Source organism: Notamacropus eugenii, chromosome X (genome assembly GCF_028372415.1).
Source record: "Notamacropus eugenii isolate mMacEug1 chromosome X, mMacEug1.pri_v2, whole genome shotgun sequence".
Classification (NCBI taxonomy): domain Eukaryota; kingdom Metazoa; phylum Chordata; class Mammalia; order Diprotodontia; family Macropodidae; genus Notamacropus; species Notamacropus eugenii.
Genome location: NC_092879.1, coordinates 40,568,797 through 40,640,885, shown reverse-complemented (window position 1 = coordinate 40,640,885; position 72,089 = coordinate 40,568,797). Strand labels below are relative to the sequence as shown.

Genomic DNA, 72,089 nt, shown 5'->3' with positions numbered 1-72,089 from the left:
AATAATAATAATAATAATAATAATAATAATAATAATAATAATAATAATAATGATTCAGTGTTTCATTGATGAAGAGGAGCAATGACATCAGTCTGGTGATAACTAGCTTTGTAAAGGAATTAAATTTAAGTGAGGAAGAGCAGTGCAAAACCACCATCCTCTCTCTTTCAGAGTCATCAGAGTACAGCGGCAAGAATTAAGTTAGGACAACTGACAGGGCCCAGTAGAATATCATAATAAAACTATCTTAGAAACAGGAATTGAACAGTCCATAAATGAGCTTCCTAAGAAAAATGCATCAGGACCCACTGGATTTACAAGTGAATCCTGGCAAATATTTAAAGATCAACTACTTCTAATACTAAATAAATGATTTGGAGTAATAAACAAAGAAAGAGTCCCATCAACCTGCCTTTTTGAAACAAATGGGATGTTGACACCTAAACCAGGAAGAGCAAAAACAGACAAATAAAACTATAGAAGAATTTCACTACTGAAAGTGGATGCAAATATCCTAAATAAGATAGTATCTAGGAGACTAAAAGAATATAAACCAATATGTAAAATAATATTTTGTTAATATTGTTAATGATGTAATCTAGTCTGCTAAATTTTTGCTTATATTAAGTCGTTCCTGTGCCCACTTGGTCATAGCATATAATCCTTGTGTCCTTTCTCTATTTTGTGTGTGCTCATCCGTCGTTGCAGAAAAAGACCATGATATCAGAGAAATAATATGACTACCATTTGACTTTGTTTTGAGTGAGGGAGAGCTGTGCAGGTCACCAGCCTCACTTCTCCTCCAGAGCCATCTGAATTCAGTGACCAGATATTCATCAGGAGGACTGGAGATGACTCAGGATCAGGCAATTGGGTTTAAGTGACTTGCGGAAGTTCTCACAACTAGTGAGTGTCAAGTGTCTGAGGTGAGATTTGAACTCAGGTCCTCCTGACTCCTGCACTGGTGCTGTATCCACTGCACTACCTAGCTGCCCTTCTCTGTTTTGTAAACTTGTAGACATATACAATTTCCCTTCATTGCTGCTTTGGGTGCATCCCATAAATTTTGTGATGTCATCCCATTGTTATCATTCTCTTTGATGAAATGAAATTACTGGATTGTTGTTTCTACGACATTGTTTGGCCTAATTATTCTTCAGGATTAGATCATTTAGTTTCCAATTTATTTTTAATATATCCTTTCATGACCCTTTATTAAATGTAATTTTTATTGCATTATGTTCTGAAAAGGATGCATACGAGGTTTTTATGCACTAGTCCATGGTCAGTTTGTATGTAGGTGCCTAATGCTGTTGAGAAAAAGATATATTTTCTACTATCCTTATTCAGTTTTTCTGCAGGGGCTTATAGTATCTCTCTTTTTTAGAAACTTACTTATCCACTTAATGTTTTTCTCCTTTATTTGTGGTTAGGTTTAGCTAGTGCCCATTTAACTTCTTGAGAAACGTGGATGGTACACCATTTAATGCATAAGTACTTAGTATTGACATTACTTCATCATCCATGGTACCTTTAAGCAAGACAGAATATCTTTCCTTGTGTCTTTTAATTAGATTTACTTCTTCTTTTGCTTTGTTTGAGATCATGATTACTGCCCTGCTTTTTTAATTCAGTTAGAGCATAATAAATTCTGCTCTAACCTTTTACTTTTACTCTGTGTGTGCTTCTCTGTTTCAGATGTGCTTCTTATAAACAACATGTTGTGTGATTCTGGTTTTTAATCCACTTTGCTATCTGCTTCCATTTTATGGAGAGCTCATCCCATCCTCAATCAGTTATGATTACGGTGTATTTCCCTCCATCCTATTTTTCCTATTTGTTCTCTCTCTCTCTCTCTCTCTCTCTCTCTCTCTCTCTCTCTCTCTCTCTCTCTCTCTCTCTCTCTCTCTCTCTCTCTCTCTCCCTCTCTCCTTTCACCCCTGACGCTCCTCCTGCTGTTTCCTTTTGGACCACCACTTCAGTCAATCTACCCGCACTTCTGTCAGTGTAGTAACTTTTCTTTCCCCCTTCCCCTCCTACTTTATTCTAGGACAAAATAGGTATGTATACGGTAAAAGTGTTTATGTTATTCCCTCTTCATCTAAACCTGATGAAAGTAAGGTTCAAATAATGCTCAGTGTACTACCTTTTTATCTCTACTGTGATAGGTATTTCACACCTCCGTGTGATATAGTTTACCCCATGTGGCCTCCCCATTTTCTCTTCAACCAATACAATCCTTTTTTTTTGAACCTTAGTATATTATATCATTTCATCAAATCTGTCTGTGTATGCTATTTTTAATTGCCCTAATAGAGATACAAATCTTAGGAGTTACGAGTATCCTCTTCCCATCTAGGGAATGTAAACTGTTTAGCCTTATTGAATTACATATTGTTTTTTCTTTCTTCTTTACCTTTTCTAACTGCTCTTGAGTTTTTTGTTTGAAAGTCAAATTTTCTGCTCATTTCTGGTCTTCTCCCCAGATTGCAGTTGTCTGAAGGATCTTCATCTCACTTCTTCCTGAGTAGGGACAAGTAATCTTTTCAAGCACCTATTTCACACAGGCAATAATCAGTACATCGTCCTCATCTCCCCGCATCAAATATCTCCCTTTACTCGTAGGATCGTTCAGTGATAGAACCTCTTCCCAACAAGTAAAACAAAATCTCCCTCTTTTTCATTCCTTTTCAGTCTTTACCTTCTGCTCCTCACCCTCTCCCTTGCAGGCTGTTCTCTTCCTGAAAGACCACAAAGGTCAACTTCCCCTTCTTGTAAACCTTCAGTTTCACTTTTGTATACCACACATTCTACTCTTTCCTTCTATGTACCCTTTTTCCTTCCGTGCATACTCATATTTTGTAATGTAAACCCACCAAAGCATTGATTCACCTGTAGGTAAAGTGTTGTGAGGTTCTGTACATAACATATCAAGCCCACCTCTTGAAATTAGATCCACCTGTTTTGTGCCTTCACCCTTCTCTCCTTGTATACATTGATAAAGAATTCTCTTAGTTGTCCCTTTTATCTCACTGCCTTGCTGATACATTTTGTTTTTATTCACTCCTCCTACATTTCAGTTATCTGGGATATTCAAGCAGCAAGTAATGTCTTCAGGTCTCATTTTCTTTCTGTGACTGTTTCATGTACCTCTTTATTGTTGAATGTCAGTCTTCCTTCATTTATGGTTAAACTCAGACTTTTAAGGTAGTTGACTCTTGACTGTATTCCTACTTTTGTTGATTTCCTTAAATACTTAATTCCATGATAGGCATGCGTCATTTGGAGTTCCTTTCATTTAGATTTTCAGGTCTTTTTCTTGGTCACTTGGAGATTTTGTTATTTATGATTTGAATATTTAAATTTACCTGCTTTGTGTTTAGATTTTTGTAACCTTAGGTTTTGTTCTAGAGTTCATCTATAAATTATCATATTGGATATTTCACTTTCTATATCCAGAAGTTCTTGGCAGTTTCACTGTATTATTTTTTCCCTCATAGTTTGGTTTAGGCTTTTCATTTTCTTTTGGGAGTTACATAATCCTTACGTTTTCTCTACACATAGTAGCTTTAAGATCAGCATGTTTTCTCTTTAAAAAGAGGGCATATTTTCTTTGATATTATTTCTTTTTTAGCTTTCTTCTTTGGTATTGTCCTTGATGTCTGTCTATTTGCTTTCCCATTCAATTGTCTTTTGTTTCTGTGATGAGTATTTCCATCAAAGATTCAAGTTTTTCTATTTTACCAATTACTTTTGTCCCACAGTACATAAATTCAGATGTCAAAATTTTAATTTTTTAAAATCTCTCAGGATCAGTATCTTGTGGTTCCGTCTTTTAAACAAATTCTAGAGTCTCTGTCTCATCAAGTGTTGTCATTTTCCTTTGTTTTGCAGTATTTATTCATGGAAGCATGAGTTTATTTGCTAGATCTAGAAGCATATTATAGCCTTTGGTTGTTTAAGTTTTCCTTGTTGATTTATCTGCTTAGGTTTAAGGTCTTTCAGTTTTCTTCCTCCTGACGTCTTCTGTAGTTTCAATTTTTTATTCCCCTCATTTTTCTTTATTACTCAATTTCTGTCTTTGTTCACTCTGATAATGAAGTCTCTGGTGGTTAGATCTCAAGACATCTTAGGTTCCTCCCTCACTAGGAATTTCCTTGAAACTCACTGGAAACAAAGCAATGACAAAACAGAAATTAATGACTCGAATAAACTATAATAAATATTAAAAGAGAGTTAAAAGAATCCAGAAGAATGGAAGAAAATGTAAGGCATTTCATATCAAAAGTAACTAACCTCAAAAAGACATCAAGCAGAGGGAATTTACAAATCATAGGGCTACTTGAATGCCATGAACAAATAAAGAGCATACACATCGTATTCCAAGAAATCTTAGAAGAAAGTTGCCTTCATCTTTGAGAACAAGAGGAAAAAGTATAAATATAAAAATTGTCTGGTGACTTCTAGAAAGAAATAAAGAATTTGAATGGCTTTAATTTGGCTATAAAATTGAAGAGGCTTGCGGAAGTAATTAGAAATCAGAATCCAACAGTATACTTTTTACAATGTATACACTTGGAACACAAATATGTACAACGCTAATATAAGATTTGGAGCAGAAATTATTTAGCTAATGCTTATATAAAAACAACGGTAAAGTTAGCAGTAAAGATGTCACACAAAGAAAAAACAAAAGCCGACCAAAATAAATACACTTACTAATTACATTTTAATGAAAAGTATCACAGACTTGTGGTTCACATTAATTCACATAGACAGTGAATTAATTTTAAATATTAAGCATGTATGCCCAAAATGGCATAGCATTTATTTTTTTAAAAGAAATAACGAGAGAACAGAAAAAAGAACTCAATTTACACCACTCCAAAATCTAGCAATTACTCATAAAAATGATCAAAAATTAAAACATCTTCGCAGTTAGTATAAATAAAAAATTTTTTTAAAGGAAAGTAACTTTAAAGCTAAGAAGTTAAAACACCTTAATCTTAAAAAAGAATTTGTCTAAGAACAAATAAAATAAAAATTTCCTTAAACAAAATGACAAAAATGAGAGAACAAGTTTTTTTGACTTGCAAATCTAGCAGCAGTTAGAGAAAAATGGATATTTCTATTCATTTATATCAGTTAAAGAAAAAAAGAGCAGATCAATGAAGGAAGCATATACCTACAAAAAACTCCAAAAACATCAATTATTATATATTATATACTATATGCAGTATATATTATTTGTTTGTTACATAGATATATAATGTATATGTTATGTTTCATATGGTATATACTTAAGTCATTATATGTTATGTAATGTACAATATATCATATGTATCATGTAATACATATCATATCGTATCATAATATATCATATGATATTATATCATGTTGTGTTATATTATATGATGTTCTCATATCATGTTATATTACATCATGTTATGTATCATGTTACATTATATCATGTTATAGTATGTCATGTTCTAACATATCATGTTATATTATATCATATTATATTATTACATGTTATACTCTATCATGGTATATTATATTATGTTTACTATACTATACTGTACCAAAGTGTACCATATGATACCATACCATACCACACCACACCACACTACACCATACTACACCACATCACACCACACCACACCACACCACAGCATACCACACCATGTTATGTTATATTATGTTATGTTATGTTATATTGTATTGTATTATATTGTGTTATATAGTATCGTATCATATCATATCATATCAAATTACATCACATCATACTATATATTATATTATATTCCATTATATTATACTGTATTGTATCATATTGTATTACGTTGCACTACACTGCATTACGCTGTGTTATGCTATATTATATTTTATAGTATTGATATATCTCATTAGCCACCAAATCAGAAATCTTTAAAATGTGAGGTTAACAAAAGTGAGAGAAAAATATAACATGATTTAATAAATTTTAAAATGACTTTTTTTAAAGACCAACAAAAGAGATAAATCATTAAGTAATGTGATTTTAAAAAGAAGACACCTACATCACTAGAACCAAATTTATTAAAATTGTGAATTCATTATTAAGAAATAACAAAGGAAAATATTAATTAAGAATCATTTCACTAAATTATATGCTAATTAAACTGGCAAACTGAAAAAAATTACTTTTGAAATAGAAAACCTTCCAAATGTATAGAAGAAATGGAGGTGATAAACATATTTTGAATATGAAATTTAACAGGCCATAAATGAACACTCAAAGAAAAAATCCCTAGGACCAGATGGATTTGCCTGTTGATTGTATCAAAAATTTATATAACAATTTATTACAATATGATATAAATTGGTATGATACAGAGGAAAATAAAGCCTATACTCAATTTCTTCCTCTATGTTCCCAATACATAAACCAGGGAGAGCAAATTATAGAAAGAACTGTATAAATTAATATTCTTAATGAATATTAATCTATAAATTAATATTCTTAATGAATATTCATTCAAAAATTAAGTAATATATTAGCAAGGGACTATAATAAATAGTATAAAGATTAAATAATATTGTAAGGCTTGATTTGGCTATATCATGAATGCAGAGATTGTTCAATATTGGGCAAACTATAACTATTATAATCCACATGTCAAATAATGATAAATGTTTTTAAAAAAACTAGAAAGCATGGTTATGAAAATCTTTCTTTGACGTGATAACTAGTATCTGTCAAAAATCAGGAAGCAGCATGATTTGTAAATGGAGTAAACTAGGGTCCATTCCAAAAAGATCTTGGAAAAAAGGAAAGATGTTCATTATCACTGTTTTTGTACAAAATAGTGCTAGAAATGACAGCTATGGCAAATAAAACAAGAACAGGAAACTGAGGAATGAACATAAATAAAGAGGAAAAACAAAATGACAGCTTTATGCAGTTTATGTCATCATTTACTAGTTAACTCTAGAAATACCTTAAAACCAATAAAAGCAATTAACGACTTTAGAAAGGTTGATTGGCATAAAATAAATTCCTAGCATTTCTTTATATTGCTCAACAATCTAACATAAAGAGATACAAAGATAAATTTCATTTAAAATGACTACAGAAAAAATAACATACTTGGGAGTCACCCTTCTACAACACACAGAAACTATGTAAACAGCCTTATGAAGCACACTTTAAAAAAATAGAGATCTCAATAATTAGAAAAATATTAATTTCTCTTTCTTAAGCTTAGCCAAAATATTAAAAATAATGAAAACACTTTAATAAATATATTTATCCAGTCCTGTATGGAAAATGAAAGGGTTAGTTTCTAATGGATTAAAAAAAATAATATGAAATTAAATGTGGAGGAACAAAAGGTAATGCAAAACCTTTTAAGTATCAGATATAATAGGGAATAAAACTGTAATCATCAAAGCAATTTGGTACTAGGTAAGAAATAAAGATGTTGATCAGTGGAACACATTAATTACACAAGAGACAAAAGGAAATGGGCACAGGGAACTAGTGTTGAAAAACTTAGTGATAATAATTGTCCTAAGAATCTATGTCACTACATAAGTATCATATCATAATATTTATTCGTAAAACAAAAGATGCCTACTCAGTGGACCTGGATTGAATTCTTTACACATAGATGGTAAACAAGACCTAGGAAATAGAGAGATAAACATAGATTACTATTGCTACTTTATCCAAGGTCAGTCTGAGGTGTTAGAGTTAGTTAGTCTTGTATTTCATGGACCAAACCCTCACTTAATGCATTCTCTATTTCCAAAACAGCATTTAATTAATATATAAATCAATGTAAATGACAAGAAAGAGATTTAAATGGTAAGAGCATTGTTGGCAGACCTACACAGATGAAAGCTGTCACCTATGCATTAGAGAAATCACAATATATTCCTCCATAAATCCTACTGATGCTCCAAATGAGAAAAACTGGCTGGTACAAATTCAGAACTCATAGACCAACTTAAGAGCAAATTATTCAGTTTCTGGACCATCTGTATCCTGGAACATTTTATTCAGTGGTAAATGTTTAGCAATGGACTCTCTGGGGAAAAATGTATCTATATTATAATTTTAAATTTATTCCCCATTAAAAGCATTTTCTCCATTACTTCCTCAAATTTAGATATGCAACGAAATATATCAAGGCCTGATTTATGACCCTAGCCAATTTCCAAAGTAGAGATTCTCACACTGAAAATTTAACAAGTTACACTGGTTCCATCACACTCCTGGTTTAATTGTTGTTATTGTTATTTTCCTGAGAGTCTCTCCAAGCAAGATAGAAATACTTCATCAATTACAGGGGAGGGGAGGCTAGCCAGTAAGACCAAAGTCAACTGGGAATTTTTCCGTTCCCTTCCCTTCCCTACTGCATTGTGAAACTCAGACACCATGGAGCCCCTGCCCCCTGCCTAAATGCTCTCTTCTTGACTCTCCTGGCTTCAGAGTGACTATTAATAGTAACTGCTGCTGTTTCCCTTTCGGTCTGAGGTCTTTCTTTTCTTTGACTCATTAGAGGGGCCAGGCCCAGGCTACTTCTTAAACAGGCCTATTCAATGAATGGGCTTCACCTCTCCCTAAGTGAGTACCTTTGTAGGCCTGGCCTAAAGGGACCAAGACATTGCAATGCATCCTGGGTCATGTCCAGTCATCTTGAGAAACATCAGATCACTGAATTCAGATGGCTCTGGAGGAGGAGTGAGGCTGGTGACCTTGTACATCCCTCCCTCACTCAAAACAAAGTCAAGTGCAAGTGATGTCATCATTTTTCTGATGGCATGGTCTTCTTAGGCAACGAAGGATGAACACAACCCCGTGAGTAAACTCAGCTCCTCCTCTTCTGGCTGGAAGGTAAATTTGGATGGCCAAAAGATACCCAGCTGACCTGGGTTTACTGGTTGCTGCATACTTGTAATCAGAAGGAACACTGGTTCCAATACCTTCTCTGACATTTATTAGATATGTGACCACAGTAAGGCCTTTAGACTTTTAGAACCCTTTCCCTCACTTATAAAATAGGAATAATAACATCTCTAGGAAATCTGTGAGAATCAAATGACATAATCCATGTGCAGTGCTGGCTTGGAGTGCCCAATTCCAACTCACACTGGCAAGTCAAGTGCCTAGAAGGCACCTGCTACACCTTTCCTCAGGTTTTAGAGGTAGGACGGGGGGTGGGTGGGGGTGGGGAGCCCTGTAGGCATCATAGCTCATGAAGCCTCAATAATGTTTGTTTCTCAGGGCAGAGCCAAGACGGTGGACTAGAAAGATACACTTATGCAGGGTTCTCCCCACAGCCCATAAAATACCTGTAGAGAGGCACTCTTGACAAATTTTGGAGCAGCAGAAGTGGAGAACAACAGAGTGGAGGAGATATCCAGCCCATGGTGACCTGAAGGGCCCACAGAAACGTCGCCTGTGCTAAACACGGAGCCAAGCAGGGAGCTCAGCCCAGCCTTGGATGCACGGTGGGACGAGACTCTGGGAGAAGGACACCTCGGGGCTGAATCTCCAGTTGCAGTAGTGGTCCTCAGATCGCTCAACACACAGGCGCCAAAGGTCAGTGATGGGGTTTTATCAGCTGGCCAGGAAGGGAGAAGGGCTTTCCCATAGCTCCAGCAGCAGGCAGTGGCCACAGAGCCTGCACAGCAGCCTGTAAGGAAGCTCCATTATTGGACCATAAAAACCCCTGGAGGCATTGAAGAGCTGAGTCTTACCTCAGTCCTGGGTGGAGGCCCTGGCCTAGCTGGTCTTTGTTTCACACTGAATAGTGGCTCTGCCCATCCAGCTTATCTGAAAATCAGCCCCCAGGGCTGCCTTGGTGGAACTGGAGGCCATAAGGCTATGGAGAGGTATTTGCTAAGATTCTGGGCACAAAACTCCCTCTCTGCGTCCAGACCAGTACATGCTTGATTGTGCCACCTTGGAGGAAGTGAGATCAAACAGATTCCCCAAGTACACCCCACTCTTGACAAAGGACCCAAAAGTCAAGTAACTGGTTGGGAAAATGCCCAAAAAAGGGAAAGAAAATAAGACCATAGAAGGTTACTTTCTTGGTGAACAGATATCTCCTCCCATCCTTTCTGATGAGGAAGAACAATGCTTATCATTAGGGAAAGACATAAAAGTCAAGACTTCTGTATCCCAAACATCCAAAATAAATATTCAATGGGCTCAGGTCATGGAAGAGGTCAAAAAAGGTTTTGAAAATCAAGTTCAAGAAGCGAAGGAAAAACTGGGAAGAGAAATGAGAGAGATGCAAGAAAAGCATGAAAAGTAGATCAACACCTTGCTAATGGAGACCCCAAAAAAATGCTGAAGAAAATAACACCTTAGAAATAGACTAACTCAATTGACAAAAGAGGTTCAAAAAGCCAATGAGGAGAAGAATGCTTTCAAAAGCAGAATTAGCCAAATGGAAAAGGAGGTCCAAAATCTCACTGAAGAAAATAGTTCTTTAAAAATTAGAACGGAGCAGATGGAGGCTAATGACTTCATGAGAAACCAAGAAAATCACAAAACAAAACCAAAAGAATGAAAACATGGAAAATAATGTGAAATATCTCATTGGAAAAACAACAGACCTGGAAAATAGATCCAGGAGAGACAATTTAAAAATTATGGGACTACCTGAAAGCCATAACCAAAAATAGAGCCTAGACATCATCTTTCATGAAATTATCAAGGAAAACTGCCCTGATATTTTAGAACCAGAGGGTAAAATACATATTGAAAGAATCCACTGATCACCTCCAGAAAGAGAACCAAAAAGGGAAACTCGAAGGAATACTGTGGCCAAATTTCAGTGTTTCCAGGTCAAGGAGAAAATATTGCAAACAGCTAGAAAGAAACAATTTGAGTATTGTGGAAATAAAATTAGATTAATACAGAATTCAGCAGCTTCTACATTAAGGGATCGAATGGCTTGGAACAGAATATTCCAGAAGTCAAAGGAACTGGGATTTAAACCAAGAATCATCTACCTAGCAAAACTGAGAATAATACTTCAAGGGAAAAAATGGTCATTCAGTGATATAGAGGACTTTCAAGCATTCATTATGAAAAGACCAGAACTGAATAGAAAATTTGACTTTCAAACACAAAAATCAAGAGAAGGATGAAAAGGTAAACAGGAAAGAGAGATTATAAAGGACTTTATAAAGTTGAACTGTTTACATTCCTACATCGAAAGATAGTATTTGTAACTCTTGAGACTTTTCTCAGTATTTGGGTAGGTGAAGGGATTGTACACACACACACACACACACACACACACACACACACACACAGAGAGGGAGAGAGAGAGAGAGAGAGAGAGTACAGGTTGAGTTGAATCAGAAAGGATGATATCCATAAAAAAATAAAATTTAGGGTTGAGAGAGGAAAATATTGGGAGGAGAAAGGGAGAAATGGAATGGGGCAGACTATCATTTATAAAAGAAAAAAGAAAAATCTTTTTCCATGGAGGAGAAAAGAGAGGAGGTGAGAGGGGAAAAGGGAAACTTACTCTCCTCACATATGACTTAAAGATGGAATAACATGCTCAGTAAATTTGGTATGAAAATCTATCTTACACTACAGGAAAGTAGGGGAGAATGGGACAAGAGGGGTGACAAGGATGATAGATGGGAGGGCAAATGGGAGAAGACAGTAACTATTAGTAAACAGTTTTGGAAAGGGACAAGGTCAAATGAGAGAATAGATAAAAGGGGGGACAGGGTAGAATGGAGGGCAATGTAGCTACTCTTACACAACATGATTATTATGGAAGTCTTTTGCAAAATGACACATATATAGCCTGTATTGAATTGCTTGCCTTCTCAGTGGGGATGGGTGGGGAGGGAGAAATGGAGAGAAGTTGGAATTCAAAGTATTAGAAACAAATATTGAGAATTGTTATTGTATATAACCGGGAAATAAGAAATACAGGTAATGGGGTAGAGAAATTTATCTTGCCCTACAAGAGAGAAGATGGGAATACGGTAAGGGATACAAGGGAGGGCACATTGAGGGAAGGGACAATCAGAATGCAAGGTGTTAAGGGGTGGGGGAAGGGAGAGATGGGGAGAAAAACCGGAAATAAAATTTTGTGGAAATGAATGTCGAAATCTAAAATTAAATAAATAAAACTATCAAAAAAATAAAAGAGACAAGAAAAAGCTTTTTCAATGGAGGGGAAAAGGGGGGAGGTGAGAGGGAAAAAAGTGAAACTTATTCTCATCACATGTGGCTCAGGGAAAGAATAACATGCCCACTCAATTTGGCATGAGAACTTATTTTACACTCAGGAAAGCAGAGGAGAAGGGGATAAGCAGCGTGAGGGGATGATGGCAGGGAGGGCAAATAGGAAGAGGGAACAATCAAAAGTAAACACACTTGTGGAGGGACAAAGTCAAAAGACAGAATAGAAGAAATGGGGGGCAGGATAGGGTGAAGGGAAATATAGAATTGAAAATTGCTAAAACAACTGAATAACAATAAAAACAACAATCTCTTTATAAAACACTATTGGGAAACAAAGGAGCAAAAATTTGCATGTAATACTGAATGAGTATAACCTATAGCATCTTCTAAAGAATAAATCACTGATTTCTCTCCCTGTTTTGGCTCAATTTTAATTATTTCAGTGTCAAGTTCTTTAGTTATAAGTTTTAGTTTGGTTTGATTTTTTTAAAATTGGATTAATGACAAATAGAATGGGTTTCATTAGGAAATATTTTTAAATGATTAATTTTTTATTTTAGAGAGGAAATTGCTAAATGATAATTACAATCAATGATTTGAATAGTGTCAAATGAGGAATTAAAGAATATGTTCCCACAACTTCCTCTTAGTCCAAACATTCTTTGCGGCATGTTAGATCAGCACAATATTAACAAGATGCGACAAAGTTCAACTTCTACTGATGTTGTTATTCAGACATATGTCATGTGTGATTCTTCTTGATCCTATTTGGGCTCCTCTTAGGAAAGATACCAGAAAGGTTTACCATTGCCTTCTCCACTTCATTTTACAGATAAGGAAAATGAGGCAAGCACAATTAAGTAACGTGAGAAGGAAGGATAAAAACAACTCTGAAAAACTTCTGAAAATTTAACAATCAGTACTTAGAAGCCTTTAGAAGCTGCCAACTGGTGAGATTGTCTTAATGACAACATGATATCAATTCCATAAACATGCTTCAGTGTTCACATGCACCATGTTCTTGGTTTTACCGACTTTTGCTCTTGTGAACGTGGAATTAATGCTACCTAGAGCCAGGCCCTGCAGAGTGAAGCCTGCTCCATGTTTACTCCGCTGTTCTTGTAACTTAAACTTTATCCTATCACTTCTGCTAAGATTAAGAGTGTAAAAGATAATTTGAATGGTGACAGTCTGGTCTAAATTTCAGTTGCAACTGAAAGGTTTCATCATTTCAGAAATCCAGGGTTTAATTTTTCTCCACTCTACCTTTCTAAACAGCAAGTGAGTTTTCACAAGTGCAAATATACAGTAAAAACCTGGTTTAAAAAAGGAGAAAATGTAATACTAGGGTTTGGACACGCGATGGCAGACTAAAACTGTATTATCTCAACTGGCCACAAGACGGCAGCCGTGTCCCAAAAAATTGCCTCAATAAGCTGCAACATTTTTTTTGGACACCAGATGGCAACGAAAGACCATTTTATTTAACTCAAAGTCAATTAACTGCTCAACAAACTTTTCTTAAGTGCCTGCTGTGTTCTCTGAACTCCTCCAGGTGCTGAGGGGACACAAAACAAAGCAGGAGGATTTTGGTGGCATGAAAAACTTATACGTGTTTATACAAAACCTGAAGGAAAGGCAGGGAAATGGAGTGAGGGACTAATAGTTAGAGGGGACCATAACAGACCAAATGAGGCATTGATTAAGTGCCTGCTATATGTCAGAAACTGTGCAAAATGTTGTGGATGGAAAAACACAGTTAAAAAATTTCCATGCCTCAACTAGCTCACAATGTAATTGGAGAAACAAAAAACAAACAAAATGAAGCTATATAAGATATACTGGAATCATAGGTATATGTGTATATGTACATACACACACACACATATATATACATATATATAATTTTAGTGGAGGAGTTCTAGGACTGAGAGGATTTGGCATAGTCTTGAAGTCAAAAATGAATTTCTGAGTGTAACTTAAAAAAGAAAAACAAAGTCATGGGAGCCAGTATTGACAATTAAGGTGGAAAATCATTCCAGGCCTGTTGGATAGGCAGAAAAAAACACCTGTATTCAAGAGATGGAGTGCCTTGGTAATGGAACATCAAGGAAGCCATTGTCACAAAATCAAAAAATAAATGGAAAGGAGCAAAGTGTAACAAAATAGGCAACGGATGTGTACAAGAGTTTTCATTTCCCTTCTTCCTTTTGAAGGGGAGGAATTGTCAGTGCAACCTTATAGAATGACACTATTATTATCTTGTGTAAAATTTGTAAAGGTAATTTTTCATCATTTTGTGTGTCAAATGTATTTTTAGCTGCACAGTTTATGCCTCAAGATTTTGTACTTCCAATGCAGAGTTAAAAATAAAAGGATAATTAAACAGTGAAAAAATAGTAAAGGTAGGAAGCGACTAAGTAGGAGGTTTGTTATTGAATGCCAAATATAGGATTTTGCACTTAATCTATGAGGTGACATGGACATGATGGAGTTTAGTGAGTAGGGCGATGACAAGAATAGACCCCTATTTTAGGAAAAATAGTTTGATGGCTGAATGGAGGATGCCTTGGAGGAAGGAGAAAGAGGAAAGGCAGACGCAAGAAAAAGCTCTTGTATTGAAAGATCAGTGGGTGTATAAGGTAATGAAAGCTTGCACCAGAGTGCTGGCACTGTTAGAGGAGAGAAAGGGGCATAGTGTAGAGACTTTGGAAAACTGGAAACAAAAGGCTTTGGCCACATATTTGACATGTGGAGTGAGAGGTTGTAAGTATTCAGGTATAATACCTAGACTGATAGCTTGAGGGACTGAGAGGTGATGGTGGAGTCTATAGCAATACAGATGATGGTAGGGGATTTAGGAGGATAGATAAGTTTGATTTTAGTCATACTGAGTTGAAGATTTTTTATGAACATCCCTTTCCAAATTCCTGAAAGACAGTTGAAGGTTCAAGGTAGGTAGAAATGAAGGTCAGTAGACGGCTTGGGGCAGGATAAGAAGAAATAAAGAAGAATTATAAATCATCAGAGGTGGTTGTTAACTCTGTAAGTGGATGAAATCAAGGGAAATAGTGTAAAGAGAAGAAAAGAGGGTCAAAGATGAAACTGTAAGGAGCACCGTTAGTCAGGGGGCTCATCTGAATCAAGATCTAGTGAAGGAGAATGAGAAGGAGTGGAGAGCCCTGTCTCCAGGGAGAGAAAAAAAAAAACTAAAAAAAAAAAAACATCAAGGAGGAAAGATTGATCAACAGGGTCAAGCTGCAGAGAGGTTGAAGAGAAGGGGCACTTGGAATAGAATACTGGATCTGGAAACTAATTGATCACTAGTAACTTTGAAGACACTATTATTGATGGAATAATCGGTTTGGTAGGAAAATTATAAGGGGTTTGAAGAAAACGACAAGCAAGTGGAAGTACCTATTGTAGAAAGCCTTTTTCAAAGAGTTTAGCCACAAAAGGGAGAAGAGAAGCACATTGATTGTGGGGACGGAAGAAAAAAGTGAGGGTTTACTGAGGGTAGGGAAGACATTGGCTTATTTGGAAACAGGGGAAGAAACCAGTAGACAGGAATAGATTCAAAGTAAATGACAGAATGAGGATGATAGAAGAAACAACATGCTGGTGGAGATAGGGTGGGAAATGATTTCTTGGGCAGGTAGAGGACATGGTCTCGTTAATGGTAAGAATACCTCATGACATAAAACAGAGGTTCAAGATGAGACGCTGACAGAGGGCACATGCTTATTTTATGATGAGGGAGAAGGGAGGAAAATAACTTTTGGTGAATGGTTTCAATTGTTTTCTGTAAAAGATGAGGAAAGATTCTCAGCTGAAAGCTCGGGGATCATGAAGGGCTTGAAAAGGGATGAAAAGTTTTGGAAGAGAAGCTCCGGAGAGTGGGGATAGTGAGTTGATAAATGTTTTACAGTAGGATTTCTAAGAAGCAATGAGGGTCCAGTTGATTTGTAGTAGACTCAGCAGGAATACCTCCATGATTTTCTCCACCTTCATTTAGTAGCACAATTGGAAGAACAAAAGTGGGCAAATGGAATGAGATCCCAGTGTGAGACTTGGCAAAACATAACTAGTCAAATGATAAGGAGGCTGGGGATACAAGGGAAGAGAAGTGTAGAATTTAATTGGTTCCTCAAGGTAGCAAGATGGTGATAAACGGTGTAATGTAGGGGGGATGGCTTAGGAAAAAAACCTTAAAGGTAGAGGAATTGTACATCACAATAGGTATGAAGAATAAAGTTTGATAAAGGAAGTCAGAGGGAGAAGTAGGAACATAATAAATTAAGAGGATTTTGGGATTCTTGAAAACAGGGTTGATATATTGGTGGAAGGTGGCAAAATCAAGGCTTTGACATTGTTGGGTGTGGGTAAAGTAGGGTGCAACAGTAGGACATGGAAAACGAGTAGGTTGAGGAAATGAGCGATCAAGGATGCTTGAGGGAAAGTCAACTTGTAAGTTGAAATCCATTCGTATGAGGCCAGAAGGTGAGGAAGGAAAAAAAAAATGAGCCATTTATCAAACTCACTGAGAAAGGAAAGGAGAGTTACTTTCCTTTGTCACAAAGATGTGTAGACAACAGTTACCGAGATTCTGATTGGGTGATAGATATGAAAGGCACGCACCACAATGGAAGAGACGTTACTGAGGGAGAGATTCAGGAAGAAATAAACATTCCCCCTCCCTTTCATACACATATTAACTGAGGGAGGAGTGCAAAAGGTATAGGTAAGACTAGAGAAGGTGGCCTGGGAGGTTATATCTTTAAGGCGAGAATCAGGCCTGAACTATAGCTAACCGAGGGAAGGAGTGGAAGAAGGAAAGCTTTAGAATGAAGGGAAGTTGGTTGACCGTGGAAAAATCATTTCACAGGATTTACTGGAAAGGGTTGGGGTGTTTAATTTGAACTTGGAGGGGGATAAGGATAAGGAATAAAATAATAAGGAATATCGTTAAGATAATTGCCTAAAGGGATTCCAAATCATTGGAATATGTACAATCTATCAAAGTATGAGAATGTTGATCACTAATGGAAGTTGCCACTCTTTTCCCAAATAAGACTGGAGATCTGATTGAAGACAAAGTACAGTATGTGATAGGAGGCACATGGTCAGATTCCTCTTGAGATAGGAAGAGGTGACAAATTATCTGAGCTCTGAAGTAAATGAAGGATTCTAAAGAGGCAGAGGTGAAGAGGGCATGCATCTTAGGTATGGATGCTTGCTTTTGCAAAGGAATGTAGATGAGAATTGTCATGTGATGAGTAAGAGAAGGCCAGAATCTTTGGACCATAAAGTATGTGAAGAGGAATAATATCTGTGATAGAAAATTAGAAAGATAAAGTGTATCCAGGCTATGAATGTCTTTCAGTGACAAAAATAAAGATCCCCATTTGATCCTCTAGGTCTTTGGGGGGTTCAGAGTTGATTGAACGGAGAATGACACGAATACATTTGGGGTATGGAAAATTCTCTGGTCCTGAACAGATGAAGGATTTGTGGCTAGTGAGATATTATGCAGGCACATCAGTCAGAGGTTGTTCCAATTCACTAGATGGTTGAAGATAGGATTGCTTTTGTCAGTGAGTCAATTTAACATTCATTAAACATGCACTATATGTTAGACACTCTGCAAAGCACTCAGAATATAAGTAAAAGTAGAAAAAAGACAGTCCCTGTCTCAAGAATCTAACTTTACAATAGGAGAAGATAGCTCAGAAAAAGCCAAAAAGATGTGTTGAGGCTTGACATGGTAGAGAAAATCTGGAAGGCTGCGGGGAGCAGAATGATACATGACTGGCATGGGCCCTGGGAGAAGACATTCAATCTGGTGGAGAGGCTTCAGAGATGGAAGGTACTTCCAAAGTGTGAATTCAAGACCTAGAGTCAAACTTCAAGATGAAAAAATGGAGCAAGGAAGAAGAAATTCAGAGTGAGGAGAAGTTGAAACAGGTGGGAAATGAGAGGGAAACTACTTGGATATAGGGAATGAGAGACAGTGAGGACCATAAAGTCAATACTCATCAACAAACATTTATTAAATGCCTACTGTATTCCTTTTATTGTGCTAAGTATTTAGAATAATAGGAGGAGGAGGAGGAGGAGGAGGAGGAGGAGGAGGAGGAGGAGGAGGAGGAGGAGGAGAAGTAGAAAAACAGTTTTCACCTTCATTGAGCTAACAATTTAATTAGGGAATAAAACTCAGAAAAGGAATTTGAACTGTAGATTAGGTATAAACTACAGAGGCATGAAGAAAAAGTCTGAGAAGTCCCAAAGTAGAGGCACATATAGATAGATGTGATATCTGCCCTTAGTCGTCTCCTTAAATGGAGGTTTCAAAGTTCCTGGCTCTGCTCACCAATCAAGGTGGAGGGAAGGTGGTCAAGAAGTAAGAATATCTTTAATATCATTTGATAGACAGATGGATAGAGACGAACATTTATTAAGTACCTTTGAAAGGCCAAGTATTGTGCTAATGGCTGAATCTAAAAATGTAAGCAAGTAAGGAGATCTCTTCCTTCAATGAGCTTACATTATAGTAGAGAAAAAGGTCACACGAAGAAGACCTGGAAGTGGTGGAGCAGGGAATGGTTTGAAGTTTGTAGTCTTTACCTCATTGACAATAATGAAAAGGTGCATAAAATATTAAGGTATCAATTTGGAAAAGCATACAAAATAACTATGTTTAATTACAAAGTTGCCCCCAAAGAAACAAAGAACAGCTTTAATTAACAGAAAGACAGTGTTCATGGATAGATCATGCCAATGTATCAAAAATATCAATGCTCTCTAGAGTAATTTACTAGATGAATGATATCGCAATGATGAAATCAAATAGATACTTTACACAAAGTTAAATAATAACAAAAACATTTGGGGGTAGAAGACCTAGAATATCAATGGACATGCCCCCCAAAATATTTAAGAATGAAAGGGGTTAATCACGTGTTCAGAATTCAAAGTATACTATAAATGAGTAGTCATCAAAAAAAATTGGAACGATTTAAAAAAGAGAGAAGCAGATCAGTGGAACAAACTAAAAAAGGAGAACCAGCAGCAATGGAACTTCATATCCCCTGTTTGCCAAACCTAAAACATAAATGACTCAGGAATGAAGTCCTCATTTGGTAATAACTGTTGGAATAACTAGCAAACAGAGAGGGAGAAGTTAAAGTTAGGCCAACAGCATACACCATATTGGACACTAAATTTTAAATGAATTTGTTCCTGACTAATTATCATGTCACAAAAAAATTAGAAAAAATAGAACATTTGCTTTAATCAGTTGCAGGTAAAAGATACCTTCTTAAGACATTCTGCATATTTCAGGACATTATTTCTCCTGTCATAAAATTCTTAGCCTAGCCAGGATCTCTTCAAGTCGTGGATTATCAGATTCAGAATTAATGAAAAACTTTTGTTCTAAAGGTACAACCTATTCTGACTCTAGGGCAAATGACAGTGCTTAAACAGCAGTCATCCCTGATACAGATAGCAAAGTGAGTGTTCTATTAGAGTCACCGTATTACATTTGTGCCATCATCTTGAAAGCCGGCTATTGTCTGGGCCAAGGAGATTGCCTTCTCTGCCACTGTACGGAATGCATTTGTGGGATCCAAGCAGGCTAGAGCAAACATTCCTTCTTTTCTCTTCTGTATCCCTCAAGTTAAAATATAGGAGGAAATAATGTTCACAGTGGACATCAAGTGGCATGAGAGCCTTCTGGAAGCTATGGAAGGATCCTTTCTTAGGATTACAATCTCCTACTCTGTTGAGTTGAACTGAGGAATAGATTTAACTAATGAGGTTACCTAAGGATGTGGGGCTACATTTTTACAACAAATTCTTATTACCTTTTCTCTAGATGAAACGGAAACTAGAGATCTGCCACTCTTTTGGGAGATATTTATATTCATGATAAATTTTAAAAAAATGTTAGGAAAATGAACCCTGAATTACATTTTTTCATATCCATCACCCAATTCCATCTGTTCCAGAACCTGTATTATTGAAATGCAATTATTTAAAATGAAGAAAGGAGGAAAGGAAGAAGGAAGGAAAGAAGGAAAAAAAGGAAAGAAGAAAGTATGGAAGGAGGAAAGAATGAAAGAAAGAAATTAAAAGGTAAGATGATTCAATCTGCACTCTGAATCCATCAATTCATTATCTGAAACTGGGTAATATGCTACATCAAGAGTCTTCTGGAATAGCCATTGTTTATTACATTGGTGACAGGTCTGAAGTCTTCCGAACTTGATTAAGTTTAAAATATTGCAGTTATTCTACAAAGCAATGTTCTGGTTTTTCTCCTTTCATTTTGTATCATTTCCTACAAATCTTCCCATGTTTTTTTTTTTTCTGAAACCATCCCCTTTGTCATTTCTTAATTCACAAGAGTAGTTCATCACATTCATATACCATAACTATTTCAAGTGTTCCTCAGTTGATAAGCATCCTATCGTTTTCCAATTCTTTGCCACCACAAAATAAGTGTCTATAAATATATTTGTGTATGAAATTATTCTTCCTTCCTTGAACTTTCTGAGAATCGAACTAGTAGTGGTATCACTAAGTAAAAGAATATATTCAGTGGAACAACTCTTTGGGCCTAGTCTGAAATTGTTTTCCAGAATGTTTGGACCAACGCACAGGGGTATCATGCTTCCCAGATGTGTTTTTTCAACCGGAGTGAAGCGGTTTTGTATCTTATGAAAAGCCTTCTCTCTATTTATTGACAAAAATGTGATGATTTTTGTTATTCCTGTTATTTATGTGGTTAATTATTTTTGTAGTATTCTTAATGTTTAACCATCAATGACAAACATAGTAGGGAATGTGGGAAAGTTGAGATACTAATGAACTGTTGGTGGAGTTATGAACTGATTCAAGCATTATGTAAAGGAACTTGGAACTGCCCAAGGGGCTATAAAACTATGCACAATAACTGACTCGGCAATATTACCACTAGGTCTGTATCATAAAAGAGATAAAAAAAAAGGGAAAGGACTCATATGTACAAAAATATTTATAATGCTTCTTTCCTGCTGGTGAAGAACTGGAGACTGAGGAGATACCCATCAATTGTGGAATGTCTGAACAAACTACAGTATATTATTGCGATGTAATACTATTACACTACAGGAAATAATGAGCAGGATGTTCTCAGAAAAACCTGGAAAGACTTATATGACTTGAAGTAAAGTGAAATGAGTAGACCCAGGAGAATATTGTACACAGTAACAGCAATACTGTTAAGATGATCAACTGTGAATGACAGCTATTGTCAGCAAAATAATGATCCAAGACAAATATAAAGGTCTTAAGATGAAAAATGCTATCCATTCCCAGAGAAAGAACTGATGGACTCTGACCACAGATTAAAGCACACCTTTTTAAACATTGTTTATTTATTTTATTTATTTGTTGTTTCTAAGGGGTTTGGTCATTTTATTTTACAGCGTGAGTCATATGGAAATATATTTTGCATTACTACACAGTGTGATCTATATCAAAATGCTTGTCTTCTAATTGGGAGGGCAAGGAGAGAATGAGAAGATTTGGAACGCAAAACCTTTAAAACAAATGTTAAAAAAAGATTTTACTTGTAATTGGGAAAAAAATAAAACGCTAATATTTTAAAAAGGCACCCCAGAATAGTACAACCTATAGCTCAAAAAGACTGTTCTCAACAAGATATTTGACAAGATATAATTCACAACCTCTGCTTATATATATTTTTAAAAATGTGCATTCAAGTAATCAGCTTGATAATAAAAAATAAACTTATGCATGAAACCATAATAATACTAACAATAAAAATCATAGTTTCATATGAAAAAAGAAAGACTTTTTAGGCATCTTCTAAATGGGATAATCAAAGCATTTTCAATTTTTTTAGCACCATATGAAAAATTTCGAGAAATTAGTCATGTATTAGTGCACAAAGATCTTCCGTACAGATGTAATAATGTACTAATACGTAATCTATCCTTTGTAACCACATAATGCGATAAAATGGGCATTAGTTCAGGGATTACAAGCAAAAACAAAAAACTAATAACCGAATGGAGACTTAATAATGAAACTCTAAAGAAAATGAATTTGTCAAAGAAAAATTATAGAAACAATTGATAATTATGTAAAACACAACGATGATGATGATGATATCAAAATCTGGGATGCTGTTAAATAGTACATAGAAGGATATGCAAATTTCTAGAAACAGCCATTTAACAAAAATAGAAATAGAGAAGGGTAAAGAACAGAATATGCAAGTAAGAAGAAATCCAACGAATAAACAACATAAGCCCAAAGGAATATACTGAAAATTAGAGGAGAAATAGGTAAATTGGACAAAAATATGAGCAATAAAGGAAACTGAAAGCTGTTTGGTTGAAAAAACAAATAAAACTGATAAACCATTAACTAATCTGATTTTTAAAAAGAGGGTAGAAATTAAAACCAACAAAGTAACAAACGAGCAAGCTGAAATCTCTACAAAAGTAGATAAAAAGAGAATAATGACAGTATATACGCAGTTCTATGATGTAACTGAGAACTTAGAAGGAATAGAGGAATACGTTAAAGAGTATGAAATACCCAAACTATTAGAAGGTCAAGCCAAAAGCTTCAGTAACCCAATTTCAGAAAACAAAATACATTTAGTTTATAAAGGAACTGTCAAAGAAAGAACTCCTGGTCATGACGGATGCAAAGGAGAATTCTACCAAGCTTTTAACGAAAAATTCATACCAAACCTTCCCAAACTGTTCTCCAAAATCAAGAAAGAGTGTTTCCTACTATAATCCTTTTATGAGACAAATGTAGTCCTAATACTGAAACTATAAAAATATAAAGCACAGACAAAAAAGCCATAGTCCAAAACTTTAATGAATACGGACTCAAAAAATTTAAATAATACTGTGTACACACAATTAATCAAGAAATTAATTGTTATAACTAGGACAGATTTTTACCAGGGATGCAATATTAAGAAAATCATCAATGTAATTATCATATCAAAACAAAAACACCCCAAACCAAATGATTATCCCAATAAATGAAGAAAAATTCTTTGACAAATTTCAGCACCATTTTCTGCTAAAAATCCTACAACATATAGGCACATCAAGACTTTTTCACACATCATAAAAAGCATCTATCTAAAAGTAAAAACAAATATTACATACTATGGGGATACATTAGAAACTTTCTCAAGAAATTCAGTTGTAAAATAAGGATGTTGAGTCATCCCTGTATTATTTAATAGAATTCTAGAAATGCTAGAAAAGGCAATAAGATGAGAGAAAAAAGTCCAAGGCATAAAGAAAGTTAAAGAGAGAATAAAATTAATGCCTATGTGCTCATGATTTGATGATGTACTTGAAAAATGTTAGGAAACCAACAAAGATACTAATCAAGACAGAAAAGTTGATGGTTATGAAATTAACTCTCAAAAAAGAATTGTACACATGCATAATAATAAAAATATACAAAAAATTGTAATAGAAAAGCAAATATCATTGTAAGCAATTTAAAAATGCTTAGAATATTTAGGGACTGATCCAACAGAGCAAACAAGTATTTGTATAAATTCAGTTACAAGGGGCTCCTTAAAGAAGTAAAGAAAAACCAAAATAGTAAGATTAGTATTCAGGGGTCTTGGCTAAGTCATTCCAATGAAATAAAAGTGACAATATTACCAAAGTTAATTTAAAAATTTTATGCTATACTAATCAAGTTGCCAAAGTGTTATTTAATGGAACTTGATAAGAAATAGCAAAAATCATTAAGGAAACCAAAAGATGTCAAATATCAAATGAAATGATGAAAAGAATTAGGGATAAAATGGCAATAGAACTTTGAGATCTTCCACTATACGTTAAGGTAGCAATAATCAAAACCATCTAGTGTTGATTTTCTCTTTAAATAGAGAAACCATTAAAGGAACAGACAAGACAAGAGAAAAATCATAAAGAATGGAACTCCATGAACCAGTGTCTGATAATTGAGAAATCATAATTTACCCAAGAATAAATGATCATATTACAAAATGGTTAGAAGAGAAACTGATTATATACTCACCACAGCTATAGGTAAGAGATCATAACTTGCCAGAACAAGAAATCGAGACATTTATTTAAAAATAAAATTTTCATTACATCAAACTGAAAAGCTTCTTCACAAAATAAAATGAATATACTTTGGATGAGAAGAAAAGGGATTAAATGGGAAACAATGTTTTTATTAAATTTCTCTACTAAGGATTTTGTATCCACGATATAGCAACAACACACATATATGTGTGATACATGTGATTAATTACCATTTCATAAAGAATAAGTGATCAAAAGATATGAGCAAAGAGTTTGAAAAGAATTTCAGAATGTTCATAACCAGATGAAAGAATGCTCTAAATCACTAATAATAAGTGAAAGAGAGATCAAAACAACCCTGATGATTTATCTCATACACTGCAAATTAGCAAAGATGACAAAGAATGACAACATTCAGTGGGCAGAGATAGTGGAATGTAAGCAGACTAATGCATTGTAGGTGAAGCAAAGGGATGGTATAAGCATTTTGTGAAATAATTTGGAATAATGTAAATGAAGTGATTAAAATATCCATATCACTTGAAGAGAGACTCCATTAATTGCTATATATCTCTTCCCCAAAGTCGTTTGATCAATAGAAATCCCAGTACAGACCAAAATACTATACTTTTTGTGATAGCAAAGAATTGGAAACAAAGTAGCTGCCCATAGATAGGGGAATGTTTAAACAAACTGTGGTACATGAGTGTAACGCAATATAACTGTGTTGTAAGAAACTATGTATGTGATGACTAGAAAGAAGCATGGAGAGATCTATGTGAACTGATGCAGAGTGAAGTAAAGGGAGGTAAGAAAACAATATAAACCATGACTACAGTAATGTAAATGGAAAGACAACTGCACAAAAATTTAAAGTGAATGCAATAGAAGTGTAAATATCAAGCATGTGTCCAAAAAAAAAAAAAAAAACCATGCAAGAGAGCACCCTTAACACCCCAGTTTAGGTAGGTATGAGTTATAACTTTTATACATTATACAACTGTTTAGACTATTCCAATATATTACTTACTTCTGTTGTTTTTTTTTAAATTTTATTTATTTATTTTAAATTTTCAACATTCGTTTCCACAAAATATTGAGTTCCAAATTTTCTCCCCATCTCTCCCATCCCCCCACCCCAAAACGACGAGAATTCTGATTACCTCTTCCGTCAATCTGCCCTACCTTCTACACAGCTCCCTTCCCTTATCCCCATCTTATCTCTTGTCATGTAGGGGAAGATAAATTTCTGTGTCCCATTGCCTGTATTTCTTATTTCCCAGTTGTATGCAAAAATAATTCTCAACATTTGTTCCTAAAGCTTTGACTTCCATCTTCCTTCCTCCCTTCACACCCATCCCCACTGAGAAGGCAAGCAATTCAATATAGGCTATATATGTGTGTTTTTGCAAATGACTTCCATAATAGTCATGTAGTGTAAGAATAACTATATTTCCCTCCATCCTATCCTGGCCCCATTTCTTCTGTTCTCTCTTTTGACCTTGTTCCTCCCCAAGAGTGTTTTCGTCTAATTGCTCCATCCTTCCATTTGCCCTCTCTTCCATCATCCCCCACTCACTCTGCTTATCCTCTTCTCCCCTGCTTTCCTGCAGTGTAAGAAGGATTTTCATAACAAATTAGTGTGCATGTTATTCCTTCCTTGAGCCAAGTGTGATGAGAGTAAACTTCACTTTTTTACTCTCACTTCCCCCTTTTCTCCCTCCATTGTAAAAGCTTTTTCTTCCCTCTTTTATGAAATATAATTTGCCCCATTCCATTTCTCTCTTTCCCCTCCCAATATATTCCTCTCTAACCCCTTAATTTTATTTTTTTTAGATGATTCCTTCGTATTCAACTCACCTTGTTCTCTCTGTCTCTTGGTCTCTGTCTCTGTCTCTGCCTCTCTCTGTCTCTATCTCTCTCTGTCTCTCTGTCTCTGTCTCTCTCTGTCTCTCTCTGTGTCTCTGTCTCTGTCTCTGTCTCTGTCTCTGTCTCTCTCTCTCTCTCTCTCTCTCTCTCTCTCTCTCTCTCTCTTCTTGTGTGTGTGTGTGTTTAATCCCTCCACCTACCTAGATACTGAGAAAAGTTACAAGAGTTACAAATATTATCTTTCCATGTACAAATATAAAGAGTAAAACGTTAGCAAGTCCCTTGTGATTTCTCTTTCTTTTTACCTTTTCATGCTTCTCTTGATTCTTGTGTTTGAAAGTTAATTTTTCTTTTCAGCTCTGGTCTTTTCAACAAGAATGCTTGAAAGTTCTCTATTTCATTGAATAACGATTTTCCCCCCTGAAGTGTTATACTCAGTTTTTCTGGGTAGGTTGGTTTTAGTCCCAGTTCCTTTGACTTCTGGAATATCATATTCCATGCCCTTCTATCCCTTAATGTAGAAGCTGCTAGATCTTGTGTTAGCCTGATTGTATTTCTACATTACTCGAATTGTTTCTTTCTAGCTGCTTGCAATGGTTTCCCCTTGACCTGGAAACTCTGGAACTTGGTTATAATATTCCTAGAAGTTTCCCTTTTTGGATCTCTTTCAGGAAGTGATCAGTGGATTCTTTCAATATTTATTTTATACTCTGGTTCTAGAATATCAGGCAGTTTTCTCTGATAATCTCATGAAAGATGATTTCTAGGCTCTTTTTTTGATCATGGCTTTCAGGTAGTCCCATAATTTATAAATTGTCTCTCCTCGATCTAGTTTCCAAGTCAGTTGTTTTTCTAATAAGATTTTTCACTTTCTTCCATTTTTTTCATTCTTTTGGTTCTGTTTTGTAATTTCTTGGTTTCTCATATAGTCCTTAGCTTCCATATGTGCATTCTAATTTTTAAAGAACTATTTCCTTCAGTGAGTTTTTGAAGTTCCTTTCCTATTTGTCTAATTCTGCTTTTTAAAACATTCTTCTCCTCACTGGTTTTTTGGACCTCTTTTTTTTCCAATTCAGTTAGCCTATTTTTAAAGGTGTTATTTCCTTCAACATTTTTTTGGGTCTCCTTTAGCAAGGTGTTGACTCACGTTTCATAATTTTCTTGCATCACTCTCATTTCTCTTCCAATTTTTCCTCCAAATCTCATCCTTAATTTTCAAAATTATTTTTGAGCTCTTCCATGCCCTGAGACCATTTCATATTTAGTTTTGATATTTGGAATGCAGAAGCCTTGACTTTTATGTCTTTTCCTGATGGTAAGTATTTTTCTTCCTCATCTGATAGGATGGGAGGGAATACCTGTTCACCAAGAAAGTAAAGCTCGATATTCTTATTTTTTCCCCTTTTTTGGACATTTTCCAAACCAGTTCCTTGATTTTTGAGTCCTTTGTCGAGTATAGTACACTCTGGGGACCTGTAAGTTCTCATTTCCTCCAAGGTAGCACAATCAAGGGAGAGGGATTACTCCTCAAGGGCCTCTTGCTCCACCCTGCAAGCCCTCCTCCTTACTCCAGGACTATGCTCAGGGCTGAGAATCAGATCAGCTGCTCAATTCCCCCAGGGGTTTTAAGCTGAGCAATCCAACAATAGAAGTTGGCTGCTTCCTGCCGCAGCCCCTGCAGCCACAGCCACCACCCACTGCTACTGCTGTTTCTGCCACTGCTGTTTGGGGTTGGAGCTGGGGGTGGGGTGGGAATCTTCCTCCCTTCTCATCCAGCTGAAAAACCACTTTTACTGACCTTTGAATCTGCCTTTGTTGCCTGTGGATTGAGAGGTCTGGGAACTTCAGCTGCTACTGGAGATTCTGCTCCCGAGTTCTTCTCTAGTCCTTCTCTTCCCAGTGCTGCGAGACCCAGGCTGGGCTGTGCTCCACTCAGAGTCTGGTGCAGCAGATCTTTCCCATCCACCTTCCAGATCACTCTGAGGTGAAAATCTCCCTCACTCTGTCGTTCTATGGCTTCTGCTGCTCTAGAATTTGTTGAGAGTCATTCTTTACTATGGGCTGTGGGGGAAGAGCTAGAGTATGTGTGACTTTTTCTGTGTATGTGTTTTTTTTTTGTCTTAAAGAAATACTATTTGATATAGGAGATAGATGTCTAGGTAAAGAAGTTAAGGATACCTGCAATAAGTATGATAATGGAAAAAAACAGAAGACATAATTAAACACTTATTTTAGAATTTGTAAAAATTATTCTCAGACTCTGACTTATTAGAGTCCCTCTATGACATTTTAAGATGATAAAGTCAAAATGGATACATGACGTAGATATAAAGAGATATTTTCCCCCAAAATTAAAAGAATACAGAACATATTCTTTATCAGACTTATGCGCAGGTGAATAATTTATGAATAAAAATGCAAAAGGTCAAATTTAGGCATAAAATGGATGATCTCAATTATATTCAATTAAATGATTTCTGTACAAATAAAACAAATGTAACCAAAATCAGAAGGAAAGAAGAAATTTTGGGGGTGTCTTATAGTTTTTGAGATAAAGATCTCAAGAACCTTGTCAAATCTATAAGAATATGAATCATTCCCAATTGATAAATGGCCAAAACATCTGAACAGAGAGTTTTCTTATGAAGAAATCAAAAAAAATTTGAAGTCATATGAAGAAGTGCCACAAATACTGGTTTGAGAAATTCAATTTAAAACAACCTTCAGATATCATTTTGCACCTACCAGACTGGCGAAAATGATTGAAGGGAAAAATGAAATATGTTAGAGATGTGGAAAAATTTGAATATTAACTCGTTGATAGAATTTTGAACTGATCCAATCATTTTGGAGAATAATTTGGAATTATGCACAAAGAGTTATTGAGCTACGAATACCCCTTGAACTAGCAATACCACTATTTTTCCTGCATCCAAAAATAATTAGGGGGAAAGGAAAAGGACATATATGTACTAAAATGTTTACAGCACATCTCCTTGAGTTGGCGAAGAACTGGAAATTTCAACAATGCCCACGAATTGAGGAATGACTAAACAAGTTGTGGTATATGATTGAGATGGAATACTATTGTGCTATAAGATATTATGAGCTCAATGGTTTTTGAAAAAACATGGGAGACGGTTCTGGGAAGATGGCAGAGTAGGTCAAAAAATTCTCAGATTTTCTCCCACAGAAGAGACGAAATAACACCTCAGGGCGAATACTGAGCAGATAAAAATAAATGAGAGTAGGGGCAGAACAGGAGTCTTCCTGGGACAATCTGAGAAGATCTTAAGAAAATCCCACCCCTAGATTTGGTCACTGTCAAGACTAAACCACTCCAGGCTAGGTCCTAGTACCCCTTAAAAAGCAAGCAGCAAACCCTGGAGTTGGAAGGCTCCTCAACCTCAGTTGGAAGGCTGACTTGGTCCCAGATCAGGAACTTTTAATTCACAACAGTGAGGGTTGTTGGGGCACCTGAGCAAGAAAGATCTGGGGAACATCTAGGGTTGCGTTGCAGAGATGAAGCTTTATGTGGAAAAGAACCAGCACCCGTTTGATGAATGCAGAAGCAGTGGATCAGGACATGGCTAGCTGTGAGCACTTACAGCAGGCTGAAGGTCTTGGTTCCAGTTTCAAACTAGGGAGAAAACTGAAGGAGGATCTGAGGTCAGAGGCACATTCTCCCATACTATAGGACTAGGGGTGATTATAAAAACTGAGCTATTGTAATTTAAAAAAAAATACACAGGGAAAGGAGAAGAAAATCAACTATATAGTGTTGCATGGGAATGGAGAAGACTGGATTTCCTCTTCAGAGGAGAACTTTGAAGCAAAGAAACCCTCTTGTATCCAAAACAGTAAAGTCAAATGTTTACTTGCTCAAAAAAATTCATAGAAGAATTTTAAAAACACTTTTAAAATCAAATAAGAGAGACTGAGGAAAAAACTTTAAAAAATAAATAAGAACAATGTAAGGGAAGGAAGATTATGATAAAAAAGTCAATCAATTAATAAAGGAGATACAAAATCTTAAGGAAGAAAACAACTCCTTGAAAATCAAAATTTGGTGAGGAGAAGACAGCAAAGTTGTAAGAGACTGAGAAATAATCAAACAAAATATTTTTTAAAATGAAACAATAGTAGAGAATGTGAAACATCTCATAAGAAAAACAACTGATTTGCAGAACACATCAACAAGTGAAAACATAAGAATAATCGGCCTCCCTGGAAGCTATGATCAAAAAACAAATCTTGATATAATAATACAAGGAATAATTTTTAAAAAAATGGTCTTGAAGCATTTGAAGAAGAGTGGAAAGTAGAAATAGAAAAAAAAATTCGCTGATCACAACCTGAAAGAGATCATATGAGGAAAACCTGTAGGAAAGTTATCATCAAATTCTGAAATCCGAGATCAAGGACAAAACATTATGAGCAACAAGAAAAAAAAGCAATTTAAATACAACTGTGCTACAATTAGAATCACACAAGACCTAGCTGTCATGACTCTAAAAGACTGCAGGTCTTGGAACACTATATAACAGAGAGCAAAAGAATTGGGGTTCTGGTCAAAAATATCATATCCAGTAAAGCTAAGCATAACCTTGAATGAAAACAAATAGATATTTAATAAACTGTCAGACTTTCAGGACTTTGTTAAAAAAACACCTGAACTCAATAAAAGATTTGGCATACAAGAGAAATATAAGGTGTTGGGGATGGAAGCTCAATTCCATGTGGACAGTCTCGGGCGGGTAAAGGTGGGAACTTCTAAATCTTAGAGTTCTCATGAGGCCCCCCAGAAAACAGCAGGGAATCGAGGAGTGAGACCGAGCAATCTCATGTATTTCTGCCTCTTCCCGTGAGAAACGTGATGGGAGAGAGCTCTCCCTGCCCTCGAGATTGGCCTGGGTCTGGGCACACCTATTGTTATCTAACAGGCACGGTATTCAGGTGCAAACTACGCGGCCAGAGAGCTTAAGTAGGGTCAGGAAAGCCCGAAGGAGCTCTTAGCGCAGAGGGGCCCTGACAGGACAGAAGGCTCCATTTTTCCTCTCTTCACTCTCCCCTCCCCCTCTCTCCCCACTTACACTTCTACTTCCAATCTCTTACCGTAAGATCTTTGCCTCCTTGGGAGATTTCTCTCTCCCTCCTAAGGAAGAGCTCCCCCTGCACATGTAACCAGGACCCTGAATAAAGCCTAACCCTTGTTCTACTCCGGAAAGTCTCTTCTCTCATACGTTTATCCGGTTTGGCCAACCGAAGACCTGGGACAGGTAAGGTAAGACTTGGGTAGCCCTCAGGCCTCTAGGCCTGGCATTAAGGTACATAAAAATCCTAACTATGAGAGACTCAATAAGGACAGACTGCTTACCTTTTATGAAACCAAAATGTAAAACATATGTCTAAGACTGTTGGTAATATTGGAAAGTTAATAAGAAAGATTGGGGTAAATGAGATATGAGAAGAACTAACAGAGAGAAAATAGATGGTGGAGGAAGGCTGTCAGTTCTGCAAACATGCTTTCATCACGAATGGGTTCAAGAGTGAGGAATACATACATATCGAGAAGAGTATTAAAAAGCTAAACTCAGAAAAAAGAGGATAGGGAGGGGCAGAGGATAAGAGAGGGATCTCTAGAGAAGATGGTGAGGGAATACTTTAAAAGCAGGTACAGTAGGGTGTTTAGATTAATGGGAATAGAAAGATAAGGAAGGGATCTTTGGAGAGAGGCTAGGTTAGGTAATAGAAGGCCAAGGTAGAGGGAAGAAGTGAAGTAGAGGAGTTAGGAGGTATAGGAAGTAAGAGATACATACAAATATAAAAACAAATATCAGAAGTAGAATTTGTTAGAGAAAGTATATGTCTATATACATATATATGTATGTATCTATGTATATATATATATATATATATATATATATATTAGTATATGTATATTTATAGGAAAGGAAAGAAAATGGGAATGAAAAGGAAAAGGAAAGGAAAGGAATCTAACCAGTAAAACCCATGTTAATTGGACATCTTCTGGCCATTCAAATTTATCTTCCTTTTTAGAGGAGAAGGAAGGTGAGGGGGAGACAGACAGGAGAGGAGGGGCTGAGTTACTCAGCTAGTTGGGTCCACATTCAGGCAGCTGTATCTATTCACAGATGTTGTGTTCCTCCTTCATTGCCAAATAAGGCCATGCCATCAGAGAAATGATGACATGACTTGCACTTGACTTTGTTTTGAGTGAGGGACAGCTCTTCAAGGTCACCAGTCTCACTTCCCCTCCAGAGTCATCTTAATTCAGTGACCAGATATTCCTCAGGATAACTGGAGATGACCCAGGATGCAATGGGAACCTTGGCGCCTTTAGGCCAAGGTCTATTCAAGAACTCACTTAGGGTGAGGTAACTCCCATTCAGTGAATAGGAAGTAGTCAGGGGGTGGTCCCTTTAGTCAGGCATATAAAAAACGACTTCAGGCTGGGAGGGGAAAAGCACCAGCTGCTATTAATAATCACTCTTAAGCCAGGAGGGTCCAGAAGCCAGGGCTTAGGCAAGGACCTAGTGTCCTCCGTTGTATGAGCTTCAGAGAGCAGTAGGTTTAAGATTTTGAGAAAGGAAGGGAAGGGAAAGGGAGGGAAGGGAAGGGAAGAGAAGGGAAGGGAAGGAAAGAGAAGGGAATAGAATGGAAGGGAAAAGAAAGAGAGGGGAGGGAAGGGGAGGGGAGGGGAAGGAAAGGGAAGGGAAGGGAGGGGAAGGGAAGGGGAAGGGAGGGAAAGGGAGGGAAGGTGAGAGGATGGAAGGGAAGGGAAGTATGTATTTACATTCATATATTAATATATCAGAGCTTAATTTTGTCTTTGCAAGGATGGGGGAGAAAGAGGACAAAAGAACAAAGTGAAAAAGTACACAGCAGAGGACAAAAGAAAACTGACAGGGAAGCAAAGAAAAGATGGACAACTCTCAACATAACGTAGTACTTATTATACACACTTTCCTGAAATGGAAATTCATTACTGTATATATATAGAATCCTCTCTCATGTTCTGGTGTAAACGACATGCTTGTTTCTTTTCTTATAAAGTATTTAATTTATAATTTTTTCTTCTTTTATTCTGTATTTAAATAAAATATTTAAAATTATAAAAGAAACATGGAAAGATTTGCACAAAATAATGAAGAGCAAAATGAACAAAACCAAGAGAACACTGTATATGGTAACAGCAAAACTGCTTTTAGAATGACTTTTAACAAATAAGCTATGTTTGATTTTTAAAAATACCCAAATTAACTAAGAGGGACATAAGAAGAAAGACACTATTTACATCCAGAAAAAGAACTGATAAATTAATGTATGCATTGAATAATTTTCCATATATACCTATCTATATCCAAAATGGTAACCATCTGTGGGGGGAGGGGTACCGAATTAAAACAGAAGTTTACATGATAATGTTGGTGATGTATTTGCAAGAAATAGCAAGTTGTCAATAGCAGATTTGCAGTTTCATGTGCAAACATCTGTTTCATTGTACTGTTATGTAAATGCATGTTTTGTTCCATAAATTTTAAAAAATATTAAGATGACAGGGTTTAGTAGGGGGGAGGGACTTGATATGCATCGTCAAATGTATTAGATGGAAAAGAATTCATTCTTCTTTAGATCCCCATAATTTCTCATTCATATTTAGATTTACATTTTTCTCTCCATTCTAGTCTTTGTATTTCACAGTTTCTGCACATTTTGCACAGCTTTGGCGTGTGTGTGTGTGTGTGTGTGTGTGTGTGTGTGTGTGTGTATGTATTTGCCTTCTTGGATATGATACTCCCTCTATTCTCTACCCTTTTTATAGTAGTGGCTATTAAATCTTGTGTAATGCTGATTGGCTCCTTGGCATTTTGATTCTTTCTTTTTGACAGCTTGCAGTATTTTTTATTTGGCTTCGAAGGTGCAGATTTAGGCAAATATGTTCCTGGAAATTTGATTTTCAGGTCGGAAGGTGATTGGTGGATTATTTTTATTTCTATTTTGCATACTGATTTTAAGACATCTGATCAGATATAAGATTATGGGAAATGTCATATCTGACTCTGTTATTGGTCATGGTGTTTATATAATCCATTTGTCCTGTTATCTGTTCTTGATCTGCTTTTTAGGTCGGGTCAGTTGTTTTTCCTATAAGATACCTTACAGAAAATACATCTAGTTTTTCAATATTTTGCTTTTGTTTTAATATTTTTTACTGGCTCATGGAGCCATTATCATCTTATTTAGACCACTCTAATTTTTAGGGAGGGCAGGAAAGTGGCACAATGTAAAGAGTGCCGGGCATGGAGTCAAGAAGACCTGAATTCAAATCTGATCTCAGAAACTTACTAGTTGTGTGATGCTAGGCAAGTCACTTAAGCTTATTTGCTTCAGTTTCCTCATTTGCACAATGATCTAAAGGAGGAAATGGAAAACCAGTCCAGTACCTTTGCCAAGAAAACCTCATATGGGTTCATAAAGAGTCAGATATGACTAAAACAACTGAACAACACCATTGCTTAGGGATTCTGTGGCTTGGCTAACATTACAAGGGTTTTTTTTATTTTTAAATTATTCTTTCCAATTACATGTTAAAATTTTTTAAATGCATTTAAAATTTTTTAAGTTCCAGGTTCTCTCACTTCCTTTCCCCCATGTTGAGTGGGCAAACAAATTTATATACATTATATATGAGTAATCCTGCAAAACACATTTCCATATTAGTCATGTTATAAAAGAAAATACAGACCAAAACAAAAAGCCCCAAGAAAAATAAAGTTTAAAAAAAGGATGCTTTGATCTGCATGCAGACTCCATCAGTTCTTTCTCTCGAGGTGAATAGCATTTATTATCTTTAGCCATTTGGAATTATCTTGGTTTATTGTCTCGGTAAGAATAGCTAAGTCATTCACAGCTGATGATATAGTATTGTTGTTATTGTATACAAAATTCTCCTGGTTGAAACTCTTTTTCTAAGCTGTTAATTCTCTTTCCTTAACTTTCTTCCAGAGTTCTCTTTCCTTTTCCATTTGTTTTTTTTATTTGCATTTACAAAGTCATTTTAATTAGTTGTGAAAACTCTTTTGTCCTCTCTTTTTATGTTTACAGACAGTGATAGAGTAGATAGAGAGCAGGGCGTGGAGTGAGGGAGATCTGAGTTCATATCTCATCTCAGACACTTACTAGCTATGTGACCCTAGGCTAGTCACATAACCCCCTTTTACCTCAGTTTCCTCATATGTAAAATGAGCCAGAGGAAAATAATGTGAAACCACTCCAGTGTATTGCCAGGAAAATCCTAAACGGGGCCACAAAGAATCAGACACAACAGAAAAATGGGTAAACAACAAAGGGAAGTCTAGTTGAATTTCTGCTTAAATTGTGGTATTTTTAAGAGGCTTTGTTTATAGATGTTTTGAAGTCATTTACTTATTCCGAGCTTTTTGCTTGAGCATCCCTGTCAATCTAATAGATCTTCTTTTAAGACTCTTTCCTGCCCCCCCCCCCCCATTCTTCATATCCTTCTTCTGGATTTTGAACTTTTTGTCAACGCTTGGCACTCTGGACTTGGGGAGAGAATGTCTGCCATATATTTGTGTCCTGTTGGGTTCTGTTGTTGCTTCTTGGGATATCAGGGAGAGCCTCTGCAAACTTTTCTTATTCTCAAAAATCTGTCTGACCTGGATCATTCTGAGTCATGCAGTGCCAGTATGAGCTCTGAAATTTACTAACCTTGGTTTTAGGTATCAATAGAATTCAAGTCCTACTGGACTCAACCCACCATCAAGAAACTGGAAAGATCTACAGGTTCAGTGACAGAACTTTAGGGATCCCCTTAGATGTGGTTTTCTTGCTTTAGTCATTCAATGGCATCTTCTACGAACAATTGGGCACTGGATTTGTGAACCTGATCTGCTGCTGTGGACAGGGCAACACAGGTGCTGCTTGCTTTTGTTCATGTTCCTCTATGAGGACAAAGGCTAGGATCCATGAAGACTCCTTACCCTAAACTGCCACTCTTTAGCACAGGTCCCTCCCTGGTTCTGTGATGCAGCCCTGAGTAGGAAGCAGCACACCTGCCAGTGGGACCATGATATTCCTTCCTGAGCAAGAGCAGACTCTCTCTACAGGCCTGAGAGGCATCTCTTCTCACCCTGGTACACAGCTATGCACAGGGCCTCATTGAGCCCCTGTGATAGAAAGTTCCACATAGTTTAATAATTGCTAGAGCTTCTCCTCATTTTCCCCACATCCCTCTTTCTGACGTTACCTATTCTGACCTGAGCTGGAAAATGATTCATTATGAATTTGTTCTTGTATTTCCTACTTAGAACTCAGGCTGCTGCATTTTCTGTCTTTGTAACATGGTTGGGGGGTGGGGGTGGCAGGGGGTGAGCTAGCCTGTCCTTCTCCCTGCCTCCCCTTACTATCTTAGTTGGTGTCTCCTGTTAATATTACTATAACTCTATCAGGAGACTCCTTTCCACATCTGACAATAGTAGAATTGAGAGAGCAATGCTGCAATGAATGTGAATCATCTGGAAAAAAAAAATATCCTCATAGTTGACTTTGAGACCCAGAGTCCAACAGGCTTCAAGTGTTTTGTATTTAAATTCTTTTGGCAATTGCAGGGGACTTTAAGGGCTTTTCCCTCCTAAGTCATTGTTTGGGTCTTTCCAAAAGAGATACATTCCCACTTGGAAGTAGATGAACATGGTGTTCTTGTGCATGTGCTTGATGGCCTCATGGCCCAAGGCTTACACATAGACTAGTCACTAGCGAGGAAAAGTTGCTGAAACCCAACATATGAAGCTGCTTCTAGGAGGTAAGAGCAAAGGTGTTATTAGGAGTAGCAGGAGCCTGGGAGTAGCAGGAGGGTGTCCTGAGGTTCATGTATGTGGGTGTCTTTTGTACATGAACGGATATTTTAAATCCCCACTTATTTCACATAAAAAAATGATGGTTGTCTACTTACTTACTATCTTCTAACTTCACATCTTTATAGTCTTTTCACTTTCCCTGATTATGTGAAATAGTAAGTTCCTCATCCTTCATCGTTGTTTCTTCCCTAGGCTATTACTTTCTCTTTCCTTAATCTTTTATCTTTCAATATAATCAAAGTATAGTAAAACTGACCTCAAGCTCTACTTATTATCTATTTCCTCTTGTATGTTTGAAGACAGAAGTGTACTGAGGGAAGGTGTGTTTTCTCCTTTATTAGAATATGAATACTTTGTCACATAATCATATCCATATGTTCAAAAGCATATGATGTCATGGCTCTCTTCAAGGATGAAGGACAAACCACAACCACACTGCCCAGAGTAGGCATTGAAATCTTTATTCCATTCCATTTATTAAAGCTATATTTGTCCCCCTTTCCCCCCAATAATATACTCGGCTACACGAGTTAAGTTATAATGAGTTGTTTTGCTTTAACTTCTATCTTCTGGAATACTATCTTCTAATATTTCTCCTCCTTTACACTGGTAGCTATTAGATCTTGATTGATCCTGACCAAAGAACACTGATATAGGTTCTCTTCCTCCCTTTCTTTTTGTAGTTCTTTTCTGAATTGGAGGCTCCGAATTTGGTTAAGAAATTTTTTTGGAGTTTACAATATGAGGTTTCTGCGAGAAACTGACAAGTGTTTTTTTTTCTATTTTAATTTCATACTTGGGTTCATATGGCTGATTTCTTGAAACATGGTATCCAGGATTATGTACTTAAGGTTTTCTAGTAGAAACGTCTTCCAGGTTGTTTGTGACAAGAGACAGCTGACATGTTAGAATCTGTTTCGGTCTTTTGACTTTGTTCTGTGTTTGGGCTGTCTCCTGGAGATAGCAAGCTCTCTGGTCCCATATACTTTGCAATTAGCTTGCTATGTGATCAAGTTTTTGCCCCTAAGTTCTTTATTCTCTATCCGATTTCTTCTACAGGAGTCAGTTTCTTTCCCATTCTGTCCTCTGGAAATGACCATTTACTTGCTGACTTTTAGAACTCTTGATTCATAAATTCAAGGAATTAAAACAGAGTTTATGGAAAATCTGTAGTTTTCTTTGGGACCTCCTCTAGGGCTACCTAGCCTTCTTCTGTGAAAGAGAAAAATTTTGGGCTGAGGACAGTGGGAGAAGGCTCACAGTCAGGTCCTGCAGATGAACAAAGAGTCCCAGAAACACCAGGCTCAGTATAATGACTTTGGAAACTGGGGGAAGGGTCTCTTATTGTCTGGACTTTGTGTAGAGAAGAGAGTTTGGAGGTAGGTAGGTGGTTCTTCTTGGCTTGCTCTTCACGTTTACTGCTCCCAGGTACTCAAAATCTTGTCTGAGTTCAAGGCCTCTAGAAAACAAAACTTCTAGAGCTGGAAGAGACTTGAGGACATGGAATGTCAGAGTTCAAAGGGATATCAAACACTGATTGACATGATCCTTAGATATTAGAACATCAGACTGGGAGGAACCTCATGGAAGTAAGGGTAGAGCTGCACTGATTTTCCTACCCACTTAAATGAATTGCCTTTTTAGGAAGAACAATTGTTGATAGAAGTAAAAAATAATAAGCAATTGTGAACAAGGACCTCTTTGCTTTTTGAAATTCAATTTTGTTGTCAGATAAACTTTCTACCTGAAATGCACCACATACCCCTCCCCATTTACTGAGAAATAAAAAGCAAAACCCTTAGAAACATGTACAGTAAGCAAAATAAGCTCCTCTATTATCCATGTCCAAATAATTATACCTCAATCTGTGTTCTGAATTTCTCACTGTTAGCTCTTCAGATGCAGATAGGATAATTCGTCATGAGTCCTTCAGCAATTGTGATTGGTCATTACCTTGAAAATATTTTCTAAATCTTCCAAAGTTGATCATTTTTTATAATATCATTTTTTGTATAAATTATTCTCCTGATTCTACTCATGTACCTTACCAAAATCTTACATATTCTCAACTTTTTATGAAACAATTTACTTTATCAGTACTTACAGAATAAATAATAAAAGAATTGGAAGCATTCCAATACCTTATATTGTGGAGCCATTCCCTAAATGATGGGTAATTCTTCATATTCTGATTCATTGCCAACATAAAAAAACAAACAAAAAATAGAATTTTTTTTTTCTACATGTTAATCTTTTCCCTCTTTCTTTAATATTTTGGGCAAATGGTCAAGTTATTTTATAGTCATTGTCTTCCCTAGGACAGAATTTAGACAAGGGAGCTTTGGTGGTTTCTACTGAGTAAAACCACCCTGTCTTTTTGTTGTATGAAGGCTGTTCATCCATAGAATAAGTAGTGGCAAAAACCAGAGGAATACATTCCTATTCAAGCCAAGTCAATGTGTTAACAAAGATTTATTAAGCACCTACCTGACCACGCAATTTCCTTGGCTTGGAGGGGGATAATAAATATAATGAAGGAAGCAATCATTAATCACGAAATCAATGCATATTATTTAATTGACTTAGGGAGTTGATATGCCTGACTTCTGTCTTTGAGAAGTCATGACCAAAAGTGTACCATTGGTTGAAGAAGAGGCTGCCGTGGCAAGTGGGGATGGCTCAGTGCAGCCCATTCCCACAAGGTTCCACAAGGCAGAGCCCATGCACTCCTTCAGCACTGGTAGAATCCTATCTATTCTCTGGCCTGCTGTGTTCATTCCTACACCGTGGTTGAGAGAAGACACAATAGATAAACAGTTTTCTGAGAAACTCAATACTTTGACACTGGAAGGATGCTGACATAGGAAACTGTGACTATTGTTTAGAAGACTTCTAGATGATGTGGGCAGAATAAGGAACTTCTTAGAAAGTGTGATCTCACCAACATCCAAAATGACCACTCCCCCATCTCCAAATCTCTCTAACACTGATCTGTTATTTTCACTCATTCACAGTGGCGTAACAGGGGAAAGTCCTCTGATTTGAAGTTTAGAGAAGCAGGTCTGGCTCCCTGCCCAATTCCTCCCCTGGTTCTCCTTTCCTTTTGTGTTTGGGCTCAATCAGCATCTCTCACACTTTGTAGCATTGGGAAGAGTGTGGGAGGTAACAGGTAGAGTTTCTGAAAATTTGGGGCTTACTAACCTAGTGCTAACCCCAGGCAGAAAGCAGCACACTTTCATTACCACTTTCTTTCTTCAACTGTCTTCTAAAATAACTGGAAACAATTCTTGCCTGCGGCTTTTTGAAGGGGGGAGGGGAGAAGGAATGCAGGCAAAGCCTCTGAGTCGTGTTCGGATGTTGACCTCAGGAAGGAATACAGAAGTCAATTTGTGCATCTCTTCTAGGATTGTGGAGGCAGCGGGGGAGGGGTGCTGAAGTACTCCATTAAGGATTACTCTGCTCCTCCTATGACAATTTATCTAAATTCTGCCTTTTCTATTTTAATTTAAAGGTAGGATAATACTGGCAAATTTTCAAGAGCAGGAAAGTTTTTTAATTCGGTCTTCAGGCAGGAGCCCCTCCCTTTAGACTTCCTCCGACGAGGAAGTATTCAGTGTCTGGAAAGGCAGCATTACCTGAGCCTATTATGAGGCTCCCATTTTAACCTTTCAGTGTGCAGGAGAGGTGACCATTTACATTACAAAATTTGGGTGGGAGGTTTTATCTATCTATCTATCTATCATCTATCTATCTATCTAACTATCTATCTATCTATCTATCTATCTATCTATCTATCTATCTATCTATCCATCTATCTATCTACGTATCTATTTCCAAATCTATCACTATATTAGGTGAACTAAATGATACTGCCTGATCGTCATGGAGAAATTAAACACTGTGGAGGCTTCATGTGCTCTGATGCCCACAAGGCTCCCCATCCACCCCACCCCCCATACCTACCTCTAAACCCTGAGGAAAGGTGTAACAGGTACCTTCTAGGGACTTGATTTGCCAATATGAGTGGGGATTGGGCACTCCAAGCCAGTACTGCACATGGATTATGTCATTTGATTCTCAGAGATTCCGTAGAGATGTTATCTTTCCTATTTTGTAAGTGAGGAAAAGGGTTATAAAAGGATAAAGTCTTACCACGGTCACAAATCTATTAGGTGTCAGAGAAGGTATTGAACCCATGTTCCTTCTGATTACAAGTACACACCAACCAACAAACCCAAGTCAACTGGGTATCTTTTGACCATTCAAATTTACATTCCTTGGTGAGGAGAAGGAAGAGGAGGGGGAGACAGACAGGAGAGGAGGAACTGAGTTTACTCACAGGGTTCTGTTCATCCTTCGTTGCCTAATAAGACTATGCCATCAGAGAAATGATGACATGACTTGCAACTGACTTTGTTTTGAGTGAGGGAGGTCTGTGCAAGATCACTGGCCTCACTTCTCCTACAGAGTCATACGAATCCAGTGACCTGACATTTCTCAGGATGACTGGACATGACCCAGGATGCATTGGTCCCTTTAAGCCAGGCCTGTGCAGATACTCACTTAGGGAGATGTAATGCCCATTCATTGAATCGGCTTGTTTAAGAAGTAGCCAGGTCATGCCCCTTTAATGAGTCAAAGAAAAGAAAGAACTCAGGCTGGGAGGGAAACAGCAACAGTTACTATTAATAATCACTCTGCAACCAGGAGAGTCAAGAAAACAGCCTTTAGGCAGGGGGTAGTGGTCCCAAGGTGTGTGAACAATAGGCTCCAGATGAAGGGAAGGGAAGGGAAGGGAAGGGAAGGGAAGGGAAGGGAAGGGAAGGGAAGGGAAAGGAAGGGAAGGGAAGGGAAGAGAAAGATTCCATTTGATTTGGGTTTTACTGGCTACTCTCCCCTCCCGTATAATTGATGAAATTTTTATCTTGCTTTGAGACACTCTCAAAAAATAACAATAACAAAAATTAAACCAAGGGTGTGATGGAACCAGGATAATTTGTTAAGTATTCAGTGTGAGAATCTATACTTTGGAAATTGACTAGGGCCATAAATCAGGCCTTCATATATTTTTTGTTGCATATCTAAATTTAAGGGAGTAATGGAGACAATGTTATTAATGGAGAATAAATTTAAAAGTAAAATGTAGATACGTTTTTCCCCAGAAAGTCCATTGGTCAACATTTAACTTTACATCACTGAATAAAATTCTTCAGCAAGCAGATGGTATAGAAATTGAAGAATTTACCCTTAAGTTGGTCTATGGGTTCTGAATTTGCACCAGCCACTTTTTCTCAGTTGGAGCATCAATGGGAATTTAAGTGGAATATATTGTAATTCCTCTATTGCATAGGTGATAGTATTCATCTGTGTAGGTCTGCCAACAATGCTTTCACTACTTGAATCTCTTCCTTGTTATTACATTGATTTATCTATTAATGAAATGCTGTTCTGGAAATAGAGCAGGCATTACACGAAGGTTTGGTCCATAAATTACAAGAGTAGCTACCTCCAACATCTCAGACTGACCTTGGATAAAGTAGCAATAGTAATGTATGCTTATCTTTCTATTTCCTGGATCACACTTCCTGTCTCTGTGTGAAGAATTCAATCCAGGTCCACTGAGTAGGCTTCTTATGTTTTATGGATAAAGATTATGGTATGATTCTTATGTAATGACATAGTTTCCAAGGACAATTATTATCACTGTGCTTTTCAAAGACTGGGTCCCTGTATCCATTTTCCTTTATCACTTGTGTACTTAAAGCATTCCACTGATCAGCATCTTTCTTTTTTACCTAGTACCAAGTTGCTTTGATGATTATAATTTTATTCCATAGTTGTAGATCTGGAACTTAACAGGTTTTGCATTAATTCCCTGTTATTCCAGACCTTTTGTTCCTCTACCTTTCATTTTCTATTTTTTTAATCCATTAGAAACTAATCCTTTGATTATCCACAAGGCACAGAATAAATATATTTATTAAGGAGTTTTTTTATTTTTATTATTTTGACCACGCTTAAGAAAGAGAGATTAATATTTTTGCAAGTATTGAAATTTCTATTTCTTTTAATTATGCTTCACAAGGCTGTTTGCATAGGTTCTGTGTGTTCTACAAGAGTAACTCCAAAGTACTTTATTCTTTCTGCAGTTATTTTAAATGGAGTTTATCTTTATATCTTTTTTTTGGCTAGATTTGTGGGTAATATAAAGGAATGCTATGAGTTGATTTTATGTCAAGCAACTCTTCTAAAGTTATTAATTGTTTTAATTGGCTTTAAGGTATTTCTAAATTTCACTATTAAATGATGATATAAACTACATAAAGTGGTCGTTTTATTTTTCCTCTTTGCTTATGCTGGTTCCTCAATTTCCTCTTCTTGTTATATTTGCCATAGCTCTCATTTCTAACACTATATTCTACAAGAATGGTGATAATGAACATCTTTCCTTTTTCCATTATCTTTTTGGAATGGACCCTAGTTTACTCTAGTTACAAATCATACTACTTCTTGATTTTTGACAGATACTAGTTACAATGTCAGGGAAAGATTTTCATTGCTATGCTTTCTGTTTTTTTTTTTTAAATCATCATTATTTAATATGTGGGTTATAATTGTCATCGTTTGCAAAATATTGAACCATCTCTGCATTCATGATATAGCCAAATCAAGCCTTGTAATATTATTTAATCTTTATAGTATTTATTACAGTCCCTTGCTAATACTCTATTTAATTTAAGCATCAATATTTTAGGAATATTAATTTACAGATTAATATTCATTAGGAATATTAATTTATAGATTTCTTTGTATAATTTGCTCTCGCTGGTTAATGTATTGTGACCATATAAGAAGACACTGGGCATAGCCTTTATTTTCCTGTATTTCTTAGCCATTTTTCTCATATTGCAATTGATTTTTTCTATAACTTTTTGACACAATCAATATGCAAATCCATTTGGTCCTAGAGATTTTTTCTTTGAGTCTTCATTTATGGTCTGTTAAATTACGTATTTAAAATATGTTTATCACTTCTATTCCTTGTATAAATCTGGAATGTTTTCTATTAAGAAATAACTTGTTTCATTTTTGTCTGTTTAATTAGAATACAATTTGGTGAAATGACTCTCAATTAAAAATTTCTTTTACTATTTCTTAATAATGAAATCACAATTTAAATAAATTTGGTTGTGGTGATTTAGGTTTTTTCTTTTTAAAATCAAGTTACTTAATGGTTTATCTCTTTTGTTGTTCTTGTAAAAGAAACAGTCCTTTTAAAATTTATTAAAACCATGTTATATTTTTCTTTCACTTTTGTTAACTTCACATTTTAAAAATTTCTGATTTGGTGGTTAATTATATTAACAAAATGAAATACAATATAATACAATAAAAATCAACATAATACAAAATAATACAACATAATACAGCATAATGCAATATAATGCAGCATAATGTAGCATGATGCAACATCGTGCAGTATAATACAGCATAATCCAACATAATGTAACATAATGCAACATAATATGATATGATACGATATGATATTATATAACCTTACATTACATAATATAGCATATTATAATATAATAAGATGATATGATTCGATACAATACGATATAATATGATACAATATGATGTAATATGATGTGATATGATGTGATATGATGTAATGCAATGTAATTAAATGTAATATATCATACAGTATAATATAATATAACATCATATCATATATGATATAATATAATGCAATATAATGCAATACAATGTAATGCAATGCAATACAATACAATATAATATAGTACAATGTAATGTAATATGATACAATGTAGTACAATAGAATAGAATAGAATGGGTTATATGATGTATGGTATATATTGTACATTATATAATGCATAATGGCATAATAAGCATATATAATGTGCAATATCATATATACATGATATATATGACAAACAAATAATATATATAATGTAATATATTATATAATATAGTAATATATACAATATATAATATAACAACATAATATATAATAATAATCAATGTAATTTATTTTCTAAGAGTTTTTTCTACATATATGCCTCCTTCATTGATCTGTTCTTTCTTTCTTTAAGTGATGTAAGTGGATAGAAATATCAGTTTTTCTCTAAATGCTACTACATTTGCAACTCAAAAAAAACTTCTTTGTTCTCTCATTTTTGTCATTTTCTTTAAGGAAATTTTTATTTTATTTGTTCTTAGAAAACTTCTTTTTTAAGATTAAAGTATTTTAATTTCTTTGTTTCAAAGTTACTTTATTCGAAAACAAATATTTAAATATACTAATTGGAAAGTTATTTTAATTTTTGATCATTTTTATGAGCAATTGCTACATTTGGGGGTGGTGTAAATTGAGTTCTACTTTTTTCTGTTCTCTTATTATTTCTTTTAAGAAAATAAATGCTACATAATTTTGGGCATATATGTTTATTATTTAAAATTAATTCACTCTCTTTTTGAATTAATGTGAACCACAAGTCTGTGTATTTTTCATCAAAATGTAATTAGTAAGTATATTTATTTTGGCCTGCTTTTGTTTTTGCTTTGTGAGAGATCATTACAGCCGCCTTTACCAATTTTTTTACATAAGCATTAGCTAAATGGTTTCTACTCCAAATCTTATATTAAAGGTGTACATGTTTCTATTTCAAGTGTAGATATTGGAAAAAGTGTATTGTTAGATTCTGATTTTTAAACACTACAGCAAACCTCTTCAATTTTATAGCCAAATTCAAACCTTCAAATTCATTATTTCTTTCTGGAGGTCACCAGACGAATCTTTATATTTCTACTTTCTTCCTCTTGTTCTCAAAGATGAAGGCAGTTTTCTTTTATTATCTCCTGGAATACAATGCGTACACTCTTTTTTTATTCATGGCATTCAGGTAGCCCAATATTTCTTAAATTAACCTCTGCTTGATGTCTTTTTGAGGTCACTTATATTTGATATGAAATGCTTTACATTTTCTTCCATTGTTTTGGATTCTATTCACTGTGCTTTACTATTAGAGCCTATTAGAGTCTATTAGAGCCATTAATTTCTGTTTTGTCATTGCTTTGTTTCGAGTGAGTTTCAAAGAAATTCCTAGTGCTGGAGGAACCTGGGGTAGCTTGAGCTGTAATCATCAGAGAATTCATTATCATAGTGTACAAAGACAGAAATTAAGTAGTAAAGAAAAATGAGAGCAGTAAAAAATTGAAATTACCAAAGACCTCAGGAGGAAGGAAATTCAAGGACCTTAAACCTAAGCAGATTAATCAATAGCGAAACCTTTAACAGCCAAAGTCCATATGCTTCTAGATTTGGCAAATAAGTTCACGCCTCCATGAACAAATACTGCAAAACAAAGGAAAATAATACTTGATGAGAGAGAGGACTCTAAAATTTGTGTAAAAGATGGGACCACAATACACTGATCCTGAGAGATTTTTAAAAAATTAAAATTTTGACGTATGAATTTATGCATTGTGGGACAAAAGTAATTGGCACAATAGAAAATTTTGAATCTATGATGGAAATTCTCATCACAGAAACAACAGACAACTGAATGGAAATGCAAATGTACAGAAGGCAAAGACGATATCAAAGAAGAAAACCAAAAAGCAATATCAGAAGAAAATATGCTCTCTTTTTTACGAAAAACATCCTGATCTTAAAGGTACTATGTGTAGAGAAAACTTAAGGATTATGTGACTCCCAAAAGAAAATGAAAAACCTAAAACAAACTGTAAGGTAAACAATAACACAATAAAACTGACAAGAACTTATGAATATAGAAATTGAAATATCAATTATAATAATTTACAGATTAACCCTAGAACGAAACCTAAGGTTATAACAATCAAAACACACAGTGATTAAATTCAGATATTCAGATCAGAAAACAAATTTTCTGAGTGACCAAACAAAAAACCTGAAAATCTAAATGAAAGGAAATCCAAATGACACATGCCTATCACGGAATGATGTATTTAAGGAAAACGACAAAAACAGAATGCAGTCAAGAGTAAACTACCCTACACGTCTGAGTTTAACTAGAAAGGATGAGATTGACATTCAACAATAAAGAGGTTCTTGAAATAGTCACAGAAAGAAAATGAGACATACGGACACTATTTGTTGCTTGAATACCCCAGATAATTGAAATGTAGGAGGAGTCAATAAAAACAAAAGGTATCAACAAGGCAGTGAGATAAAGGAGATCAGTAAGAGAATTCGTTATCAATGTATACTAGGAGAGAAGGGTGAAGGTGGAAATCAAGTGGATGTAATTTCAAGAGGTGGGCGTGACGTATTATGTACAGAACCACATAACACTTTACGAACAGGTGAATAAACGCTTTGTTGGGTTTAAATTACAAAATATGAGGATGCATGGAAGGGAGAGGTGAACACAGAAGGAAAGAGTAGAATGTGTGGTATACACAAGTCACCATGAAGGTTAACAGGAAGGAGAAGTTGATCTTTGTGGTCTTTCAGAAAGAGAACAGCCTGCAGAAGGTAAAGACTGAAAAGCAATGTAAAAGAGGGAGATCTTGTTTTAGTTGTTAGAAGAGGTTCCATCATTGAATGATCCTATGAGTAAAGGGAGATATTTGGTGCAGGGAGATGAGGACGATGTACTGATTATTGTGGGTGAGAAACTGATACTTGAAAAGATTAGTTATCCTTTCTCAGGAAGAAGTGAAATGGAGATCCTTCAGACAACTGCAGCCTGGGGGAGAAGACCAGAATGGAGCAGAAAATTTGACTTTCAAATAATAAACTCAAGAGGAGTAAAAAAAGGTAAACAAAAAAGAAAAAAATATGTAATTCAATAAGGCTAAGCAGTTTACATCCCTAGATGGGAAGATGATACTTTTAACTCATATGGCTTGTATCTCTGTTAGGGTAGTTAAAAAGAGTATACATAGACAGAGGTAACGGTTATAAGTTGATTTGATGAAATAAGATGAAATATTAAGGACAGAAGAAAAGCGATTGTGTTGGTAGAATAGAAAAGGGGGAGGCAGCATGGGGTAAACTAGATCATACGGAGGTGTGAAATACCTATCACAGTAGAGAGAAAGAAGGGAAATGCCGAGCATTGTTTGAACCTTATTCTCATTGGATTTAGATCAATAGGGAATAACATAAACACTTTTAAGCTACACATACCATTTTTTCCTATAAGAAAGTAGGAGGGGAAGGGGGAAAAAGATATGGGGCACGTGCGGGAAGATTGAGTGAAACAGTGGTCAGAAACAAAACACCAGTGAGGAACGTGAGGGTGAAGAAAGAGAGAGAGAGAGAGAGAGAGAGAGAGAGAGAGAGAGAGAGAGAGAGAGAGAGAGAGAGAGAGAAATGGAGAAAAAAGAGAGAGAAGTATAAATAGGAAAATTAGGATGGAGGGAAATACAGTTAGTAATCATAAGTGTGAATGGGATGAACTCTCCATAAAATGGAAGCAGATAGCAGAGTGGATTAAAAAAACGGAATCATACAACATGTTATTTACAAGAAGCACATCTGAAACAGGGAAGCATACACAGAGTAAAGGTAAAAGGATAGAGCAGAATTTATAATGCTTCAGCTGAATTTAAAAAAAAAAAAGCAGAGGTAGCAATCATGAACTCAGACAAAGCATAAGCAGAATTAAATCAAATTAAAAGACAAAAAGAAATTCCGTCTTGCTAAAGGTACCATAGACAATGAGGTAATATCAATACTAAACACATGTACATTAAATGGTATAGTATCCACGTTTCTAAAGAAGTTAAACGAGAGCTAGCTAAATCTAACCACAAATAAAGGAGAAAAAAATTAAGTAGATAAGTAAGTTTTAAGAAAAGATAGATATGATAAGCCCTTGCAGAAAACTGAGTAAAGATAGAAATATACCTTTTGCTCAGCAGCATATGGCACCTACACAAATATTGACCATGTACTAGTGTGTAAAAACCCCATATGCATCTTTTTCAAAACATGATGCAGTAAAAATTACATTTAATAATGGGTCATGGAAAGATATACAAAAAATGAATTGTAAACTAAATGATTTAATCCTGAAGAAGTATTAGGTCAAACAATGTCATAGAAACAATAGTTTCACCAAAGAGAATGACAATAATGAGAGAACATCCCAAAATTTATGGGGTGCAGCCAAAGCAGCAAAGAAGCGAAATTGTGTATCTCTACAAGCTTATAAAATAGAGAAAGGACACAATGTTATGACTACTTGGGATTTATAACAAGGATGCAGGGGTGACTTAATATAAGCAAAATTTATTTGGTTATATCAATAAAAAAGTAATAAAATATCATTTTACATATTGGTGTATATGCTTGTAGTTTCCTAGATATTATTTCATTAAGGATTTTTCCATCCATTTTCAGTAGTGTAATTGGTCTATAATTTTCTTTTTCTGTTTTTGCTCTTCCTGCTTTAGGTACCAGCATCACATCAGTTTCATAAAAAGAGGTTGGCATGACTTCTTCTTTGTTTATTATTCCAAATCATTTATCTAGTATGAGGATTAGTTAATCTTTAAATGTTTGCCAGAATTCACTTGTAAATTGAGTGGATCCTGATACGTTTTTCTTAGGAAGCCCATTTATGGGCTGTTCAATTCACATTTGGAAGATAGATTCATTATAATATTCTACTGGGCCACTGTCAGTTGTCCTGACCTATTTTTTGCCACTGTACTGCGATAACTTTCAAAGAGAGAGAAAGAAGAGTTTATGGTTTTCACAGCTCTGCCTCACGTAAATTTAATTCCTTTACAAGACTGATTTCACTGCTCCTTTTCATCAATGAAACACTCAGTTACCACGATTATTAACTGCAGTGTATTATGTGCTTAATTTATTGTGCTGATCTACCAATTTATTTCTTAGCCAGTACCAGATTGTTTTGTTCATTACACCCTGTACATTGTATGAAGTCTGGCTGCCTTCCATCACCTTTTCCCCAAGACAGCACTCAATTTGATATAGGCTATACGTGTATAGTCATATTAAATATTTTTCCACATTAGTCATATTATGAAAGAAGAACCAGAGATAAAAGGAAAAAGAATCAGAAAGAACGAATAAAACACCACAAAAAGAGGAAATCGTGTGCTTCGATATCGTTCTTTCTCTGAATGTGGATAGCCTTTTCCATTTTGAGTCTTTTGCAATTGTCTTAGATCATTGAATTGCTGAGAAGAGCTAAGTCAAACAAAGTTAGTCATCACACAAAGTTGCTATCACTGTGTACAATGTTCTCCCGGTTTTGCACACTTCACTTCATGTGAACTTTTCAGGTTTTCCTGAAATCTGCTTCCTCACCATTTCTTATGAGGTAATAGTATTCAGTTGCAATCATATGTCACAAGTTGTTCAGCCATTTCACAATTGATGAACATCCCTTCAATTTTCAAATCTTTGCCACTGCAGAAAGAGCTGTTATAAACAGTTTTATGCATGTGGATCCTTTCCCCTTTTTTATGATCTCTTTGGTCATAGTTTTATAGTCTTTTATGCACAGTTCCAAGTTTCTTGTCAAAATGTTTGGGTCATTTCACAGTTATACCAACGTTTCATTACAATTCCAATTTTCTCATATTTTCCCCAACATTTATCATTTTCCTGTTTTATCATGGTAGCCAACCTTATAGGTGGAATGTGGTATCACAGCGTTGTTTCAATATGAATTTTTCCAGTTAGTAATGATTTAGAGCATATTTTTTTCATAGGACTTTAGAAAGCTTTAATTTCTTCACTAAAAATAGGTGCAGAGTCTTAACAAATTCCTTTCATGGCACAAACGTGTTGTTGATAGCTAAACCAGGAAGAGCTAAAACAGAGGAAAAGAATGATAGCTCAATTTTCTTATTGAATACTGATGCAAAATTAAAAAAAATAAATAAAATATTAGCAAGGGTTTAAAGCTACTTATCACCAGGATCCTATACTAGGGCGAAGTAGGATTTATAGCAGTAATGCAAGGCTGGTTCAATATTAGGAAAACTATCAGCACAATTGCCTATATCAATAAAAAAAACAAAAGAAGTCGTATGATTATCTGAATAGATGCAGAAAAGTCTTTTGACATATACATTACCCATTCCCTATAAAACAGTAGAGAACAAAAGAATAAATTGAGCTTTCCTTAAAATAATAAGCAATATCTGTCTAAAACCATCAACAAGTATTATTAGTAACGAGGATATGCTAGAAGTCTCTTTGATTATATCAGGGGTGAAACAATAATGTCCAATATCACCATTATCATTCCATATTATACTAGAAATACTAGCTATGGTAATAAGAGAGAAAAAATAAATTGAAGAATTGAGAACAGGTAAGTAGGAAAGAAAATGATCACTCTTTGCAGATGATATGATAGTATACTCACAGAATCTTAGAGAATCAACTAAAAACAGGTGAAATAATTAACAATTTTACGAAAATCACAGGTTATAAAGTAAATCCAAATAAATCATCGGTATTCTTATTTATTATCAATGAAGTCCATGAACAAGAGATAGAAAGAAAATTTCCATTTAAAATTCTTGTCCATAATATAAAATGCTGGGATTCTACCTGTCAGGATAATCCCAGGAAATATATAAACACAATTACAAAACATTTTTCACATAAATAAAGTCAGATCTAAACAACTGGAAAAAATATCATTTGTTCATGGCTAAGCCAAGCTAATATAATAAAAATGACAGTTCTACCTGAATTTTTTATGCAAATGCCACATCAACCAAACTTCCAAAAACTTATTTTACAGAGCTAGAAAAAAATAATAACAAAATTTACCTGGAGAAACAAAATGTCAAGGATATCAAGGGAATTAATGAAAAAATTGCAAAGGAAAGTGGCCTAGCTCTAACAGTTCTAAATTATATTAGAAAGTGGCAATCATCAAAACTGTTTGGCACTGCCTAAGAAACAGAGTGGTGGCTTGCTTTCTGGCAGCTCTCCCCTCCCACCCCTCCCTCCCTCTCTCTCTCCCTCTCTTCCTCCCTCCTTTTCCCCTCCCCACCCCCCCCCACCCCCGGCCAGACTCACTTTCTGGCATCTGTGGAATCACCATGGCTGCTGGGACCCTGTACACATACCCTGAAAACTGGCGGGCCTTCAAGGCCCTTATCACTGCCCAGTACAGTGGGGCCCAGATCCGGGTGCTGTCTGCCCTTCCCCACTTCCACTTCGGTCAGACCAATCGCATCCCTGAATTCTTCCAAAAATTCCCTGCTGGCAAGGATCCAGCTTTTGAAGGTGATGATGGGTTCTGTGTGTTTGAAAACAATGTCACCGCACACTATGTGAGCAATGATGACCTTCATGGCGCTACTCCAGAGGCCACTGTCCAGGTGATTCTGTGGGTTAGCTTTGCCGACAGTGACATCTTTCCTCCAGCTAGTACCTGGGTGTTCCCCATTCTGGGGATCATGCACCACAACAAAAAGGCCACAGAGAATGCCAAGGAGGAGGTGAGGCAGCTTCTGGGGCTACTTGATGCCCACCTGAAGACCCGGACTTTTCTGGTGGGGGAGTTTGTGACTTTGGTTGACATCACAGTTGTGTGTACCCTCTTGTGTCTCTATAAGCACATCTTAGAGCCATCTTTCTGGCAGGCCTTTCCCAACACCAACCGCTGGTTCCTCACCTGCATCCACCAGCCCCAGTTCTGGGCAGTGTTGGGAGAGGTGAAGCTCTGCCAGAAGATGGCACAATTTGATGCTAAAAAGTTTGCCCAGAGTCAGCAGAAGGAGGTCCCAAGAAAAGAGAAGGGACAGAGAAAAGAAAAACAGAAGGCCCAGGCCAAGCGGAAGGAGGAGAAGAAGGTGGCTGTGGCCCCGGGCCCAGAGGAGGAGATGGGCTAGTGTGACCAGGTTCTGGCTGCAGAGCTCAAGGCCAAGGATCCCTTTGCCCACCTGCCCAAGAGTACGTTTGTGTTGGATGAATTTAAGTGAAAGTACTCCAATGAGCACACGCTGATGGTGGCCCTGTTGTACTTCTGGGAGCACTTTGAACACAACGGCTGGTCCTTGTGGTACGCCGAGTACCGCTTCCCCCAGGAGCTCAGTCTGACCTTCATGAGCTGCAACCTCATCACTAGAATGTTCCGGCGCCTGGACAAGCTGAGGAAGAACGCGTTTGCCAGCATCATCCTTTTTGGCACCACCAACAGCAGCGCCATTTCTGGACTCTGGGTTTTCTGGGGCCAGGAACTCGCCTTCCCTCTGAGTCCAGATTGGCAGGTAGATTACGAGTCCTACACATGACGTAAACTGGATCCTGGCAGTGAGGAGGCCCAGACCATGGTCCCCAGAGTACTTCTCCTGGGAGGGGGGCTTCCAGCACGTGAGCATGGGCAAACCTTTCAATCAGGGCAAGATCTTCAAGTGAACATCCTCCTTGCTACCACGTAGCTGCCTGCTTCCTCCTCTGCAGGGAGGTGCCAGTTATTAAACGAAACTGAACACACACACACACACACACACACACACACACACACAAACCAAAAAAACAAAAAGCAGAGTGGTGGATCAGTGGAATAGATTATGTACACAAGACATAGTAAATGACTATAGTAATGTACTACTTGATAAATTCAAAGTGTACAGGTTTGGGATACGAACTCACTATTTGACAGAATCTACCTGGAAAACTAGAAAAGAATGTGGCAGAAACTAGGTACAGACCAACATCTCTCACTATGTACCAAGATAAGCTCAAAAAGGGTACCTGTTTAAACATAAAGAAGGATGCCATAAACAAATAGGTAGAGTAAGTCATAATTTAACTATCAGAGTGAAGGAGAAGAATTTCTGACCAAACAAGAAAGAGAATTAAAAATGCAAAGTAGATAATATTGATTATATTAAACTGAAAAAGGTTTGTATCAACAAAACCATGATTAGAAGGAAAGCAGAAAGCTGTGAAACAATTTTTACTGCAAATGTCTCTGATAAAGGCCTCGTTTCTCAAATATGGAGATAAATGAGTCAAATTTATAAAAGTAAAAGTCATTCCCCAATTGATAAATAGTCAAAGATATGAACAGGCAATTTTCAGATAAAGAAATTAAATCTATCTATACTCATATAAAATTGCTCTAAATCACTATAGATTAGGGAAACACAATTTAAAGCAACTATGTGGTAACTCATTACACCTATCCATGTGGTACTTCCTTACACCTATCAGGTTGGATAATATGACAGAAGAGGAAAATGACAAATGTTGGAGAAAGTGTAGGGAAATGGGGAACTAATCCAATCATTCTTGAGAGCAATTTGGAATTATGCCCAAAATGAAATTTCATCTGGGTCCCTTTGATCCAGCAATAACACTACTAAGTCTGTATCTCAAAGAGATTATAAAGAAGGGAAAAGGATCTCCATATGAAAATATTTATAGGAACTCTTTTTCTGGTGACAAAAATTGAATAGAATTGAAAAATTCTCATCAATCAGGAAATGACTGAATAAGATGTGGTATATGAATGTCATATAATGCAACTGTGCAGTAATAAATGATGAGCAGGCAGATTTCAGAACAATCTAGAAAGATTAACAAAAACTGATACTGAGGGAAGTGTTCCTAACCAGGAAAATACTGTACACAGTATCAGGAACTGTGTGAGATGGTCAGCTATGATTGATTTGGCTTTTCTCAGCAATACAATGATCCAAGACGATTCCAAAAGACTCATAACGGAAATGCTATCCACATCCAGAGAAAGAACTGATGGAGCCTGAATGCAGATCAAAGAATACTATTTTTACTTCTTTTTTTTCACTTTTTTCCTTTTGGTTCTGTTTCTTCTTTCACAACATGATGAATGTGAAAATACATTTTACATGATTGCTCTCCATGAAGGTCATGACATCAGCGCGAGGATGACACCACTTGCAGTTGACTTTGACTTGAGTGAGGAAGGACTGTGCAAGGTCACAAGCTTTCTTTTCTCCTTCAGAGCCATCTGGGACCAGTAGCCAGATATTTATCAGGAGAACTGGAGATGCCCCAGGATACAATGGGAGATCTTGGACATTTTAGGCTAAGGTCTTTTCAGATTCTGACTTTAAAAGAGATCTACCCATTCAGTTAATAAGCCTCTTTAAGTAGTTATTTAAGGGCACTTTTAGTAAAAAAAAAAAATCAAACAGGGTGGTGAAGACCCTCAGTGTTCATGGGAAAAAAGAAACAGTTACTATTTTGTATTTACATTAACTCTGAACCAGGAGAACAGCGTACTATTGTCCAGTCTGTGAGCTCCAGACTGAATTGGACTACAGGCTTGGTCTTTGAATAAGAAACATAACCAGAAAACCCAAATTAAAATGAAACCACAAAAATGCCTTAAAAGTTCAACTCGTACTCTGAAAATTAGTGAACATGACAAGAAAAATAACAACAGAATATGTTGTAGGGGTTTTGGAATGACAGACACACTAATGCTTTGTTGGTGGAGCAAAGAGATTGTATAAACATTTTTGGAAAGTAATTTGCAATAATGCAGATTAAGTGAATAAAATATTCATACCACTTGAACGAGATTTTCCCCTATGGGACATATACTCCAAGATACCCATGGCCAGAAGAAATCCCTATGTATCCTTAAAATATTGAGCTTTTTTGTGATGCCAAAGAATTGGAAACAAAGTCGATGCCCATTGATTGGGGAGTGCTTAAACAAATTGTGGTAAGCATAATGGAATATAACTGTACTGTAAGAAATTATGATGGTAAGAATGAAGGATGAAAAGATCTATATGAATTGATGCAGAGTGAAGGATGCAGAGCCAAGAAAACAATATAAATATTGACAACAACAATGTGAGCAGAACAATCACACAAGAAAGAGTTTTAAGTCAGTGTAACAGATGAATAAATATCAAACACAACTCCAATTAAGACATGTCAGAAGACATCCCTAAGGCATCCATTTATGAGGGTTTGAAATTCACAACTGTTACACATTGTACAAATATTTAGCTTTTTTCCAATGCATTAATTAGTTGTGCTGATTTTTTCTTCTTCATCACCTTTTGTTCGTCTTAAAAAAATATTATTTGCTATAGTAGATGGCTTTCTGGGGGGGCAAGGAAGCTGATACTGAGGACAATAACTATGATGATGCAAAAGCATAATACACCAATAAACACTTATTTAAAATATTTTCAAAAACCATTTGTAGATGTTGACATTATATTTCCTTAATGATCTCTTAAGTTGATAGGGTTTTGTGGAGGTAAAGAGAGTGATATTTATCATCGCGTGTATTTGAGTGGAAAGATTTTCTTCTTCTTTAGATCCTTATAATTTCTCATTCATGTTCACATTTATCTGTACTTCAGTCTTTAAATTTCTAAGTTTCTATACAGCTCAGTCTTTTGCATTGAATATTCTTGGAAATCTTTTTCACTGGTCATCTGGTCACATTAAATCTATGATTAAGTGAAACTGAGGCACAAAAGTCTGAACATAATGGTAAATGTAGCAATTACCAACAATAAAGGTCAAAGGCCTCCTCATACAGTTAGAGCACCCTTTCATAAAATCCTGTTATATAAGTTTATTCCATAATATCAAATGCTGCCAAGAAAACTAAGACTGTGATTGATACATAATTATGCTTATTTACAAAAGTGATCCTCCAGAGCAAACGGTAACAGGGTCACAGAGTTAGTTAATATCCTTGGAAAGTCTGCAATCCCAAACTTCCCTCATGTAAAGAAACACAGTGCTGGGAAAAATATCCCATGACAAGGTTAAATCATTCTTCACTCAAATTCTTTATCACCTTCAATTGTTAGGTTCATTCAGAGACATGCGTACTATCCTATCTAGTATTATACTACTCAAAGTTGCACACGTACTCTCCTATGAATAGCATGCTACCAAGGCGTATAAAAACAGTTCTAAAAGGAAGATTTTAGAAACTGGTTACAATGGTTTACTGTGAATAGTAAAACGCTTAACTAATCAGTCATGGACTTCATACTGTGCATACTTATAAACAGTTTTTCTTGGCAAGTTATTCTTGGTTTTAAGCCTTTTTTTTTTTTTGCCATCTGATATATGATAGTCCACATTCTCCACTTTTATCATAGTGACTGTCAAATTGGTTGGAATACTGATGAGCTTCTTGGCATTTAAATTCTTTCTTTCTTCCTGCTTGTAGTATTTTTTCTTTGACTAGATAGCTCTGGACTTAGGTGAAAATGTTCCTGGAATTTTACTTTTGAGGTTTTTGTCAGAAGGTGATTGTTGGTTTATTTTTATTTCTACTTTGCAATGTGATTCTAAGGTATCTGATCAGATGAGACTTTTTTTTTCTATTTTTTTCTATTTTTTCTATTTCTGATTCTATTTTTTCAGTTTCTAGATAGTCCATTAGTAATATTTTCTCCGCTTGATCTGCTTTCCACGTTAGCTGCTTTTGCTGTGAGATACCATACATTTCCATCTATGTTTTAATGTTAGTTGTTGTCTCACGGAACCATTACCCTCTTATTTAGATCACTTTGATTTTTAGGGAAGAAAGCTACGTGGTGCAGTGTGTAGACTAATAGCTTTGTGACTCTGGGCAAAGTAATTAACCCTGTTTGCCTTAGTTTCCTCATCTGCAAAAGGAGTAGGAAAAGGAAAATATCAAACCACTCTAGTAACGTTACCAAGAAAACCACAAAAGCGGTCAAAAAGAGTCAGACACAACTGAAAAAAAATGACTAAAAAACAACACAAAGTCTAGCTGAATTTCTCCCAAAATTCTTTTGAGGTTTTCTTTATAGACGTTTTGAACCGATTCACTTATTCTCAGTTTATTGCTTGAGCATCCCTGTCATTCTAGTACTTTTTAATCGTAAGGTTCATTTTTGTTTCCTCATTCTTTTATATGTAATATTTAATTTTTCCAGTTACTTATAAAAACAATTTTAGCATTCTTTTTTTCAAATTTTGAGTTCCAAGTTCTCTCTCATTACCCCTCCCCAACCCCCATTGAGAAGGCAAGCAATTTAACTTATGTTATACGATTGTAGTCAGACACAATACATTTCCTTATAAAACACAGACCAAAAACAAAACAAAACGAAACAAAACAAGAAAATTAAAGGAAAAAGACCACTGATCTGCATTAAAGCTTAATTGGTTCTTTCTCTGGATATCGACAGCACCTTTCCACATAAATCCTACAGAATTGTCTTCGATCACTGATTGCTGAGAATAGTAAAGTTACTCTTAGTAGATCATCATGAAATATTGCTGTTACTGTGTACAATGTTCGCCTGGTTCTCCTCATTTCACTTTGCCTCAGTTCATGTAAATATTTCCAGGTTTTTCTGAGACCGTTCTGCTCATCATCCCCTTTTTATTGGTATTGTTTCCAAAAGTTTTTAGATGATTTAGAGACTCAGTTTCCTTGTTTTTTTTTATAATATTTCATTTTTTCTAACTGCACGTAAAGCAAGTTTCCAACATTCACTTTTATAAGATTTTGAATTCTAAACTTTTTTCTGACCCTCTCCCTTCCCTTCTCCCTCTCCAAGATGGCAAACAATCTGATAAAGGCTATACATGTTCAATCATATTAACATATTTCATATGTTGTGTAACATATTTCCACATTGGTTGGTAGTTGTCCTTCTTCTTCAAAGAGGAACAAAATGACATCACTATGATAAAATGAAATTTCAATGTGACCGACTGTGACTGATAAGACCAATACGAGCTCGGAATGCTCTACCACAGGTTGGGCACAGACTGTCCGTATGAATATTTGAGGTGGATATTCCAAATTTGCGCATCCTGTGTTTACTTTGTGCTGTCTCAATTCTGCTTTGCTCGAAGAGCACAGAACCCTTTCTGATGGGGGCATGCGATGCTGAGCAGTCTTGTGCCAGTGTCTCCCATGTTGCACAGTCAAATCCAGAGTTCTTGAGAGGAACCTTGAGAGTGTCCTTGTATCGCTTCTTCTAGCCACCATGTGATCGCCTACCCCGTGTAAGTTCTCCATAAAATAATCTTTTTTGGCAGGAGTACATTTTGCAATCGATCAACGTGTCCAACTCATCGGAGTTCCACTCTCTGAAGTACAGTTTGAATACTTTGCAGTTCAGCTCGTACTCACACTATGCTTTGCACATGAATGATGTTGTGAAAGAAGAATCAGAACAAAAGGTGAAAACCAAGAGAAATAAAAAACAAAAACGAAAAGTTGAAAATATGCTTCCATCTGCATTCAGACTCCATCGTTCTTTCTCTGGATGTGGATGATATTTTCCATCATGAGTCTTTTAGAATTGTCTTGGATCATTGTACTGCTGAGTAGAGCTGTCTATCAAAGTTGCTCATTGCACATTGTTGCTGTTACTGTGTACAATGTTTTCCTGATTGTGTTGTCTTCACTCAGCCTAAGTTCATGTAAGTCCAGGTTTTTCTGCAATCTGCCTGTTCAATATTCATTAAAAGGACGAGACTATTCCATCAAAATGATATACAACTTTGTTCAGCTAGTCCTTAAATGATGGACATTCTCTCAGTTTCCAATTCTTTGGAACCACTATAAGAGCTGCTATAAATATTTTTTGTGCAGACGGGTCCCTTTCCTTTTTGTTCTTTACATCTTCGGGATACAAACTTAGTAGTGGTGTTGCTTGTTCAAAGAGTATGCACAGTTTTATTGCCTTTTGGGTACAGCTCTAGACTGCTTTCAAAATGGGTGGATTGAGATACAACTTCACTAATAGTGCATTCGTGTTTTAATTTTCCCATATCCCCTCCAATATTTTCCATTCTTCTGTTCTGATGCATTTGTCATTCTGACAGGTGTGAGATAGTAGCGAAGTTTTTGTTTACATTTCTCTCATCAATAGTAATTTAGAATTTTCTTCATGTAACTAAAGATAGTTTTGATTACTTCATCTGAAAACTGCCTGTTCGTTTGTTTTGGTCATTTATCAAATGCAGAATGGATCTTATTTCCATAAATTTGTCTCAGTTTCCTATATGTTTGAGAACAAAGTCTTTATTGCAGAAATGCACTGTAAATTTTTTTTCACATTAATGATTACCAACTACGTTTTTCCCTACATCCTATTTCCCCCATTTATTCTACTCTCTCTCCTTTTACCCTGATCTTTCTCAGAAGTGTTTTGCTTCTGTCTTTTAGCTCCTCCAAACTGCATCCTCATCTATCTCCTTCCCTCACCTTCTCTTATCCCCTTTTTATATTCCCGTATGGTAGGACAGATTTCTACACCCAAATTGTTGTGTATCTTATTCCCTCTTTGATCCAATTCCAATGGCATAAAGTTTCATGTGCTCCCCTCCCTGCTTCCACCATTATTCCCTCCACTGTAATATCTCTTTCAAGCCCCTTTTATGTTAGAAAATTATCCCATTCTACCTCTCCCATTCTTTACCCAGTGAATTCTTTTTTCTCATCCCTTAATTTTGTTGTTGTTGTTGTTATTTTTAGAGAATAATACCATCAAATTCAACTGACACCTCTGCTTTTGGTGTATATACTCCTCCTAACTGCCCTAGTAATGAAAAAGCTTTTAGGAGTTATAAACATCATTATTCCGTGTAGGAATATAAACACTTTAAACTTAAAGAATCCCTTATGATTTCTCATTCCTGTTTACCTTTTTATGCTTCTTTTGTATCTTGTATTTGAAAGTCAAGTATTCTATTCACGTATGATCTTTTGTATCAGTAAACATTTCAACATATGCATGGGGGCCTGCTCTCACAAGTATTTTGATCTACTTTTATAAAAGGAAAGGTAACTTTTGAAGGATTAACAATCACTTTAATCAAGAACATGTATCATTCCATTTACCAAGCACATAAATCATTCACCTAGTTCAAGGGAGTCAGCACCTTGAACTTCAAAGAAAATACAAAGAAATCAAAGATCAACAGGCATGGCTTCCTCTCTGACCATAATCAATACGTATGCCATAAATCAACACACAGGTCCAATTGTCTGACCATAGCTACCAGAGAGGAAAGCACAAACATCTGTGTTTTCAAAGCCAGGGGGCTGCTTAATGGCTTCCCAGAGTCCCATCTGGCACAAAAGCTTTTTTCCAACAACTAAGCCCCAAAGTAAAAGCGCACCTCAGAGTGTTTACACACTTTTTAGAGCCAGACAGCATCACATCTTTGAGAACCAGTGACTCATTAACAGAAGGTGTGGACCTTACTACGAATCTTTCCCAACCGAACAATGGATGGGAAAGATCCTCCTTAATCACATTATCCAGAGGCAATATACTTTCTGGTACAAAAAAAAAAAAAAAAAAAAAAAAAAAAAACGTAGTAAAAGATACTACTTTTCTTGCCTTCACATCTTTGTAACAGGAAAGTTTGAAAGGCCACTATCTCACTGAATTTCCATTTTTTTCCCTTGAAAGATTATACTCAGTTTTGCTTGGTAGGTCATTGTTGTTTGCACTCCTAGTTTTTTTGCCCTTTAGAATATCATGTCCTAAGCCCTCTGATCCTTTATGTAGTAGTTGCTAAATATTCTGTTGTCATGACTCTAGCTCCAAGATATTTGAATTATTTATTTTTGTCTACTTGCACTATTTTCTCCCTGATCAGAGAGGTATGGAATTTGGCTATAATATTCCTGGGAGTATTAATTTTGGAATCACTGCCAGTATTTGATTGCTGGATTTTTTGAATTTATGCTTTACTTTATGGTTCCAGAAGATCAGAACAGTTTCCATTGATAAATTCTCGAAAGATGATGTCCATGCTCTTTTTTTAGCGTGACTTTCAGGTGGTCCAATAATTCTTAATTATCTCTCCTGGATCTATTTTCTAGGTCAATTATTTTTCCAATGAGATATTTCACATTTTCTTCTACTTTTTTTCATTCTTTTGATTGTGTTTGATTGTTTTTGGATGTCTCATAATATCATTAGCTTCCACTTATGAGCTCTAACTTTTAAGGAATTATTTTCTTTAGTGAACATTTGTACCTATTTTTCTATTTGAACAATTCTACCTTTTAGAGAGAACTTTTCAGTGAATATTTGAATGTCATTTTCCATTTGGCCTATTCTGCTTTTCAAGGCATTCTTCCCTTCATTGGATTTTTGAGCCTCTTTTGCTATATGGCCCATTATGATTTTTAAGCTGCCATCTTCTTCAGTAGTTTTTTTCTGTCTCCTTTACCAACCTGATGACCTTCTTTCCTGATTCTCTTGCATCATTCTCATTTCCTAATTTTAATTCTACCTCTCTTACTTAATTTTTAAAATCCTTTTTGAGCTCTTCCAAGCCTGAGAAAAATTCACTTTTCCTTTGAGGCTTTGGATGCAGGAATTTTGGATGTGTTGTTTTCTTCTGAGTGCGTCTTTTGATCTTTCTTGTCACCATAATAAATTTTTAAGGTCAGAATTTTCTTCTGTTTCTTGCTCATTTTCCCAATCTATTTCTTGAATTTTAACACTATGCTCTGTTTGTCGATTGGGAGGGTCACTGTTTCAATCTTCAGGTCTTTTGTGCAACAATTTTCAGAGGTAATTCTGGGGAGTTTTTGTAAATTTTTGACTATTCCAAGGAAGTATCATCTAGGGATGGGTATGTTTACTACTCACCTTTGCTGAACACTGGATTGTGAGTGACCACAAGCACTCTTTTCAATCCTCTACCTGGCATCAGGGTCCTTGCTCTCTTGTGGCCACAAGATCTGCTGGAGTAGTGCTCCTCCTAGCACTGGGAATAGGAATCAGGACTGTGACCCACACCCAAGTATAGGCAGTGTAAGAGAGTCCTGTCCCTGGTGCCAGCAAAAGGACCCTTATAAATTTTCTGATACGTTGTCAGATCCAGTTACTATCTGTGGAATAAGAGGCTTGGAAACTACTATTGTTGTCACTAATTCAGTTGCCCTGAAGCATGCTCCTGGTTTTCTGGGTCCAGGTCTGCCCTGGACTGTGCTCTTCTCTCAGCCTAGTGCAACAGAACTTTTCTGCTGACCTCCTAAGTTATCATGGTGTAGGTAATTATTTCACTGTCTTTTTGTGGGATTTGCCACTCCAGAATTTGTTTACAATCATTATGTAAAGGTAGTAGGAGGGTTTGGGAGAGATTTCAGGTGAACCCCTGTCTTTACTCTGACATCTTGGCTCCAATTCCTTATTTCCTCAGTCTTCAGGATAGGCTTCTAGATTTTCGAACTTTATAGTAGTGTTTGGCTCTCTGAATTTGTGGAGAGATGTCTGGTACATTTTTGTGTCCTCTTTGGTCCTGTTCTGGCTTGCTTTGGGTACTAAGTGGTATGTTATTCAGGGATATCAGAAATAGAACGTGCAAATATATGTTCGATGTGGGTAATTCTGAATCATGCACTGCTAGTCTGAACTGTAAAATTTATTGATATTGACTTGAGGTTTCAGTCTTTTTCTCTACTAGACTCAACCCACTATCAGGCAGCTAAAAATATTTATAGCAGTATTTGGGTTTCCCTTTGGTCTAACTTTTCTGTTTTTGTTATTCAGTGACAGCCACCAGGAAAGGTTGGGCTCTGGAGCTCTGAACCTGATCTGTTACTGGGGTCAGAGACTCAGCTTCTGCTAACTTCTGTACATACTCCTTGATGAGGACAAAGTCTAGGGCCAATGAACATTATTTAGACTGTTGCTTACACTGATTCTCCTATGCACAGGTCCCTGCCTCAGTCTGTCACTAGGAACATGACACAACTGTGAAGAGCAAGCAGCATACTCTCCAGTGGGACCATACTTTCACTTGCATAAGGTGGGGCCCTCTATATAGGCCTGAGAAGTATCTCTCCTAATACTGGTGCACAGTTATGAACAGCCTCTCATTGAGACCTCATGACAGAAAGTTCCACATAACTTAATAACAGCTAGAGCTTCTCTCCATTGTCCCCAGACCTTACAGGTTTACCTGAACTACTCTGGCCTGAGCTGGAGAACGATGCACTGTGTGTTTCTTTTGTACTTCCCAATCAGTACTAAAATTGTTGCATTTTCTGTCTTTGTCATGCATTTGGGAGTGGGGAGGGCAGACTCACCTTTACTTCTCCCTGATACTTTACCAACTTATTGATATCTTCAGTTCACATTACTGTAACTCTATCAGGAGGTTCATTGCTACTCTAGCAATAGTAGAGAATTGAGACAGCAAAGTTGGAACCAATGTTAATCAAGTGAAAACAAATTTCCTCAAGGTTGACTTTGAAACATTCTGATTCCAAAAGTCTCAAAGTATTTTGTGTTTAAATTGTTTTGACACTGCAGATGACTTTAAAGGTTTTTGACTCCTGTAGAATGCTTAAATCCTGCCCATAGAGTTACTCTCTCATGGTAGTACATGAATGCAATATTCTTTTTTGTTCCTTTGTTTTTTACATTTATTTATTTACTTTTAGTTTTCAGCATTCACTTGCATAAGATTTTGAGTTCTAAGTTCTCTAAGACAGCATGCAATCTTATATAGGCTCTACATATACATTCATATTAAACAAATTTTCACATTAGTCATGTTGTAAAGAAGAATTGGAACCAACAGGAAGAACCACAAGAAAGAAGAAACAAAGCAACAAAATAGAGAGCAGATAGTATGCTTCAATATGCATTCAGACTCCATAGTTCTTCTTTTGGATGTGGATAGTATTTTCCCACATGAGTCTTTTAGTGTTGTCTCTCAACCTTGAATTGCTCAGAAAAGCTGAGTTTGTCAAAGTCAGTCTTCGCACAATGTTGTTTTTACCATGTACAATATTTTTCTGGTTCTGCTCACTTCACTCAACATCGGTTCATATAAGTCTTTCCAGGCTTTCCTGAAGTCCACCTACTCATATCTTTTTTTTTAATTATTAATTAATTAATTTATTTTCAGTTTTCTAAAATCATTTCCATAAATCTTAGATTTTTTTCCTCCTCCTTCTCCCCTCCTTCCCCAAGAGATCATGCAATTTTGTATGGGTTCTCCACAAACATTCTTACCAAACATATTTTCACCTTAGTCGTGTTGCATGGAAGAATTAAAATGAATGGGAGAAACCATGATTAAAACCAAAATAACCCAAAACAAAACATAAGAGAATATAGCATGCTTCTGCCACCTAATTTCATAGTTCTTTCTATAGATGTGGATGACATTTTGCCTCAAGAATCCATTGGGCAATTTTTAGGTCCTTGTATTGCTGTGAAGGGCTAAGTCTACCAGAAAAATTCCTCACACATTGTGGTTGTTGCTGGTACAAAATTCTGGTTCTGTTCTTTTCACTCAGCATCAGTTAGTATATATCCTTCCAGGCCTCTCTGAAGTCTTCCTGTTCATCACTTATGGAAAAATAACATTCCATTACATTAATATACCACAACTTGCTCAGGAATCCCTCAATTGATGGGCATCCCCTCAGTTTCCAATTCTTGGACACCACAAAAAGAGCTCCTATAAATATTTTTGTACATTTGGGTACTTTTTGTAGTTTTATGATCTTTTTGGGATACATTCTTAGAAGTGGTATTGCTGAACTAAAGGATATGCACAGTTTTATAATTCTTGCAGCATAGTTTCAAATTGCTCTTCAGAATGGTTGGATCAGTTCATAACTCCACCAATGATGCATTATTATTCCAATTTTTCCACATCTCCAACATATATCATTTTCCTGTTTTGTCGTGTTAGTCAATCCGTTAGTTGTTCTGATTTTCATTTCTCTAATCAATAGTGATTTAGAGCATTTTTTTCATAAGAGTATAAACAACTTCAATTTCGTCATCTTAAAACTTCCTGTTCATATACTTTGATCATTTATCAACTGAGGTATGCCTTATAAATTAAAAATATATAGTCTTATAAATTAGATCCAGTTCTCTATATATTTTAGAAATGAGGATTTTATTAGAGATTCTGATTGAAAAATTTTTTCCCCAACTTTCTGCTTCCTTTTTTATCCTGGTTGCACTGACTTTGTGCAAATACTTTTCAGCTTGATGTAATCAAAATTATATTTTTGCATTTCATAATATTCTCTGTCTCTTGTTTAGTCATACATTCTTCTGTTCTCCATCAATCTGAAAGGTAAACTATTCATTGCTTTCCTAATTTGATTATAGTATCAGCCTTTATATCTAAACCATGAACACAATCTTCGTGGGCTTGATGAGATGATGTGCTTGATGATCTCATGGTCCATGGATTTCATGGAGTCTAGTTAGTCACTAGCAAGAAAAAATTACTAAAGCCCAATATGTGCAACACCTTGATGGAAAAGGCTAGATTTTGGGCAGCAGGGACCCTGGGGCAGACAAGAAACTAGCTTGAATTTCATATCTGCCTACACCAGATTCAATTTGTGTGCATGTTTTCTACATGCATATCTGTATTTAACCCCTCTCTTTTTCAGAAGACAAAAGATGATAGCCTACTTATTTCATATTTGTATAGTCTTCTCACTCCACTGATCATGTGAAATAGTTAAGTTCCTCCTTTTTCATATCTTTCTTTTTAACTCTCCCTTTTCCATATCTTTTCTCTGTTAATATAATCACAATATAACAAATCTAATGTCAAGTTCTTTTAATTTCCTCTATGATCATTGAAGACAATAGCAATCTGAGAAGCGTGTTTTTCTCCATTATTAGACTAGGAATAGTACATCACATCGTTCCTTCCATTTGATCTAAAGAATTTATTTCTCCGTGTTTCTCATGAATTCAACGTTGAAGATTCAAAGTATATACTCAGCTGAAGAACAGACATCATGAATAATTGTAAGTCTTCTATTCTCTTCTATAACTACACCTAACTCACAGGGTTATTTGGAGGATTCAGTGAGATTATATTTAAAATGTGCTTAGCACAATGACTGGAACAGAGTAGATACTTCATAAATCCTTGCTCCATTTCATTCATTACTGGTCCATTACCTCACCTATAATACTATACTCCGCTATGCTAATTCGTGTATAATTAGTTATTTGACTTTTGCTTCTACCTTCTAGAAGAGTGTCTTCTAATCACTCCTCTCCTTTACAATGCTAACTACCAGATCTTCACTGCTGCTGACTGGCTAACTGGTACATGTACTCTCTTTTTTCTTAATATAATCCTTTGAATTGCAGCCTTTGGATTTTGGTTAAGAAATTTTCTGGAGTTTGCGATACCAGGTTTCTGTTTGCAGTTGAAAAGTTTAATTTTTGTATTTTCATTGCATATTCTCTTTCACCTAAGTGTGGCCAGTTTTCATTTATGATTTCTTGAAATATTTGTATCTAGGCCTTTTGCATTTAATATTTTTTAGTAGTACTATGAGTCTTAAATCACCTCTTTTCATGTTCTGTTTCTGTCTTTTCATTTTATTCTAATATCTTTTGGCTGTCTCATATCTGGTCCTATCTAATTTTCAATTAGTTTCTTATGTGAACAAGTTTTTACAACTTCTGTACTTAGCCGTTCATTCACTATCAGATACTTTCTGCTAGATAAGTCAATTTTTTTCTCGTTCTTTCCTCTCAAAATGATTACTGAAATGGTCATTTTTATAGCTCTTGCTTTCAAACTTTATGTCATTCAAATAAAACTTATACTAAAGCTTTAATTTTATTTCAGACACCCTCTAGGGCAATCTAAACTCTTTACTTGAGAGAAAAATTTCTGGATGTTGATTGAAGGGGAAGATTCACAGCCAGATGTAGAGGGTGAATACAGAGTCCCAGTAAGACCAGGTGGAATATAGCGACATTAGAAACTGGGGGTGGGTTTCCTTTGTCCTCTGGATTTTGTGTAGAGGGGAGGATTTGGGGGTAGGTGGTTTTCTATGGTATCCTGTCTCAGTATAATACTACCAGCTATCCAAAGTCTTATATGAATTCAAGACCTCTAGAAATAAAAAAATTCTAGAGCTGGAAGAGACCTGGGGACATGTTCTCTATGCCAGAGCTGGGAGGTTTTGGAACACTAATAGTCAAATAATCTGTAGATTTTAGAATGTTAGAATTTGAAGAACCTCAAGGTGGAGGTCTGCTAATTGAGTTACTACCAACTTAAATTAATTACGTTTTTCAGGAAGAACAGTTCTTGATAGAATCAAAAATTCATAAACAGTTTTGAAGAAGGATCTCTTTGCTTTTGCGGATTCGATTCTCTTTTAAGGTGTACTTTCTACCTCTTTTTTGTCCTTCCCAATGTATACACCATATACCTCTCCCCATTCAAAGACAAATAAAGAAAAGTAAAATCCTTAGAAATATGTACAGTAAGAAAAACAGTTACTGTATTGGCTACATCCAAAAAATACGTCTAAATCTGCATTCTGAATTTATCACTGCCATCTCTCCTGACGTGGGCATCATGATGCCTCCAAGAATGATGGTTGGTCATTTTCATGATCATATTATCTAAACGTTTCAAAATTGATTATTTTCATATTATTGTTTCTATACAAATTGTTCTCTTGGTTCTGCTCACTTCAGTCTACCAAAACTCATTTCTTTCCAGGTTTGCACATAACAACTTGGCTTATCAATTCCTAGAGAATAGCAGTATTCCAACACATTCATACATCTTATACAGTTCTTTTATTACTCAGTTAATGGATACCCATGGTATGATTCCAATTCATAGTCAATATTAAAAAAAAAAACTAGAAATACTGTGTACATTTGGATCTTTTGCTCTTTTTTTGATATCTTTAGAATACAACAAAAGGAATATCAAAGGTTGTCCCTGTATCAAAGAAGGCACTGTGCTCCATGAGCAAAGCAGAATTGAAGTAGTCCAAAAGAAACCCAAGATTCACAGGTTTAGAAAATCCACCTCTAATGTTCACATGGACTATTTGTGCCTGACTTCTGGCAGAGCATCCTGAGCTCATGTTGCTCTGCTCAGTCAAAGTTGGGCACACTATAACTTAACTCTCACCCAGTGATGTTATTTTGGTCCTCTTCAAGAACAAAGGACAACAGACAATGAACCAATTATACCATATACCAAACTGCTTTGCAGTCATTGCCTTCACTAATAAAACTTCTGGCTTTAAAACCCTGAATGGAGATGCAGAGAAGCCCTCAGATGACCTGAGCTGCCAGTGTGAATGTGGATTGGGAATGCAGCTCCACGTTTGGGCTACTCATGTAGGATCTCATTTGATTTTCCCACCCTCACTGCATGGTATGATTATCCCTATGTCACAAAGGAAACTGATTGACATGAGCAGATGTGGGGTTTTGAAAACTGTGGATCTGAGTGGATGAAGCATTTCTCACTAGAAAGACAATATGCAGTTAGATCAGTCAGAAGGTTACTGCAATTCTCCAGGTGAGAAACGATGAGATTGCATGAGTCAGTGATTTAATTAGCATTTACTAAACACATATCATATGTTAGGCACTCTGCTAAGTACTGGGAATAGAAAGAGAAGGAGATAGAAGAATAGTTCCTGATTTCTAGGAATTAACTTTATAATAAGAGAAAACAGCGTAGAAATGGCCAAAAAGCTGTTGTGTGTTGGATTTGCCTTGTAGAGAAATTCTGTGGCAGTAGCAGGAGAAAGGATGAGGAAACTCAGAATGAGGAGAAATGAAAACATAGGGAATGAAAGAGACGTTTTAGTAATGAAAAAAATTAGAAACTACCTGCATATGGTGACTGAAAGATAATGAGTCTCATAAAGTCAATTCACATCAATAAATATTTATATAATTCCTGCTATGTATCAGGTACTGTCATAAGTGTTTAGAATAGTAATACAAAAAAAAGATGAATGAAAACAGTTCTCATCCTCATTGAACTTGAAACGTTATCAAGGAATAAAACACAGCAAAGGAAGTTGATATAGGAGTCAGGTACATAATGCAGGGGTAAGGATGAAAAAGTCAGAGAAGTCCAAAAGTACTTCAGCAAGTAGGTAAATTGTCTGTCCTCAGCCCTCTTCTTCAATGGAGTTTTTGAAGTTCATGACTCAGCTCTCCAATCAAGGTGGAAGGAAGGTCCTTCAGTATCATTTGATAGATAGTTGGATACAGATTTAACATTTTCTAAGTGCCTTCTAAAGGCCAAGTATAGAGCTTGTTGCTGAATTTAAAAGTGTAGACAAGTAAGAAAATTTCTGTCTTCAGTGGGCTTATAGTAGAGAAAAAGTTCACATAAATAAGTGCTGGAAGTGCTGGAGTAGGGCATGGTTGAGAGTTTGTATCCTTTATCCCATTGAAAATAATAAAAAGGTGCACAAAATATTAAAGGATTGCAAGGGGTCTGGAACTCTCGGATTATCAGGGTCATGATGCCCTCAGGAGAAATCTCTTTGAGACTCCATGTCCTTGCATGATTTACATGATGGACCACCCCTACGCAATTACCAACCTTCACAATTATCTTGAGCAAGAATAACAACAGCCAAGTACATAAGCATAGCAGTCAGTATTTACAAACTTCTTGCTTGAACAGAAGTAGAAAGGAAGTAGAATGGCTGTATATACTCTGATCTAGCTGAGAATAAACGGAGTGCATACCATCCTTGCTCCCGCCTCATTCATTCACTCCCGGAAGAAAGATCTCATGCAGGAATGAGATCTTTGAGAACTTAACATTTTGGTGCCCAACGTGGGGCTCCTCTAAAAAATACTCAGTTCCAGAGTAAGCGGAGCAGACAGCTCGGGGAAGCGCGCACCCAGATGGAGCAGCAGCAGGATTGGCCAACACCCATAGTTTCATTTTCAGGACACCTAAGGCAGCGGAAAGCACCTGGGGTGAACAGGTATTTTTGGAACAAAAACTGCTGGGGTAACTTGTGTAAGCGTCATTTTAACGCAATTTTACCATGGGGCAACACCTAGACACTTCACAAAAGGAAGCCTATGCTAGAATCATACATAAGATATTCAAAAAGCAAGGCTGCTCAGTAGGCCCATTGCAGATTTCATAATTTTTGGAAACTGCGTATAAAGCCTCCCTGTGGCTAGTTGATAATCCTTCTTGTGATGCAGCATCATGGAAGGTGGTAGGGGAACAACTTTTGGAACTTCACAGAGAAAGGTCTGAGGAGGTCCCTATAGAAACTTTCATCATTTACAGTTACATTAAGACAGGGCTCACAGACCCACTCTGCTTAGCTGAAAGGCATGCTTTTGATGCTCAAACTCAAACTTCCACGCAATGCCCCTCGGGGGCCAACATGCCACCCACAGAGGAGACAGTAACTAACAACATTTACCCTTCCCTTAGAGAATACGCAGAGGAAAAAGGAGAAATAAATGAACTTTCTCAAAAGGTGGGCAAGTTAGCCAGTATAGTTAAAAGTTTAGGATTACTAATGAGAAAGTTAGAAAAGAAGGAAGTAGATCCACCCCCTAGTAAACAGGAGAACATTGAAGAAAAAGTTAAGAAAAATGAGGCAAGGGCATCACCTAGCGAGTTATGGCCAGAAGTGCTGCCCTCCGCACCTTCAGCACCAATTAGTGAGTATCAACAGATGATAGAGAGAAATAGAAGACAAAGAAAGTATGAGGATGGTTTAATTATGCCTGTGTTACAGGCAGATGATGGCACTCATTCTCATGAGGCAGTACAACCCAGTTTGATCAAAGATATTTCTTAATAACTATAACTTAATAACCATAACTACTTACGGTCTAAAATCTCCCTTCGTGAAATTACAATTGAAATCATTGATGACTTATGTACTTACTCCTAATGATTGGAAACTTGTCATTCAGACTTTATTGACCCCAGGACAAGAAGTACAATAGTTGGCGTTGTATGCTGAGGCTTATCAACAGATGTCAGTGACACATAATCAGGATGCACAAAATGCTGAGAGATATTTCCAGTAGATATCGGGCACAGGGGACTTTAGTACAGATAATACACAAATTACTTTTCCCATAGAAACATATGAGAGAATTGCTCAATGTGTCGAGAAGGCATGGGAAGTAGTTACTGTGGCAGGACAAAATGTAGAGCCTTTCACT

The 72,089-nt window shown here is 36.2% G+C and overlaps 1 pseudogene; it reads left to right on the top strand.

The window, feature by feature from the left end:
* Positions 1–52,202: 52,202 nt before the first annotated feature.
* Positions 52,203–53,592, top strand: LOC140515565 (elongation factor 1-gamma-like; annotated as a pseudogene).
* Positions 53,593–72,089: the final 18,497 nt, after the last annotated feature.